Source organism: Pinus tabuliformis, chromosome J (genome assembly GCF_031772625.1).
Source record: "Pinus tabuliformis cultivar Carrire ecotype Pingquan chromosome J, CPIR1, whole genome shotgun sequence".
In the NCBI taxonomy this organism is placed as follows: domain Eukaryota; kingdom Viridiplantae; phylum Streptophyta; class Pinopsida; order Pinales; family Pinaceae; genus Pinus; species Pinus tabuliformis.
Genome location: NC_142295.1, coordinates 489,355,778 through 489,427,866, shown reverse-complemented (window position 1 = coordinate 489,427,866; position 72,089 = coordinate 489,355,778). Strand labels below are relative to the sequence as shown.

The window sequence follows — 72,089 nt, the reverse complement described above, 5'->3', positions numbered from 1 at the left end:
GATAAAGTGGTTAAGTTTGACTGAATATTTTGGACCAGTTTTGATTGAGTCAATAATATTACTTGTAATTTACCTAAACATGGTGATGCCCATGGTAAATGGGGTCGGATTAGGTCTACATACCTGTCTATAAATAGGTGGAATCCAAGAGGATTTGGGTTGGCTAATTTTTGGGTTATGATTGTAGGAGAAATGTTCTAAGCATGATTTTTGTTGTAATGTTGTAATGTTGTAATGGTTTTTTGGATAAGCTTGCAAGCCTAGCTAGAGTAAAGGAGTAATGTTGTAATATTTCACTCAATTGAACTAAGAAATATCATGGTATGTTCCTTGATGTGCCTCAACACATCGTTCTATTGAACAATAGAAACATGATACCAATTCCCATCGCATTCAGGAGCTTCATATATCTATTTTTCATCTCTAGCAACAAATGGTTCTTTACGAGTAACAAACAATTAAGGGGTGGAAGGGAATACATCCACTAGTACAAAATGGCTAATTAGTTACTAAAAAAATGACTAAAATTTGCATATAAATGATCATTTTTCAATCGGTGATCAATAGTAGCTAATTCACAATATCCTATAATGCGACCAAATTTTAGTTGTTCTTAGCTTAGGCATTAATTGGATGTCTCAATTTTATCATCTAGTAGTATATTTAGTCATTAATTTGGTCATTAAATGAGTCATTGATTTAGTCATTAATTTCCAAAATTAATGACCAAATATACAACAAAATATATTACTATATGATCACCTTAGAAAACCAATCAACGACCAAAGAAATATGACTAAAATGTTGGTTGTGTTATAAAATACTGTAAATTAGCTACTAATAGTCATATATAGGCAAATTTTAGTCATCGTTTGCAACCAATTAATGACCAAAGAAATATGACTAATTTTTTGTTGTGTTATAAGATACTGTAAATTAACTACTAATAGTCATATATATGCAAAATTTAGTCATCACTTGAAACTAGTTAGTGACCAAAGAAATATTACTAAATTTTGGTTGTATTATAAGATACTGCAAATTAGCGACTAATAGTTGTATATATGCAAAATTTAGTCATCATTTGTAATCACAAATTTATCATTTGCATTAGTCATTTATCTTTTCTTGGTAGTTTCATATTCATTACACAAACAACTAATTTAATAGTTTATATTGACTTCATTTACTTTCATTACTAATCATTATAAACGACTAATTTAGTCGTATATTCATTTTAATTATATTTATCATTAATCAGTATAAACTAATAATTTAGTAATTTTAGATTGATTTTATGTGTTCATTATTAATCAACATAAATCAATTAATATGATTGCGACTAAATTAAAAAATGTCATACACTGTCATACAAAGTTACATATGTTAATTACAATACTAAACAATATCAAGTGCAACTATAAATAATATCAACCAAAAAAATTATATTATATGAAATGTCAAGTATTACAATATGAGTTTCCAACTTAATATTGGCTGGAATATAATTTACACATGAAATATTGTTTCATCACTTCAAAACATTATCATTGTATTGCCAAAGCATTGCACGTGAATTCACGAACTTTGAATAGTTGACCATCAGTCTCTATTTGTGTGTCTTATGCGAGATATTGGCTCTAAGGGTATCACTAGCCCAATTCTCTTCTCTCTCTCTTTTTGCATCTGTCACTCCAGCATTATATTTGTTCTCTTCTTTCTTCAATTCCTGCTTCTTACCATCAATTCTGAGTTCCTTTTCTAAAAACAAAATAAGATGCAATATAGAGTATAAGACATGAAAGACGATGAACACTATAATATAAAGTAAAGTAAACTATAAAAGATTTATATGCCATATACCTCAACATTAACAATGTTAAAGCCATTTTTCCCCATAAAAGCAAGAAAATCGAACAAGTTTTCTTCAGTTGGGTGATAATGGTCACTATGTGACCAGATGACCTATATAAACATAACAAATAAAACGTCATCATAGAAAAGGACACCCTAGTAACTTAGTATTCAACCTTCAGGGAAATTTTAGGCACAATCATATCAACTAATTTACATGCTAAAAGATCAAGTTGTAGACACCTTGTGAAAACAAATAGTCTGAGGTGTGATGTCTAATCCTTGTCATTTTATTCGCAACAACATTTCATTATTTAACGCGTGAACTTGGTCAAGTATATAAACAATTGTGCTCAAATAACAACATGAAATTAAACTTTTCTAATAGTCATGAAAATATTTTAACACTAAACAACTAAAATGATTTCAATCAATTAAGTATAATACTAATTTCATATTCAAGCTTTGGTTGTTGTTTAAATGGACATGATACCAAATATTTTCAATTTCCTAGTTAAAAGAAAACAAAAGCAAAAGAAACATTCAAAATTTAATCAAACAATAAAGAGAGGATATCATGGAATGGACATTAATTATAATTTTTTTTTTTGCCTATTCACCAATGTCTTGTCTGGCATTCCTAAAATATTTGCTTGCCCAAAATAACCATGAGGTGAAATAATCACAACATTAAAAACCATAGGAAACCCCACTAGAAACTCGAACAAGTTTTTTTTAGTTGGGAAATAATGGCCACCATGTGGCTAGATGACCTGTATAAAGAAAGAAAATAAAATGTCACCATAGAAAAGAACACCTTAGGAATTTAGTATTCAACCTTCAAAAGAAAGCTTAGGTATAAGTATGCAAACTAAGTTACATGTTCTAAGGGCCAAGTGGTGAATTAGCATACTATATTTCTAACTCTCCATTTTTTATTGCACCAAACTGACTAATATCTAATCCAAAAAGCTAATAATTTTCATTATTGTGGATCAAGAAAGTTTTGACAAGAAACTTCTTAAAAATAACCTTCTCCATTCTCTACTCAAGAGGAAAATTCAATGCCCGATAAAGATGAAGATCCCTTTTCTGGCTACTCTCAGGAATCATGTATATCTGCATATACAAAACAACAGCGTAAGAGGAAATTGTGCAGAAAAAATATCTATAAAATTGAAATAGATGACAATGATGACATAATGAGAAAAGTGAATGAAAATTAAGAAACTTGATTTATTTGCATAAGGAAAATGTTAGGCAGAAATCAAAAACAAATCTCAAGGTTTACAGAAGAAAAATGCCACCCTTCTTACCATTTTGTTAATACTAGTGCTCCTAAGCATCATCAAGTTGTTGTTACTAAAAAGTTTTGCTATTTTAAAGTGTACCCCGAAGAGGATGATAAAGGGAGAAATGCACATGATTTCAAAGTAACAAATTTAAAACAAGAAAACAAATAATGTTGATCTTTCCAGGTTCCTGAAACATTGTTTCAATATTAACAACCTTCTTTACAAAGTAAAGATGCATTAACCAAAATCCCAAGGAATGCATTTGTTCTTTCACCGCATCACAATTTTTTGCTATAAAAGCTTATCAATTAATCCTAATGTTGCTCAAAAATTTCATAAAATCATTTATTAAACAAATTGTCTCATTTATATTTGACAACATGAAGTTTGAAAAGTGCAAATTGATTTTGAGTTAGAGTTGGTAAGATTCAAAGCATGAACATAATTCGGTTTTTATTACACACTCGTGTTCTCATCATGGATTATGAGTTTCACACCAACCACTTTAAGCACTCTATATTGCAATCACCATGACCTAGGACTTTTCCATGATCACAATGGGGAGGGTGAATGGTAAAACCCCATTAGCTGACGTATACATACCCTAAGGAGAGTACATGTCCCACCCATTTAGCTATTGGCTCATTGAGCGTGTAAATATCAATAAAATCGAAGAGAAAATGCAGACAAAGGTTGCAAGAAATGCATGTATTAATAAGAATCTTATACTTAAAGTGAGATCATAATTGTATAGAAGTTACCTAGATTTAAAGAAGTCAACTTTTAGTTCTAATTAAGAAAGAACCCCAATGAAACATCCTTCACTTCCAAACATATGTTTATGAAATCACATTAATAATATATATATATTTCCTCACCTATACTATCATAGTGAAAATCATAAGGATAAGAAAGATGAAACTCTTCATCTAAAGTAATGCCTAAATGTTGCCAGGTGGCTCTTGATTAATGTTGTTTTCCACACCAATGTCCCCTCACATTCTGATAGTATTCTTTGTCTCAATGAAGAGGTACATAACATATCCCATTACATCAACACCATATGAATCATTTTTATGTTGAATAAGATAACTACCATCTTAAGTAATTCAATTGAAAAAATTAAATCCTAAGCTAACTATCTAGAAACCATATAACAACTTGTAGTTTTAGTATTCTACCACAACTGGCCAAACAAACAAATAGAAAAGCATCCAAACATGGTCCACCATTATGACCCAATCCATTAAGATTCAAGAAATATAAAGAATAAATAGTTGGAAAATTTTCACAAAGCATCAAAGTTTGATCCTACATATTATATTAGGACGTGCTTCCATTTATTGAAGGTCTTATGTGAAAATGGAAAACTCAAAAAATAAGATGGCAGTTATAATAGCACCTAAGGTACAATTTTCATATCCTTTATAAGTTTGGAAAAATGAATGCATGGGAACAACGAGGCAAATGTCACACAACTTAAATGGAAAAGCATAGAAACATGGTCTACCACTGTCCCGATCCATCAAACTCCAAGAAATATAAAGAATAAATAATCGGTTCATTTTCACAAAGCCTCAGATTTTGATCCTACATCTTGTATTGAGGTGTGCTTCCATTTATTGGAGGTCTTAAATGAATATGGAAAACTCAGAAAATAAGAAGGCATGTTTAGTAGAACCCGAGATACAATTTCATATCCCTTTTAGTATAGTTTATAACTTTGAAAAAATGAATGAATGGAAAATAAAGGGGTAAGGAAGGTGTGAGGTAAATTAGTAACTAAAGCAATTTTTCATGGTGAACCCAAGGAGAAAATCAAGGGAGGAAAGTAAAATGATGTCAACTTTCAAATGATAACAGGGAAAAAGGGGCAAATCTCTAAATTTTGAATAAATTAATACAATTCATACAAAATCCTACAACTTGTGAACAACTTGGGCTATTTTGTATGGTGTTTCAAGGATAGGGGTGACAGGGATGGCTAGAAGTTAACCCCAAATTTCAATGGGACAGCCAAAAATAATTTTAAAAAATAAAATTTTAAAGTAATATAAATTTTAAGAACAAAGATTCTACAACATAGTGATGTAATATAAGTCAATAAAAGTAACCGCCATAGATAATAGATCTAATGTAACTCAATAAAAGTAACAAGTCTTGGATAATATATCTTAAATATCTTATCTACATAGATATTATAAATCTCCCAAAAGAAAGAGTTGATATAGTATACACAAACCTACCAAACATGGAGTGAAAATTGTGAAGGAAATTAGCCCTCATTACAAAAACATACTACATAGTATTTAGGAATGCAATGCTTAGATAACCTTTGTCCATGTTTGAATGTAGAACAACTTGGTGAATACTTTTATTAGAAAATTGGAACCAAATGGGCACTAGTTTCAATAGTGGCTATTCAAATGTCCTCAAAACCATCCCAACGGATCTTCCAAAACTCCATGTTTTTGGAAAGAACCATCTAGAGGATCTTGGATAAGTCCCAAAAACCATCATAAGTCGTATCCCAAACAACCCATTTTCTAGAAAGAAACATTTAGAGAGGATCACACATCCTAAGAGATGTCTTGTTCAAAATAGGGACTTTCCCCTTGCAATCCCCAAGGAGGAGAAAATCGAGACGATGCATCTGAGAAGTAGAAACAAGTCCCCCCATGCAACATCATCCTCAATGCATAATCCAAATGATACACTATAAAGTGATCTAAGAGAGTGACACACTAGCATATGAACTCATGACCAAGTGTAGAAATTGACCTATATATCCATAAGCAGAATGTATGTAAGGAAATTAAGAAATCATTACCTGCATGCATGGAAGATAACGTTTATCATATCTAATTAAATTTTAATACTATCATCCCTACAATTGGAGGGCTTAAATTAAGGAAACAATGGAAAATAAAACTTATAATTAGATATATCTATTATACTTACAACAAAATGCAAGTAGATTGTGGAATACAAATTTATAATCATGATTACATAAGAACTACTTACAAGTTTCAGGGGACCCATACTCATGGGCTTCGAAGCAGTAATGAAATTTTTTGAAATTCCCACTAATGGCTTTGAGAGCATCCAAAACATTCAAGTTGCTCCATTCTCAGATCCACACCACTCTTTTGGGTGCTTCTTACACACAACCAACATTAGGGATAGTTTGGACACTACTTACTTGAATATCCCTACATGTGACACCACTATTGGGCATTTAAATTCTTCCTACAATTGTTGTCACTAAACCCTGCAAGTAAATTTATTAATTTCCTGTTGATAATAACAAAAGTAGGCCAATGGGACTAAAGAAGAGTGCAATCAATATGACTACAAAGTAGGAGTGCAAGTGCATATCCTAGAAAAAATGTTAAAAGTAACATATAGAGGAAGAAATTAGTGGTAATTTAGTTGCAACACGTATATAAGAGACCGTGGTATAATACAATATACTCAATGGCTTGATAAAAAGGAATGAGTGAGCGATATGGTAAGGTCTTGCAATGGAGCTAGATATGTTAGGGGTTCCTGATTCTAATGACTAATGGCAAGGAAGGTGAATTGGGTACAGGGGTACTGCCAATCTCCCCTGGGGCCAACAGTGGATCTAATCGTATGATCCTAGGGGGGGTGTATGAGCAAGTGATACTCCTAGCATATGTGGTCAAAAGGAAGAAACTGTGAACAGGTATTTGGCCACTCCTATGGGATTGGGATGTAGCTAGACATGTTAGGAACACCTTGCTCTGGAACTATATGGAGTTGGTCCCTCTAGTACTCTAAGAACCTACGAAATTGATGCATGGTTCAACATCATTAAACTAGTCTCAATGGTATTTGTTGATCTCCCCAAAGAGAAGGCTGAGAAGAGACCCAATATCTCACCCTTTTAAGTATCTCCCTTTTCTGCAAAGGACCACCATCTTTGTCTAAGGACGCTGCAAGTAGTACAATAGTTTTAGAACTTGACTATGAAAAAAAATTACCTTTTAAATTATCCAAAATCAAGAATACTTTCAAAGATAAATGTTCAACATAGGAGATGAGTATTCTAGTGTGCATGTGTCTACTTATGGTCGGGTAGCTATAACAATTGGCAAAAAAGTACAAAAAGGCCATATTTGTATCCCTTTCTATTCAAAATCTCAGTATCTCTAGGGAAGGAAAACGATCTTTGGAGTTCCATAAATTTTGTTGGGTTGGATTTTCTTCTATTTATATACTTGGTCCTTGGTTAATCCCTCATATTATAAATATAGGGACCCATTTCCAATATGTTGTTGGATTGTGGTGATTCCTTGGATAGTTTGGCTTGTTTTCTCAATTTATGCAACTAATGATTACATAAGTTAGATGCCATTTCAAAACTACATACTACATTTTCTTCCTACTATTGAGTGGATTATGAATGGAGATTTCAATATGGTGGAATGGGATAAAGATAAAATTGGCACACGACCAAACACTAAGGTCCTTCAATATTTATTAGCTTAATATCATGGAATGCGAGGGATGCTTCTAGAGAAGGAAGGAAATATTTGATATGGGGTGCCACCCATTCTATTATGCTGGAAATTCTTCTATTATGCAGGAGTTCAAGACAATTGAGTTAGACCTCTCCCTAGATCAAAAGTTAAGATGGATGTATAGTCCCTAAGGAAGCAACACATATTCAAGGTCAAATTGTAGGTTTCTCCCTAGATCAAAAGTTATGATGGATGTACACTTCCTAATGGCGCACACACATTCAATGTCAAATTAGGGAAATCCTCATGTTCAAAGAGCTAAATTATTAATCTGCCCTTTATTGGATATACACTTGGGCCAAACCTTACACAGGATTTAGTTTAAAGAACAATGCAGTGCCTTGACAATTTTGCTCTAGCAACAAGTATTGTTGTGGGTTATGATATTCACTAAAAAGGCGACATAACCATCCCTATATCTCGTAGTATATAAGACAACAAAAACAAAATGTTTCATCTCAATATCTTCTATATGAAAATTACAAAATCCTATTCTCTTGAGGAATCTATTGTTTAGCCTCCATCAAAGCCTATGTAACCCCACTCAAAACTAGCCCAAATATATCTTAGACTGCATGCATCTAGTGTCAAAACAAGGGGATCAAACAAAGAGGACATGTGTCTAAGAAATGCATAGAAGGTCATCATAGGCTTCAATCCTCCTAGTGGTTCAAGCGAAGAGACCTACATATATTACTTGTATATGTTATCTATGATGAACGTGTTCATAACATGTTTATTCAACAAAATATGTCCAAGAATATCCAAAGTATACTTGAAAGCAGGGAAGCAATCCATCAGCAAAATGACCATAGCAAGACATGAGAACTTTGAAAATGAAAAAATATGATGTTTCCCAATAGGTGTAGTCAAGTTCATAGCTGCAAAGGAGGTCATAAGAAATATGAAAGTTCCTCTCAATTATCAAGTCTAGAACTCCATATATTAGGATCTATAGGTGGTGATAAGGATGTGCTCTTTTTCACCATATAACATGTGATATTGATCTAACATACATATATGCAGTCTATATCACCCACTAACATCAGTGGCACATCAGAACTCACAATATTCTAAAACCTTCCAATCTCAGTTCTCAACTATCCATACTCCCTTACTTGTACATATTGGTAGGAAAAAAAAATTGTCCCTAACCATGCAGAATACATCCAAATCACATTCAGCCTTGCCTGTGGTTTTTCCTTTACATTCATTTCCACATTGTTATGATTGCTCCAATTTGATGTGTTAAATCTTAATCTACTACACTTGGAAAGGACTCGAGGCATTAATTTATTTTTGAAACACAGAAGCTTCCATGATCTTCAAAGGAAACATAATGCTGAGTAGTATGATTAATTTTCACTATTCAAGCATATTTTCTTTAAACTAAAAAGCAAAAACATATAAAACATAGTAGCAATCCTTAAGCACCAAGCATATTATTAATTGTTTCTACCTAGATATGGGCAGGTTGAATATTTGAATCATCACTCATTCACAATTCCAACTTTCCCTGTGCATAGTTCTACCCATTCCCAAGGACCAAGAGACAATCATTAGGATTCTGTATGGTGCATGATGTTTGCCAGCAGTGATGCCAAGTCCTAAAAATCAGAGTTGCTTTGCATTTCAATTTATGGCATCCATTGGCTCATCAAAATTGTTGGGGATCTCCTCCTTACACCATCATTATGGGATGTGTGCAAGAATCGTATGTCAGACTAGGATTACATGGTGATTCTATAACTGTTCTATTCAAAGCAAGGTTCAAGCCTTCAAACCAAGGGGGATGGTTCCTGCAACCCTGTGCATACAGGAGTCCAAAATAGACTAGCAACAGTCCCAAAACAATGCATGATAAGCACACATCCTTAGGCCATGACCATGCCATGAAAGTCGTGAATGCACATGATTTACTACTGGAATACCTTATGGGGACACACAATAAATAGAGGATGTAACAAACTACATGTGCACAACAGGCATGGGAAGACCCCAAGATAGGCACAAACCAAAACATTATGTGTCGAAATTGAAAAATTATGGCCATAGGAATGAAGAAATTATGAGTATGAAAATCAAGGTAGTGACCTATAGTCTGTAAGACAAAATTTGGAGTTTAGAGATAAAGATCCCATAAATTTTTATTTTTTGGTATGGAATAAAATTAAAATTCTTTGGAATGTGCTAGCATAACAAATTTTAGGTGATAGAACAGTTTGGAGGTCGATGTATTTATATCTCCATTTGAAGTATATTTTTACTATATCGGAGCCTGGTATTTATTTCTTTCATGGAAAAAATGACAACGCTCTTGAAGTTTATGTTGAAGCCCGATCAAAAATTTAATGGGCATAATTTCACCAAATGGAAACAACGGATGATCCTTGTTTTCCCATTCATGTGTCCACTGAAAAAGGCGACATAGAAGGTGGTATGGGAACAAGACACTATTGATCAATTTCAAATACAGTCAAACCAAGTAGCCATTAAACAAGATGGATATGACTACAATAACAAATATAGTGATATTGATAAAAATATCAGTGACAGACAATAATTCCACAATAGTAGGATGGGGAATTTGCATGCATAATATGAAGGTGTCCACGAGAAATGCATGGACTGCCAGATAAAGGTAGATAAGATAAGATGATTTTACTAATGTCCAACAAAGACCACAAAAGTAGGTCAATGGGACTAGAATGGTAAATCCAATATAAGTGCAAAGCCAGAGTGTGAAAGAAACTCCTAGAATGCTATTGAAAGTAGGAAAATATAAATAAAAAAGTGTCTAGATAGAAGTTAAATGTCTGCCTAAGAAAAGATATAAAATAAGGTGCAAGTGCAAGATAGACACTAGAAACTAGTAAGTCTCGGTTTTGAACAGAAAAGTGGATGCCCAGGCCTGCTAGAGCTAAAACTCATTGTCAATGACGAATGAGGGGGTCAAAGCCCCTAATAGAGGATCCTAATTAGAGACATTCACCAATGCACTGGCTAATTATATGCTTTGGGGAGAGTCTAGGTGATTCGAATTGGATCCTTAAACGCTCTTAAAGTTTATTGAACTCTGTAAAAATCATACCAAAGTTTCAAAGTGCTATGGATTTCAAGCTTATCAGAAATAACCTCTGAACAATGGAAATTTGTGGTCAGCATGGAGGAACGAGGACCCTCGGTCAAAGCGCGCAGACCGTTGGTCCATGGTAACCGCGTGCTGACGCAAATTGGCAAATAGGAAGTCATATCTAAAAACGGAGACAGTTTCTGAATTGCATATCACATGGTGTCCCCCTCAATGAAGGAAAGCCACGAGCGCTTGGTCACGAGGAAAAGCATAAAACCGTACGGAAATCGCTGATTCTGTCAGAAGGTGGGCCTTGCACTAAAACTGGTAAGATATCGGAAGGACCTCAAGCGGTAAGCAGGTTCAACCGAGTCCAGCCTGATGCACTCACATCGCATGGGTAAAGAGCATGCTACTTACTCGCCCGATATGGACGGAGACCATAGGATCTGGAGGCCCCAGATCAACAGCGGAGAAGCAATCTGATGGATGACCAGATTCAATAGGGAAATAGGCTGAGGTGGATAAGATTTGAGATCTGGCAGGACCAATGAGTTGGCAGAGGAAACAGTTTCACGGGCAATCTTGGAGCAACGGAAATAACGATTGTTCAAAGAGAACTGACAATCAGTTCGTGAGGAAATAGGTGGCCACCTCTTTGTGAAGTGTTACAGTGGTGATGACGTAGAGCAAGGGAATTCTAGCAGACAGAGGCAGGAGATGCAGACAGTCGAGAATCAGAAACAAATAGTCAGGGATCAAATTGGCCTTAAGGCATGAACAAGCAGAGAGAGAAAAGAAGGAGGAGAAGCAGGAAAAGAGAGCAAAGAAAGAAGGAAAAGAAAAATTGCAGAGAACATATAAGCCGAGCTGAACTGCAGAGCAAAGGCAGCATCGAGCAAACAGAGACAGAGAGAGTTCGAGAGTCTGTGAACTCCAGAGAAGGCTTGAGAGGTTCAAGCAACTCTTCTATGTATACCTGTCAGGTATTGAGTACCAAATTGGACTCATACCATTGAGACCAATTGAGGTCGAGATTCGGTAAGGGGAGTGTGTGTACTCTAGAGACTTGGGGGATCTAAGTATAGTCCTACTGATCATTATCTGTTGAAGGAGGCTCAAATTGAGCTCACTATTGTAAAACTATGATTTATAAGACATAATAGAAAGGCCACCACTGAAGGCTGGACCATGAGACGTAGCCTAGGAGGATTGTGTGAACTCCCTATTAAGCTTGTTGTGTTTTATTTGTTTGCTTACTGTGTTCTCTTACTATTTCAGTATTTGTGTATTTCGCAATCTTATCAATCTGTTTCATAAAATAACATAGGCAAGCCCCACCACATAAGTCTGTAATACCTTCATTAATTAATTGAGATCATTCACGAGTGTTTTTAGATCACTATGAATGAGACCCCTTGGCTATATAATCCTAGGGGAGAAAAAAAGCAAGGAAGCATAATGCTCCTAACATCTAGGGTAGTGGGGAAGAGGCTCTAAATGAAGCTTGGCTTCTTGAACGACACTGAGAAATAAAGATGGTTTTTTCCTTAAAATCATGTCTTTTTCAATGCAAATGAAGGAAGGAGAGTCAATTTCACAACATTTCATGAAGTTGAAATATGTTAGGGATCAAATTTTGGATGTAAGAAGCAAGTACATGAAGAAGGAAAGCTTGTAAGTTATATGGTCTCCCTCCATCATTTGCAAACTTTGTGAAAACTCTGAACATAACTTTCAAATCCACTAATGCAATTTTTGAGAAGCTGTCAAGTCAATTGCTAGTATTAGCTACTAGGGTTTCTTGTAGCATTAATGATCAGTCATGGAAACAATGAAACTACTGTTCAAGGACTCCATATCGATGTATTTCTTCTTGCACCCAATGTACATTCATACAGTGCTCCTGATCACTCTTCTTGATTGATTAACATTAGTAGTAGTTTTTGGCCCTTGTCCAACTTTCAGGAGGGATGTATCTCATTATGTATTCCTTCTCTCCAAAGCTTCTTCTTACTGATCTAACCCTAACCCAAGGTGTTACAATCCCAATTCACAAGATATATAAGACTACAAGTGAGTTTTATGAGACTTATGGCAACATTACTTGGCTAATATAAAATATGAAACTTGGTTTGAATATTAAGTTCTGGCAGCATAATAATTCTAGGCAGTCATGCATCTATATGGTCAACATTAAGAAACATTGATTAAACTACAAGTAGACCATGTCTTAACTTCACTTCACATGGCAAATGCTCAAGCTCACCTTCAATGACATAGTTTGTAAGAGTGGCCTTGATCTGTGAATACTAAGCATGCCCAAAATTCATCCATGTATCTTGACAACTTATTCCTCCAAATTTTTCACTTAACTAAATTTTCCTATGTGATTCATGAACTTATAGTTCAAATAATAAGGGTGAATTAAAGTCTAATTCTACTCGTAGAAAATGACACCAATCTAAATAGATTGAACACATCAATTGAGAAACTTTTCATTCATTGGATAGGAAGAGAACATTCTGCCCTTTTATCTAAGTCTGAACTAATTTTCAGTGGCTAGAGATGCAATAATCAACTACCACATGTACCTACAGTTATGCTAGGATGTTGACCATTGATTCCCTTCCAATTTTTATCAGTCCAACACCAATACCTATCCAGCACAATGACTAACTCATCTTTGTGTGCACTCAGGGACTGATTTTAATGTGTTTTTGTGTGTCGTTACCTCAGTGAACTTGTCCTTGTCATTAAGCTTCGTAGAAAATAATAGCAACAACCCTAACCATTGAATGAGAGGATGGAAGTATGGGTACAACTAGCAAGTGCACCTTCTATATTGGGCAAAGAAACCCTATAATGTGTTTTCACCTATGTAAAACTTCAGAAATTAAGCACTGGTAGATTATATGCATTGGGGAGAGTCTAGGGATGAGACCACTTAGCTATATCATCTTAGGGGGAGCACAATAGCAAGGAATCCCAATGATCCTAACATCGAGGGTAGCGGCGAAGAGGCTCTAAATCAAGCTTGGCTTCCTGAATGACATTGAGAAATAGAGATGATTTTTTCCTTAAAAGCATGTGTTTTTCAATGCGAATGAAGGAAGGAGATTCAATTTCATAACATTTCATGAAGTTGAAAGACATTAAGGATCAAATATTGGTTGTAAGAAGACAATTACATGAAGAAGGAAAGGTTGTAATTTAGATGGTCTCCCTCCATCATTTGAAAACTTTTTAAAAACTCTCAACATAACTTTCAAATCCACTAATTCAATTTTTGAGAAGCTGTCAAGTCAGTTGCTAGTATCAACTACTAGGGTGTCTGGTGGCATTGATGATCAGTCATGGAAACAATTGAGCATTTGTTCAAGGACTCCATATCAATGTATTTAGTCTAATGTACATTCATACAGTGCTCCTAATCACTCTTCTTAATTGATTGACATTAATAGAAGTTTTTGGCTCTTGTCTAGCTTTGAGGAGGGATGTATCTCATTATGTATTCCTTATCTCCAAAGCCTCTTCTTATTGCTCTAACCCTAACCCAAGGTGTTATAGTCCCAATTCACAACATATATAAGACTATAAGTGAGTTTTCTAAGACTTATGACAAGCATACTTGGCTGATATAAAATATGGTATAAGATATGAAACCTGGTTTGAATATTAAGTTCTGGCAGCATAATAATTCTAGCCAGTCATGCATCTATATGGTCAGCATTAAGCAACATTGACTAAACTACAATTAGACCATGTCTTAACTTCACATCACATGGAAAAAGCTCTAGCTCACCTTCAATGACATAGTTTGCAAGGGTGGCCTTGATCTATGAATACTAAGCATGCCTAGAGTTAACCGCGTGCTAGTGCAAATTGGCAAACAAGAAGTGAGATCCAAAAAGCGGAGACAGTTTCTGATACGTGATTAGCGCTAAGTGATAATCACGTATTGCAGGGCATCCCCCTCGGTGAAGGAAAGCCTCGAGCACTTGGTCACGAGGAAAAGCATAAAACCGTACGGAAATCGCCGACTCTGTCAGAAGGCGGCCCTGCACTAAAACGGGCAGGATATCGGAAGGACCTCAAACGATAAGTGGGTTCGATCGAATCCCACCTGATGCCATACAATGGGTGACACGCATCCAACGAATGATAGAGAAAACCGCTCACATCGTGCGGGTAAAGAGCATGCTACTTACTCACCCGATATGGACCGAGACCATAGGATCTAGAGGCCCCATATCAACGGTGGAGATGCAATCTGATGGATGATCGGATTCAAAAGGGAAATAGGCTGAGGTGGATAAGATTTGAGATCTGGCATGACCAATGAGTTGGCAGAGGAAACATTTTCGCAGGCAATCTTGGAGCAACGGAAATAACGATCGTTCAAAGGGAACTGACACTCAATTCATGAGGAAACAGGTGGCCACCTCTCTGTGAAGCGTTGCGATGATGATGACGCAGAGCAGGAGAATTCCAATGGACAGAGGCAAGAGATCTAGAGAGCTAGGAAGTAGAAATGAATAGTTAGGGAGCAGATTGGCTCTAAGCCACGAACAGGAAGAGAGAGAAAAGAAGGAGGAGAAGAAGGAAAAGAGAGCAAAGAAAGAAAGAAAAGAAAAATTTTAGAGAACAGAGAAGCCAAGCTGAGCTGCAGAGCTCATACCATTGAGACCAATTGAGGTCAAGATTCAGTAAGGGGATTGTGTGTACTCTAGAGACTTGGGGGATCTAAGTACAGTTCTACTGATCATTATGTGTTGAGTGAGGCTCAAATTGAGCTCAATGCTATAAAACTTTGCTTTATAAGACACAATAGAAAGGCCACCACTGAAGGTTGGACCAGGAGACATAGCGCAGGAGGATTGGGTGAACTCCTTATTAAGCTTGTTGTGTTTTATGTGTTTGCTTACAGTGTTCTCTTACTGTTTCAGTGTCTGTGTATTTCACAATCTTATCGATCCATTACATAAAATAGCATAGGCACACCCCAGCACATAAGTCTGTAATACCTTCATTAATTAACTGAGATCATTCAAGAGTGATTTCAGATCCCTAGGAATGAGACCCCTTGGCTATATCATCCTAGGAGGAGAACAATAGCAAGGAAGCCCAATTCTCCTAACATCCAGGGTAGTGGGGAAGAGGCTCTAAATGAAGCTTGGCTTCCTGAACGACACTGAGAAATAAAGATGGTTTTTTCCTTAAAATCATGTCTTTTTCAATGCAAATGAAGGAAGGAGAGTCAATTTCATAAAATTTCATGAAGTTGAAATGAATTAGGGATCAAATTTTGGATGTAAGAAGATAAGTACATGAATAAGGAAAGGTTGTAATTTAGATGGTCTCCCTCCATCATTTGCAAACTTTGTGAAAACTCTGAACATAACTTTCAAACCACTAATGCAATTTTTGTGAAGCTGTGAAGTGAGTTGCTAGCATCACTAGTAGGGTGTCTTGTTGCATTGATGATTGGTCATGAAAACAATTGAACATCTGTTCAAGGACTCCATATCAATGTATTTCGTCCAATGTACATTCATACAATGCTCTTGATCACTCTTCTTAATTGATTTACATTAATAACAGTTTTTGGCTCTTGTCCAGCTTTGAGGAGGGATGTATCTCATTATGTATTCCTTCTCCCCAAAGCCTCTTCTTATTTCTCTAACCCTAACCCAAGGTGTTATAGTCCCAATTCACAACAGATATAAGAGTATAAGTGACTTTTCTAAGACTTATGACAACCATACTTAGATTATATAAAATATGGTATAAAATATGAAACCTGGTCTGAATATTAAGTTATGATAGCATAATAATTCTAGGCAGTCATGCATCTATATGGTCAGCATTAAGAAACATTGACTAAACTAAAATTAGACCATGTCTTAACTTCACATCACATGGAAAATGCTCCAGCTCACCTTCAATGACATAGTTTGCAAGGGTGGCCTTGATCTATGAATACTAAGCATACCTAGAATTCAAATAATATGAGTGAATTATAGTCTAAGGTTACTAGTAGGAAATGGAACCAATATAAACAGATTGAACACATGAAATAAGAAACTTTTCATTCATTGGATAGCAAGAGAGCATTCTGACCTCCTATCTGAGTCTGAACTAATTTTCGGTTGTTGAAGATGCAATAATCAACTTCCACATGTACCTAGAGTTATGCTAGGATGTTGACCCTTGATTCCCTTCCAATTTTTATCAATCCAACACCAATACCTATCCAGCACAATGACTAACTTAGTTCTGTGTGCATTCAAGGGCTAATTTTAATGTGTTTTTATGTGTCGCGACCTCAGTGAACTTGTCCTTCTCATTCCACTTCATAGAAAATATTAGAAACAGCCCCAACCATTGACTTAGAGGATGGAAGTATGGGTATAGCTAGCAAGTGCACCTTCTATACTGGGCAAAACAACCCTATAATGTTCTTTCACCTATGTAAAACTTCAACAAGTAAGCACTAGTAGATTATATGCTTTGGGGAGACTCTAGGGATGAGACCACTTGGCTATATTATCCTAGGGGGAGCACAATAGCAAGGAAGCCTAATGCTCCTAACATCTAGGGTAGTGGGGAAGAGGCTGTAAATGAAGCTTGGTTGCCTGAACGACATTGAGAAATAGAGATGATTTTTTCCTTAAAAGGATGTCTTCTTCAATGCAAATGCAGGAAGGAGAGTCAATTTCATAACATTTCATGAAGTTGAAAGACATTAGGGATCAAATATTGGTTGTATGAAGACAAGTACATGAAGAAGGAAAGGTTGTAATTTAAATGGTCTCCCTCCATAATTTTCAAAGTTTTTAAAGACTTTGAACATAACTTTTAAATCCACTAATGCAATTTGTCAGAAGCTGTCAAGTCAGTTGCTAGTATCAGCTACTAGGTTTTCTTGTGGCACTGATGATCAGTCATGGAAACAATTGAACATCTGTTCAAGGACTTCATATCAATGTATTTCATCCAATTTACATTCATACAGTGCTCTTGATCACTCTTCTTGATTGATTGACATTAATAGCAGTTTTTGGCTCTTGTCTAGCTTTCAGGAGGGATGTATCTCATTATGTATTCCTTCTCTCCAAAGCCTCTTCTTACTTCTCTAACCCTAACCCAAGGTGTTACAGTCCCAATTCACAATATATATAAGACTATAAGTGACTTTTCTAAGACTTATGACAACCATACTTGGTTGATATAAAATATGGTATAAAATATGAAACCTCATCTAAATATTAAGTTTTGGCAGCATAATAATTCTAGGCAATCATGCATCTATATGGTCAATATTAAGCAACATTGACTCAACTACAAGCAAACCATGTCTTAACTTCACATCACACAGCAAATTCTCTAGCTCACCTTCAATGACATAGTTTTCAAGGGTGGCCTTGATCTACGAATACTAGCATGCCTAGAATTCATCCATGTATCTTGACAAATTATTCCTCCAAATTTGTCACTTAACAAAATTTGTCTATGTGATTCATGAACTTACAGTTCAAATAATAAGATTGAATTACAGTCTAATGCTACTGGCAGTAGACAACACCAATCTAAATAGATTGAACACATCAAATAAGAAACTTTTCATTCATTGGATAACAAGAGAGAATTATGACCTTTTATCTAAGTTTGAACTAATTTTCAGTGGCTAAAGATGCAATAATCAACGTCCACACGTACCTAGAGTTATGCTAGGATGTTGAATCTTGATTCCCTTCCAATTTATCAGTCCAACACCAATACCCATCCAACACAATGACTAACTCAGCTCTATGTGCACTCAAGGACTGATTTTAATGTGTTTTCGTGTGTCGTGACCTGAGTGAACTTGTCCTTGTCATTCAGCTTCGTAGAAAATAATAGCAACAACCCCAACCATTGATTGAGAGGATGGAAGTATGGCTACATCTAGCTAGTGCACCTTCTATACTGGGCAAAAAATCCCTATAATTTATTTTCACCTATGTAAAACTTCAGCAAGTAAGAGAAGTGAGTTGCTCTCCACAATATCCTCTAACCTATTCATAGAAATGCTTTGTACACACATAATCAGCCTCAACACGGGTGTTAAGTGGATAACTTGGGTGTGTAAATGTATGCAGAAGTCACGAGAGGCACCTATGCCTAGCTAGCTAACCAGTAAGGGCTCTTCAGTTACACCTCGCAGCAAATGCGTCATGTTTGTGCCATGGGTTTTCTATGTGACAACCTAATATAATACGTAATTTATGTGTAATCTATTTTATACCATTAGCCTTTAAGCACCGAGATTATATGTTTTCATTACAATAGGTTCTGAATGAACCTCTATCTGTGAGGGTCAGTGCCTAACTTATCCTATCTAAGTTGACAAGACACTCCTAATCGTCATCCACTAGTCCACCTCTTTAATTAACTCCAATGCCATGACACAAGTATTGTGAGTTTGTACCCTTACACAGATGGGTATATTGCAATCAATAAAATACCCAACAATCAATACACAGTAGAACCCTTGCAAAGAGAGGTATTCCATAATCAATATAACAATCAACAATGTGTAATATAGATTGGGCATTGGGTACTCTCTCATGATGCAAAAATTAGAAACTGAAATGCCCTATAGTTAAACCAATGTATGAAACAGGGCACATAGCTTTCCTTTGTTAATAGGGATGTGTCCAAGTACTATTCTGACCTTGAGGCTCTTGAATTTTAGGTCAACATTAAGGGAGTTGTATGTAGTCATTCTTGAGTTCACTTCTTTAACCCTACCTAAAAACATGGCAATGTAATCATGTAGCCTTTTTTAGATGTATAGGGAAAACCAAGACTTTAAGATACTTAATATTGTATGACTTGGGGTGGACAATGGGACCAAGCTCACTACTCTCCTCCCAATCATTGACAAACTGCTAGTAATGTCGTTGTCACCCCCTAGCATGTGGAGCCCATCCCATTGACTAGACCTCGAGATGTACTTGGGATTCCATAGGTTCCTTCCACACCTCCACCCTTCTACATTAAGGATGTTCAGTTTACATGCATATTCTAGGATTCCAAAGGAGGTCTTACTCCACCAAGGAGTCATGAGGGCTCTAGAGGAGATCTTCCTCCACCCAGCTGTCTTGAGGGATTCCAGAGGAGGTCTTCCTCCACCAAGAAATCATGAAGGATTCCAGAGGAGATCTTACTCCACCCAGCTATCATGAGGGATTCCAAAGGAGGTCTTCCTCTATCCAGCAATCATGAGGGATTCGAGAGGAGATCTTCCTCCACCCAGTTGTGACACAATTGAGCCTCTCCCTTGATAGCTTCATCTAAATAAATACCATCAAGGTTTCATCATCATTCCCATTTTCGAAAACATACAATCATGATATTCCATAAAATTCCATCTCTCTCTGAGATCATCCCTAATGCCCCACATCTCGTTATTGAGCCATGGCTTCTACCACCTTGTTCTAGATATTCTTCTGAGAAATTCTATGTTGGAACACTACTACAAAAGGGAAGCATATGTGTTAGAGTGGATTTTGATCATAATGTCTAGGAAATTAAAGTTTTGTTTTAGTTATCTCTATGCACAATCTAGTTTTTTTAGTTATCACTTAACTCAAGGGCAGATGTGAGATATATTTATCAAAATATAAATTTGAATATTAATACAAATGTGTTTAAAATTTTATTTTAAGAAAAATTTTCAAATTTTGGGATGGGAATTCATGCAATACATTCTTTTTTGCAAAAAATGTTTAGAACCAAATGTCATATGTCTTTCTTTCTTTTTTTCAGAGGAAAAAAGCATAACTTATTTATATAAATAAATAAAATTTCATTTTGTAAATACACAAACAAAGTGTGTATTCATGCAATATCTACCCATATCCATGTATTGGACACAAAAAGAAACCAACTCTCCCATAAAAAAACATACATCTATACATCATTTGACCCGAGGGGTCCACACAAAAAAATACAAAACTGAGTAGAGTTTACAGATTATGAGAATTATAATTTAAAATCAAAATATATTTCTGAAATTACTATAGCATCATTATCAACAAATCAACATCAACCTATAGAATATGAAGATAAAAACACAGATGAAAAAGAGCCTATAATTATGCTTGTTTAGGTTGTCCATGAAAGGACTATGAAATAACCTATAGTGTTCATCATTTAAGACCTCCTCAATGTACCAAAGGCCCCATTCCAACTAAATTACTTTCTTTAAAAGATTTTCTACATCACTGTTTCACTCCCTCTTCCTCTAAATATGAGTGCACAAAAAATAAACATAAAAAAGCTTTATCCTTTATAAATTATCAAATTTTTTATTAAGTTGCAAGCAGTAACATTGTTGAATATCATTGACCCAATTTATAACTAGCAAGGAATCACTTAACACTTAAAGTTGATGGCAATCCTTATCACAAGCAAAATCCATTAATGAGTGATGAGATAATAGTTCTTCCAAATATTTTGAACCCCTTCCAAGTCTCATATTGACTTTAAAATAGTGTTTATATGATAAATAAATAATAGAGCCGCCACTACATGAGAAATTTCCCTCTTGCTCAACCCTATAAAAGAACCCTATAAAAGAACCCCATGGAAAAGATTTATTAGTTTCCTATAGAATCTTGATCCTATTCCAGGAAGGGATAGAAGGTTGTTGAAAATGAGAAAGAATGGGGAAAACTTCAATAGCCACTCAATCTAGGGGGTGCTAGTTATGAAAAATTTCCCCTTGATAGATAAACACCCCAATAGATAAGAAAAGGACAAAATGATGGTTAGATCCATCCCACAAGCATTTAAAATAGATACTTATAGATCTTTCTAAAACTCCCTTAGGAATGCAAGTGACTAAAATCCAAAACACAAGAATAGCATCTAGGATTGATTTCACCAAAACTAGTCTCTTTGCCCTTGACTACCACCTTAGCCTCCAACTAGTTAGTCTTTTTTCCCAAAGTCCAAATGACTCAAGATATATATATAACATCATCTTAATCTTCAAAATTATGTTCATAGTCATTGCTGATATATATAGCATCATCTTGATCTTCATAATTATGTTCATCATCATTACCGCCCTGCTCATCATCAGTAGTTTCTTCTTCCTCATCACAATCATGATTATCATCATCCCATGAAATTCCACATTCATATCAAAATTCATGACCGCACCTGAAAATAAACAAAACTTAATATTAGAACATAAAAACCTATATAAAAAAATAAAATACATAAGCACTTTCTTATTACATTATGATTAAATTCTTATAAACAAAAACTCCATTGCTCAGAAACCGTGTACTTGCAAACTATGTGCATGCAACCTTGGGTGCGTTCAATCATATGTTTGCAGTTTGGACACCGCTTCCACTTGTTGTTCTCTGCAAGAAAATTCAACTCTGCATTTACAGCGCCCAAGTGAGGAGCATATTCTTGGAAGGATGTCTCTGTGTGCCAAGGAACCCTACACTCAATACAAAACAAGCGGGAGCATTTTTGACATTTTGTTGTTGTTGTTGTTGTTAGAGAAGAATGTGATGGGGAAGAAAAGGGAGAAAGAACTTGTGGGCACTTATTTAATTCCGATAAAGCCATCAAAAACGAGCAATCAGGATATGTGCAATATACTTTCTTTGAATCTGCAACCTTTTTCTCTTCAAACCTTTTCATAAAAATTTCAAACCATTTAGATGACAAAAATTTCTCACAGCCATATTTACTAAGTTTGGAATTACACCAGGGATGTGGGCATTTAGGCACAACGCCATAATCGACCATCTTGGACTCAACGTATCGACCCATACAACCAAGACAATATCTATGATGGAAAAACATATTTTTGTGCATCCCATTCACATTCACATCCTCAAAGCACATCTTGCATTTCTCCTTCATGTCAGTGCCTCCAATTATTGTCACCTCCACTTGATAATCAGTAGGTCTCAAATTTATCTCAGCGCCTGAATTATCACTAACATCACCACCGGTTATGCTACTGGTTTCGGGCTGGTCACTACCCACTGCTCGGAATGTTATATCCATGTCGAAATTCTGCAATGCTGGTTGACGACCTTTGTGAAGGAAATTGAATTTACAAGTCGAAATCGAAATCAAATATATATTTATAGCAGAGCATAGGTATATCAGGCCTGCCGGCTGACTTAGAAGCTGCTTACGTTCATCATATGTCCACCAACTTAGCACGTTCTCCATGTTAATATGGTATTTTGGGGCCTTTCACACGCAGAGTGGCAATGATGGTGTTATTTTCTCTTATCCTCATTTTTATCCGGAAATTTTATTGTTTTTCTTCCGAATTATTATTGTTTTTTCTTCTCTCAACCGTTGTTTTTGATTTGTTTTTAAACTTAGCGTACTAGTTTTCAACACACATTTCATTGATTTTCTTTTATTTATTCTTAAACTTAATGTACTAGTTTTGAACACAAGTTTCATTGATTTTCTTCAAGTTCAATAATATTACTTGGTTATTTATGATTATAAATTCCATCTATTTGAGGAATTAATAAATTTTCCCTAAATTTAGAATATTTTTAGCCAAATAAACATATACATCACTCAAGTCACACTTATGCTTATTGAAAATTTCTACAAAGACTTGAGCATTCCACAGTTGATCATTGCATAATTTTAAGGCACATCATTAAAAAAGTTTGGGAGAAAAAGGAAGAAGTCTTTTGTTGCTTTGTTGATTTCAGAAAAGCTTTTGACTCGGTTCCTAGGGATAAACTTTGGCAAAGAATGGAGGAACTTGGGGTTCCTAAACATTTGAGAGCAGTTATGCATAGGCTGTATGAAGAGGTGAAAATCAAAATTAGAACTTCAGGAGGCATTTCTGAAAGTTTCAGAAGCGATATCAGGGTCAAGCAAGGTTTCCCATTGTCTCCTACCCTTTTTGGTTTATATATCGACAAGATTGAGGAGTGGTTAAATTCGCAAGGGGGTGATGGTATCTAGTTGTGCAAGTTTGTTATAAAGCTTCTTTTGTATGCATATGACTTTATTTTGATTGCTAAATCGGCTCTTGGTTTGCAAGAGCACTTACTATCCCTTTAGCATTTTTGTAGAAGTGTGGGGATGCAAGTCAAGATCAGCGAAACGAAAGTAGTGGTCTTATCTAAGAAAAGAAAACATAAACAGCATAAGTTCTACTTTGAAGGCAACATTCTCGAATAAGTTGTGGATTACAAATACCTCAGAATTGACTTCAACAAAAATCTAAGCTGGAATGGTTGTAGAAAGAAAAGAACTTTGTGGGGTTGGAAAGCATTTTATGCTTTTCAAAATAAGTGTAGAGAGGCAGAGTTATGGGACTGGAAGACCAGTCAAACTCTTTTTGGGCTTCTAGTGATTCCGGTGATTCTCTATGGTTGTGAACTGTGGGCTAGCAGTACCTCCGACATGCAGTGGAGACAAATTGAGAAAATTCAGAAGCGTTCGATTAGAAACAAATTTAAGATTAAAACTGCAGTTCCTTATGATATCTTTTTAAGTGAGACAAGGACTGCTCCTATTGAAGCAATTGCTATGGTGTGAGTCATAAGGTATTTAAAAAAAATTGAGCAAATGGAAGAGGGTAGATGGCCTAAGGTTGTCTTGAATGATAGATTATGAAAGAGAAAAAAAACTTGGATGCAACAAAATAACAAAATGGTTTAGTAAATGGAGTATTTGCTTGAACGCATGTCCCATAAACAGTAAAGATATAAAATCTTTTGTTATGGAAAAGTTCCACAAATGTGCTTGGGATAAGGAGCCAGGAAGAAAGAAAAATTACTATATTGAAGTGTTTAATCCCTCTCATAATCATCAACCAAAAGCATAGATAGAGGCTAGTATCTCTTGGAGAGCCAAAATTCTTATTGCTCAGTTAAGGAATAATTCACATCAACTTCGTTGTGAAACAGGGCACTGGAAAAAGCCAAAGGATGTGTGGGAGGAAAGGGTATGCATTTTTTGTTCTTCTGGAAAAGTGGAAACAGAAAAACATTTCATTTTAGAATGTGAGGCCTTCAAAGACAACATGAAAAGTTATGCAGATACACTCGCAGCTAGCTCTTGGGATAATCTATTTAACGATGGGTTTGTCGAGAAGCTGGGAGCATATATTGTGAAGCTTCACAGAAAAAGGGCCAAATACATCAAGTAGATGAAGAAGCAATCTGTCCCATAGGCTATCTTTAGCCTCGTGGACATTAAAATAATTTCTTTCTTCTTTCAATATTCTATATAAACAAGCTCTTATATTTTATGGTGCATCTTACCAATACAAATGACTTGAAAAGGTTGGTGAGTGTGTGAGGGCCTAAACAATATCTCTCACGTCTTTTTTCCTCAATATGCTAACCATGACATGGATCCCCACTATTCCATTTCTACATGGTGAGGGGATCTCTTGTACATTACTTGGTTAAGTTAATTTTTGTTTTCAATATCATGATCCAAAATGTGCTTAAGGTCTCATGGATGCTAAAGAGAATTGAGTGTCCTCCAAACATTTAAAAAACCCCAATTAGCTAAAAGAAATGCTGCTTTGTTTCCATATCTCTTGACATTGGAAAGAATGATATCTTCAAATGAGGGAAGATGTTAGGAAACCAACTCGCAAAAAAATAGAAAAGATAGATCAATGCCTTAGAAATAAGCCTCTTCGAAGGGGCAACCTCCTTTACATTACACAAATCAACAATTCTTGGATGATACAAATTACAAGACCTCCTTTCTATATATAGGAGTCTAAGGGTTCATAATATAATCAGATCCGATATAACAATAATAATGTAAGGGCACAACAATAACAATAGTGGGTTTCTACGGGGCATAATAATAACAATATGGAGACTACATGGGCACATCAATATAATAAGGGGGTTGTACTAATAACAATAAGGGGTTACACTAGTAGTATAAGGACCTAACATGCCCCTCTCCTTCAAAAAGTGTTGTCCTCAATGCTTGAGTAATTCTGGATGATTCTGTATAAAATTATCATCCTCCCATGTGGAATCTTCAGTAGGTAATTTCTTTCACTTGATGAGATACTCTGAAATTGATAGATTTTGTCGCTGTCGATTTCTTGTTTCTGTGGTTGCTTCAGGTCCTAATATGATTTTTATTTCCTCGTCAAATTCTGACAATATTATTTGAATTGGGATCTTCTGCAACTTTTGAATGACTGGCCACACTTCTTCATCATTCTTCCATTCATCCCTTACTTCATTTATCCAATCTGGTTGGATAATAGAAATAACACAAAACAATGCTTCCACATCCTCATCCTTTCTTGAGAGTGCATCTACAACAACATTTTTCTTCCATTTTTTGTAGATGATTTCAAAGTCATAACCCAAAATCTTTGTGACCCATTTTTGTTGCTCTTCAGAGGATAATATTTGCTCTAAAAAGCTTTTAAGACTATCATGATCCGTTTTTACCTTGAAGTGTCTTCCCATTAGGTAGGGTCGCCATTTCTTAAGTGGATGTAGTATTGCCAACATTTCCTTCTCATAAATAGATTTGTGTAAATACTTTCCTTTGATTGGACGACTTTTGAAAGCAATGGGTCTTTCATCTTGAATTAAAACAGCACCAATTCCATTTCCTAAAGCATAAAATTCCACAATAAAGGTTCATGTGAAGTCTGGTGTAGCTAAGACCGGTGCTTGGAACCTTGCTTCCTTGAGATGTTCGAAGGCCTTTGTTGCTTATGGAGTCCATGAAAATGCATCTTTTTCCAATAATGTTGTTAGAGGTGTTGTTATTCCCCCATAATCCTTAACAAACTTGCGATAATACCCTGTCAACCTGAGAAATCCTTGTTGATGCTTTATGGATGTGGGGATTTTCCATTCCTTAATGGCTTTAATTTTGTTAGGGTCTACCTTAACACCTTCATGAGATATAATATGACCCAGATATTCCACCTCTTGTACTCCAAAGTAACATTTGGAGCTTTTTGCATATAATTGTTTCTCCTCCAATAGTTTCAACACCCTGTCAACATGTTGAACATGATCCTTCCAAGACTTGCTATAGATTATTATATCATCAAAAAACACTAACACAAATTTTCCAAGGAAGGGTTTGAAAACGGAATTCATCGAACCTTGAAATGTATAAGGTGAATTGGTAAGGCCAAAAGGCATGACCAAAAATGAATAATGACCCTCATGAGTTCTAAATGTTTTTTTCAGAATGTATTCAGTTTTCATTCTGATTTGATGATATCCTGAACGAAGGTCCAACTTGGTGAAGTAAATTGATCCATGCAATTCATCCAATAATTCATCAATGTTAAGAATGGGAAATTTATCTTTAATAGTGAGCTTTTTGAGCTCCCTATAATGTGGAAACATGCACCATGATCCATCCTTCTTGTGCACCAATACTACTAGAGCAGAGAAAGAGCTTTGACTAGGTTGAATTATACCAGCCTCTAGCATTTCTGCAACCATACGTTCAATTTCACTCTTTTGTGCATAGGGATATCTGTACAACTTGATGTTTGGAGGAACACTTCCCGGAATCAAATGAATAGCATGATCACGGTAACTGTGGGAGGCCTTTGGGAGTTTCAAATACCTTGGAATGATTGTCCAAGACTTTTTGGATATCTAGAGAAATAGATGATTTCGATGTGGGAACCTCTAACGAACATAATTTTTCAATTACGCCTCACTATTCCTCCTTGAGAAGCTTTGTCATATTGTTAGAGCTTATTATCTTTCCCAGTTTCCCTGCAATACCCCTTAATTCAACTTCCTTTCCTTCCACACAAAATTTCATGAAAAGTTCTTGAAAATTAAAAGCTATTGTACCCAAAGATTGTAGCCATTGGACTCCTAGTACAACATCAGCACCACCCATTAGAATGGAAAGCATTGGGCTATTTAATACATATTCCCCCATGGATAACTTGATGTTATGGCACTTTCCAGAGAAATTTATGGTTCCTCCACTTGCAATCATCACTTGACACTTTGGTGCTGGGTATAGGAAGCTGTTAAATTCCTTGGCTATCTTACAATTAATAAAATTATGGGTACTGCCTGAATCAATCAACACTATTACCTTTTTCTTCTCGATATGTCCTTCTATCTTGATAGTTTGAGGACTGGTGATCCTGGACAATGCATTACAAGATATGGTTGGATTCATTTCTTATTTCTTGATGTGATCTTTCACTTCTTGAACCTTTTTCTTTTTGATATGTCCTTCTATCTGGAGAGTTTGAGAAGTGGTAATTCTTGCAAATGCTTTACAAGATATGGTCGGATTCATTTCTTCTTTCTCTAGGGTTGGTTCTTGGTGTATATCCTCTTCTTTTGATGTTTCTTGATCCTTTTATTCCTCCTCTTCACAATCTATGTAAAATAATTTCTTCTTGGCACACTTATGACCTTTAGTCTATTTGCTATCACAAATGTAACAAAGCCCTCTTTCTCTTTTTTCTTCAAATTTTTGTGGTGTAAAACTTGTAGGTTGTGGGAGGCTAGGAGCAAAAACACTTCCATATTTATAGTTGTGAGTGGTGGGCTTCCTTGTTTCCATAATTTTTCTTTTAATTTTTCTAGCCAACTTGAATTCCTTCTCCAATGAATCAGGTTCCCAAAGATGAACCTCATGTTGAAGGTTATTCTTTAAAGTCCCTATGAAGACATCAATCGTTTGTTTCTCCGGAATATCATTTACCCTTATATTCAATTTTTGAAAGTCATCAATGTGCTCTGCCATTGAACCCTTTTTTTTGAGATTTATCAATTAGCTAAAGAAGGTGTTTCTCTTTGTGTCCACTGGATTCATGATGTGGAATCTTAGATGATTTGTGGAGGGAAATTCAAGTGGACAAAGAATTGGGCACCCCTGTGGATAATGATAAAGATAGCAGAGTCCTAATATCTACATGCAGGTTTGATATGCTTAGAAGAATGGGGGCAGATGACTTCTCCATAGAAATATAACCGCTATTCAGGGATGAAAGGTGCAATTTTTCTGCAAGGGAGCTTTCAAAACCGACAGTGCTCCGACAAAAGATATAGAGAATGTGGCCACACAAATTGGGGGAGAGTGTAATGGTCTGTTGCTGGCCATAAATGTTGTAGCGACAGCCATGAGGGGTAAACCTAGTGTAAATGACTAGCATCTTCCTTTCAGTCAGATCAAAAATATGGATCCTAGTTTTCTAGGATACAATGACATTGATGAAGGTCTCTATCAACTTATAAAATGGAGTTATGATCGTTTGCCTGGTTCCAATTTCAAGAATTTCTTTTTATATTGTGTTACCTTTCCCAAAGATTGGTGGTTCAATGTAGACTCCTTAGTGGAAATGTGGATAGGGGAGGGGCTAGTCAATAGTAGAGAGACTAGCTATTTAATGGACTTGGGACTCAGGTATGTAGATTTATTAGTATAACGTTGCTTGTTTCAGAGTGTTTATAATGACTATGGGCATAGGAAGATATAGGTTCATGACATTGTCCATGACTTGGAAATGAATATTGCGGAGAAGGAAGAAAAATTCCTCTTCAAGACACGTAATTTAATTTACCATTCTTTCATTTTATATGTAATTTAATTTTACTTTCTATATATAAGATTATTTAATAACCATGATGCAAGAGATTATTGGTTTCTCAAAAAATTATAAACTAACTTAGATTCATTTTAATTTCAGATTACAATGATTAAATTTTAAGATGAATATCAACTAGTTGTAAACATAAGCATAATATTGTTGGATAGTTGGAATTGTCTAGATGGCCAGTGGTCTAGTGAAAATATTTGCAAGTGTGTTGGAATTAATGTCAACAATCGTGCTGGGAAGATGTGTCGCGCAATTGGCATTGCCTAAATATTGGCAGGAGTGTTGGCATTGATGTCAACTAAACTAGATTAGATGCTTATTGCAACAGGTGTTGGCAGTGATGGCCCAGGAGGAATCTCATGTAGCTGCAAGCTTCATGTAGAGAATCATCATAGTAGCAGTCTTACTAAAGAAGCCATAAAATGATCACCTTGGTGTTTGTGAGTTCAGCTGCCCAGAGAGTCAAGGAGAAGAGATTTTGTAGCAAATTTGTTGGTAGAATATGGATTCAAAGCCTACATTGGACCCTCTCTATTGGAAAGTTCTCTAAAATAAGCTTTCCAATGATATGCGTACGTTCAAACATGGATTCCTAGATCAAAAGATATGGTTTGTTGAAGTTCAGGGTTGTTATTCCTTGAGGAGGATGAAATATCAGAATATCAGAGGTCAGCATATCGACACTTAGGATATTGGAGTATTGACATATCGGAGATCAGAATATTAGAGGTCTAGCATATTGACGCACCGGAATATCGGTGCATTGGCATATCGGAGAAAAAGATGTCGGAGGTCAGCATATCAGCACATCGATATATCAGAGAACAAGATGTCGGAGGTCAACATATTGAAGCATTGACATATCGGGGATTATAATTTCAGAGGTCGACATATCAATGATATCAAAATATTGGAGGTTCGGTACATCGAAGCAGGTTGTATCGAAGGTTGGAGGATATCGGAACCCCAAAGATTGACATATCAGAACATCGACATATTGGGGATCGGAATATCGGTACTTGCTAAAGTGAGGAACCTTTAAAAGTTACGATATTCAATAAGTGTTGATAAGCCTTTATAAGCACCAAGGAATGCCAAAAGAAGATTAACAAATGATTTCGGTGCAAAACCAAAGGTTGATGGAGCCTCTTCTCTCTCCTCTAGCAGGACACATGGTAGCATATGATTAGCCCTGATAAGCCAGGTGGCATCTGACATGAGCATGATGTGGTAGTATGATAGGAAAAATGGAAGCATATGGTTGGCTCTGATAAACTATAGTGGAATATGATGTCGGCATGATGTGGTAGTCCAGCAGGACACATGACAACATATGATTGGCTCTGATAAGCTACAGCAGCAGTTGGTGTCAGCATCACGTGGCAGGTATATTGAACCTTATTGGGTAGGCTAATGGGATAGAGCTGGGTGACACGTGTCACCACTATGGAGTTGCCATGTGGAGTGATGACATATTTGAGGTCGGCATATCGAAGGATGAAGACACAAAACTCTAGAACAATTGGAGTTTGGAAAAATTTTGATAAAGAGGGCTTCCGGTATTAGGTTGACACCTAGTCATCAGAGTTTAAAGAACCAAGGGCGCAGAGTAGTTAACAAAGGGAGAATGGCCCCCAACAGAAGTTTGAAGGTTTAACACCTTAATGCTAAGTGGAAACTCACAACTCTTGGTCCTATGATGATAAATGTGGTGAGCCTTAAGCAAAAGGAGCTAAGGTTCAATCAGAACTTCACAGAAGTTACGATTCAAAGGGGGCTCCAATATGGCATTAAGCCGATGGACACTGGCCAGGTCATATGAGGCAGTAAATGCTCTGGGAGCTAAAGCTATCGAAATTGAGGAGTATCATAACATTGCACCATTTTTGAGTAACAATGTGGAATTTATCTGATAAGACAGTTCAAAGAGTTAAAGGTGTATGGGTCGGCAGCTGTGAGGTTGAATGTAGGAGCAGAGGAGTTGTTCTCAGGAGTAATGACGAATGTCAAAGATTGTTGGGTCAAGGTAGCAAGGACCACAATCTTAAGGAAGGAGTGTTGGGCCTACCTTGAGGTGAGACAATCCATCTCTATGCTCCTATGCACGTCTTAGTGAGTTAAGTGAATGAATGGATTAGCTACCAAAGAACAAATGTAGATTGGCGGATTTGGTTCATGGAGTCAAATGGATCAACAAAAAACTCTGAGACAAGGCAACGAGGATAATGGTCCATAGTGAAGCCATGACAAAGTACAACTAAGTTGTGTGAAACCATGAATAAGCATGGAAGAGCCTCAGTGATAGGAGATTTGTTCACAGAGAGGATGATGCCTCATTGGAGTGTATAGGTGGACTGAGAATTAATTCTCAGTATGGAGAAACTGTCAAGTGGCCATAATCATGTTTAATGCATTAGCAGAGACCAAGTCAAATGCAATAGTAGAATGGAAAATCTATGCTGAAATACACTCGTGTAGTGTGAATACAAGACAGGAGCGGCAACATCAATTAGTGGGAAGCAGAGGAACAAAACCCATGAACTCAGATGAGCAACATGGGGGAAACAACATTGTTGCTAGAGAGATAAGTGGAAAAGCACCGTGTGTGTGCTGCTATGTAAGGCTAAGAAAGCTAGTTCTGCAAAGAAAGGTTGAGAGTGCCTATGCAGAGGTAAGAGACCTCAAGAGCCACACTGCTGTGTGAGAAAGGCCGAAGATTGCGAGACGATGAGGGGGAGATATATATTATTTCATCATTTTTCATCATTCAAGTTACTATCAGTGTCTCTCATCTCAACAAACTAAGATAACTAAGAAAAGTTAAAGTTAAATTGACCAAATTAATATTAAACATATTTAGCATATTTAAAATGATCAAAATAATTATACGTTCAACAAATTTTGTATCACTGCACACTACTGAAACCAACCTAGATCCATCTTAACCATGGATCTATCAAGCACCAAGAGGGATCAAATCTCTCGAGGTGCAAGCCTTTCCTCAAATTTTGCACTTAAAAAAAGGTTTGCACCTCGAGAGATTTGATCCCTCTCAGCACTTGATAGATCCGAGATTAAGATGGATCTAAACTGGTTACTTTACAAAATTAATATTCACAATAATCATTCAACCTCAAAACAATTTCTTCTAAAATATAGACAAAACACAAACAAAAACCATTCCCTTTTAAAAACTAATTTTCAAAAACAGTATTACTCATATTCAATTCAATATGCATTAAACAAGTTAATTTAAACCTAAATATAATTAAATTGAACCGTACTTAGCAAAAAAAAAATTAATATTAAAAGTTTTTTTTTTGCAATAAATAAATAATTAAATAAAAAACCTTTACTTTACCTAAGGATGAAAAAAACATACCTATTTATTAAATGTTAATAAAAGAATAATATTGAAAAAAAATGAAAGCGAGAGATTTGAACGATTTATAAAAGAAAATAATAAAATATTTGGCGTATTCTTTAAATGATTTTTCATTTTTGATTTAAAGTTTTGTGGTGGGATGTGTCTTCAGGCATCGTATCCAATCGTTAGATGCACAAGACGTGACCACACGGCAATTCTTATTTCAGAGATTATTGAATACTTAATGCGGTCTGACATTAGAGATTATTGAATACTTAATGCGGCCTGACATGCGCGCAATTTAATTTTTGCTTTTCTTTTCGACGCTGCTGTCTCGATGGGCGTGCTTTCACTGAAAGGGCGAAAGTTAAATTGCATGCATGTCAGGCCGCATTAAATATTCAATAGTCTCTGAAATAGGAATTGCGGTGACCACACAACCATTTCTTCCCATTTCCTTCCTGCTTTTTTTACTCCGACATCCTCTTTTTGCCTACACCACACAGCTGCGAGACTCGAAGCATAAGATGCCAACGCAAAAAGTGCGAGACTCCAAGCATAAGATGCCAACGCAAAAGCAACACGCAAAGCATAAGATGCCGAGAAGAGTCTTGGCTGCTCTGGTCCACCAGTGGGGACTTGTACTGCGACAGCCTCCACAAGTTTAGTAATCTAATCTGATTACGTAAAGAGTCTCTACAAATTTAATGATCCAATCAGATTTAATAGAGATTTCTAATCTCATTTAGTCTCCTCAAATCCAATAGAGATTTAGACAAAACTCTCTATGATTGACTATAGATTTACTAATGCACTTCAAGACCTTATTATTTCCGTTAAACCAAAGATTATTTTCTTTTCTAAAGTTGAACCAAAGATTTTTTCCTCAAGGTTGAACCAAAAAGACAAAGTTAAAAAAATATTTCTTTATAGATAGTAAGACGATATACCCTTGAATATTAAATATACATTCCTGCTTCACCTTTTTACATTGCTGGAGAAAAATCTAAAATCGTATGGAAGGGAAGGTTCGTATCAACCTCGTAAAGCTTTCTTGGTAAAACGTTGGCTGTCATTTTTTAAATGTATGTATGGCACAAAGGCATGATGCAAAACAACCCATCGTCATTATACAAAACAACTTTATTAAACATTAATTCATGGTTTCACATTCCATCTTCTCATAACAACATTAAATTCCTCATTTACATACCATATGATTAATCTTTTTCCTTTAAGGTCTTTGGTCAAAGTTGATTATTTTGTTGGTTGGAGAACGGACAGGCTGGCGATGGGGGCATTTAAATTAGTATTCAATGAATCAGGTCAGGTTTGAAAGATGCTTTTTTTAAGGGTGAGAAAGCAGTTGTCTATAATGCGACTTTTTGAAAACTTTTCTGATGGGTTTTTCCGGTCGAAATCCGGCAGGAATTTATTGGAATCGCAAGTTTGATAGCTAGTTTCTGCACAATGAAAGCCTCCGAAGGGTTTTTCAGGGTGCTGAATCCAAATATAGAGTTAAAAAACCATTTTAACTGCAACAAATCAAGATTTAACCTCAATTTCTTCCGCCGGATTCCGTCACCAGAATCTCCAAAAAATCGCATTATAGAGTAGGTGGTACGTCACTATCTATACCTGAAAAATAAAAATTAAATAGTATTTTTATTAGTCGGTGGAAATATGAAATGCAAGTTGTCACAGATGAAATGGGACCACGCTGCCTTGGTAGTTGGAAAAGTGGTGTTGAATCATGTCAGCTTTGAAAGAGGCTTTGAATTTTACAAAATTACAAGAGATCAGCAGGTGCTACTTCGCTATCAATGGTTCCAGCTATAAAACATGAGTCGGTGGAAATATGAAATGCAAGTTGTGAGAGGTGAGTTGCCGAGAGAATCTACTTTTTGGGAGTGCGTGCAAAGATGGAGACATTGGCGTGTATGATTGACTATAGATTTAGGAGGTTTAGTCTCCTCAAATTCAATAGAGATTTAGACAAAACTCTGTATGATTGACTCCCAGTCAAAAATAAAAAATTACAAGATGCTGTTTAATTAAAAAAATCAGAAGATGCTTGACAGCACCTCAAGGTGAAAAAAAAGCATCTTGAAAAAAATACCGCAGTTTCTCCTAATTTTCTCTCAGTTCCTGCATACAAGTTCGTACCGCAGTTTATCGTATTTTCCTCTGTTCCTACATACAAGTTAGTTGCAAACTTTTGTCTGCATATTCATTCTGTGCTCTGCTGTGCTTTTGTTTGAAGTTGCAAAAGCCGTGTTTCTAAATTTATCTGCACACCATCAACAACTTTTTTCATTGCAATTTTTGCCATAATTTCTTTTCATCTCAGGCTCCTAGCTTAATCTAAATTTCTCTTCACAACATCAACATTTTTCATTACATTGTTTTCTGAGAATTTCTGCTATTCTCACACTCTTCGCTAATCTCATCCCTTGCAAGCTGCTTCGGTAATCTCATGAACATCCTTCGACCCATCACCTCTATTTGTATTTTCGAATCAGCAATGGCTCAATCTTCCTCCGCCTCCGCAACAGCCTCCACCGCTCCTGATTCCGACTACGATGTGTTTATTAGCCATCGTGGTCCGGATGTCAAGAAAACTTTCGCCAGCCATCTCTACCGGCGCCTGAAATCACATGGGTTGCGAGTGTTTCTAGATCAGCCTGAGTTGCAACGGGGAGAGTACTTAATTCCTCAGATTGAAGCGGCTATTCGATCTGCCTCAGTGCACGTGGCTATTTTTTCCAAAGGATATGCCGAATCAACCTGGTGTCTTCAAGAACTCGTCTTAATGTTGGAGTCAAATTTTCCAGTAATTCCAGTGTTTTACAACGTGAAGCCTGCGGAGCTCCGGTGGACGCGGGGCAAAAAAGGAGGGTATGCTAAAGCCCTCGAGGGACTAGAAAAGAAGACGACAGCTGATCCTGAAACTGGTGAAAAGAAGTTGCGGTATGAGGCCAGCCTAATTAAAAAATGGAGAAATGCGCTTTCTGAAGCTGCAGGAATAAGCGGTTTTGAGCTGGAAGCGTGTAACGGGTGAGAACTTAAACACTTCTCTGGTTATTGTATTATGTTAGGTGATATATGCATAGACTTTCTTTTCTCATTACTTCGCTCTATTTTCTTTTTTCTTGTGAATAACCAGCGATGAGGGAAAGCTGGTAGATGATGTGGTTGAAGGGGTTTTAAACAAGGTGAAGAAACCAGCTAAAGTAACCGTTTCTTCTGCACCACTGCTTCAGCCAGTACCGCAGTCGGGCTTTGTGGGAAAGCGGATCAAACATGACCAGGATCGATTGCAGAGATGGCTGGAAAATGAAGATCATCAATTTCGCATAATTGGTGTCTACGGCATGGGAGGCATCGGCAAAACATCTCTCCTCAAAACACTCTTCAACGCCTACAAGAAAGGTAATCTGTTCGAAGCCGTAATTTGGACAGTTGTTTCTCAGAATTGTAGCATTTCAGGGTTACAGGCTGATATTGCAAAGCAAATCAATTTAGATCTTGGGAGCAGCTCTAGTGTTGAGTTAGCAAAGATGGAGCTTTCTGCATGTCTGAGGGAAAAGAAATTTCTTCTCATATTAGATGATATGTGGAGGGAACTTCAACTGGATGATAAAGGTAGCAGAGTCCTAATCTCTACGCGCAGCTCTGATGTGGTTAATAGAATGGGGGCAGATGACTTTTCCATACAAATACAACCGCTATCCAGGGATGAAGGGTGGCAATTGTTCTGCAGAGGAGCTTTCAAAACAGGCAGTGCTCCGACAGAAGATATAGGGAATGTGGCCACAAAAATTGCGGGAGAGTGTAACGGTCTGCCGTTGGCCATAAATGTTATAGCGGCAGCCATGAAGGGTAAGACTAGTGTAAATCACTGGCATCTTGCTTTGTGTTAGATCAAAAATATGGATCCTACTTTTCTAGGATACAGTGGCATTGATCAAGATCTTTATAGGCGGCTTAAATGGAGTTACGATTGTTTGCCTGACACCGTCTTGAGGAATTGCTTTTTATATTGTGCTACCTTACCTAAAGATTGGAAGTGGCCGGCGACGTCCTTAGTGGAAATGTGGATAGGGGAGGGGCTGGTCAAAAGCAGAGAGACCAGCTATTTAATGGACTTGGGACTCAGGTATGTAGATTTATTAGTAGAACGTTGCTTGTTTCAAAGTGTTTATGATGATGCTGGGTCTTGGGATATACAGGTTCACGACCTTGTCCATGACTGGGCAATGTATATCACTGAGAATGAAGAGCAATGTTTCTTGAGGACACGTCAAAACCTCCAAGAGTTTCCGGCCGCTGGAAAAGGGATCCATAATTGCAAAAGAATAGCAATTGGCCATAACAATATTTCTGATTTGCCAACACAATTCAGCTGCCCCAACCTCCTCTATTTGAACTTGCACTATAATGAAAGTTTAAGAGAGGTTCCAGATGGCTTTTTAGTCAATCTCACCTCTCTCAGGGTTTTGGATCTCTCTGGCACCAAAATAGAATCGTTGCCCATGTCACTGTGGCATCTTACACGGCTCCAGTATCTCGATTTGTCTGAGACCTTAATCAAGGATGTACCTGAAGACATATGCAGTCTTTCTCAGCTTCAGTTTTTGTATCTTAATAGCTGTAAAAATCTAGAGTCATTGCCTCCTAAGATAAGAGAACTTGAAAATCTCAAGACTTTAGATTTAGAATATTGTTGTAGCTTAACAGGGATTCCCCGAGAGATCTCTCAACTTACATCATTGAATACATTATTATTGGGGACATCAGAGACAGTGTTTGACAGTGTAATGGAGGTGGAGGAAGTGAAGAGTAGTGTTTGCACTTTGAAGGATCTCACCAATTGCTCAAATTTAGTGCAGCTTCAGGTACATGTAGAGGCAGTGTTTGACAGTGTAATGGAGGTGGAGGAAGTGAAGAGTAGTGTTTGCACTTTGAAGGATCTCACCAATTGCTCAAATTTAGTGCAGCTTCAGGTACATGTAAAGGCAGGAATTGAAGTCGAGGGAATACGGGCAGGAATTAAAATGGGTATAATGGGAAGTTGGTTACATATGAGGGACCTGGCATTGATATTCGATGCGGAAGACCATGATGTGCTGGAGAATCTCCCCCGAGACATGCAGAGCATGAAGAAGCTACAGCGTTTTTACCTTCAAAATTACCATGGCAGAAGTCTACCCAATTGTATTTGCGAGTTTCCACAATTGGAGAGGTTATATTTGTCTAGCTGTTTTCAACTCAGGGATCTTCCTCCCTTGGAGAGGTTGCCAAATTTAAGGTCATTGCCATTAGAGCGCTGCATTAACTTGAAGGAGCTGGGAATAGGGGCATGGGGAAGTGTGAGGGGATTTCCGAGGTTAGAAAGTTGACGCTGAAAGACTTACCTATGTTAGAGAGTCTGGGAAGTTCATCATCAGATGATGTTGTGTGGAATGAACAAAGTCTGCCTAAACTTCAAGTGTTGACCATAAAAGATTGCGTCATTGAAGGGATTGCCCCGAGGGATAAACAAGCTACCAGATTTGGAAACCATAAAAGTTCAACAAAATTGGTGGGAAAAGAATGATGGTGAAATTTTCTTAAAAGAAAAATTACATCATTCAATTGTATTCATGGAATAGAATAGAATAGGGTAAATATTAAAAAAAAATTAATCATATTTGTCTTTTCCATTTATGTGATGTATTTCATAAGAAAAAGTATTATTCTTTTAACAAATAAATTATCAATAATACTGATTTTATCATTTTTAATTTATATTATTTTTTTGCGCAGATTATTAAGTTGAATATTTTAAAAATCAAAAATTAATTTTGAAATTTTAGAAATTTAAATTATTATTTTTTAATTAATTCATTTAAAAGAAATTAAATTTGTTAACTTTAAAATTGAATTATAAGGAAAAAAATATATTTAAAAAACAAAATAAAAAATAAAAAATTCGTAATACACAAACCATTAATAAATAATACTCAAACTTAATTGATGATTTGTGTGTCATTAATTTTCCAGGGAGGAGTTGTGAGAGTAGTCCTCCTCTCATGACGTCATTAACAGGATAGAGCGCCATGCCAACTGACTTGGTCTAAATTAATTAACCTCAATTGGTTTCAAAATTCATTATTTTACAAATATAAATTAGTTAACCTCAGTTGGTTAGAATTCATTATTTTACAAATATTTGTATACCAGCAGCGGAATACCGTTTCTACTTCGACGTTTGAGGCATTGCAGATAAACGTTGACAGAGAATATTGTACAGATTGGTCTTTAAAATTCAGGGCAAAAGTGATTTATTGGTTTTTCACCTAAATTTATTGAGCAAATATACATGAATTTTATGAATTAAAAGTTTAAAGTCGTTATTTGATATTTTTATTTTTAATTAAAATAATAAGATTTTTATTTTATTTGATATTTTTATTTTTAATTAAAATAATAAAATTTTTATTCTATTTAAAAAACAACTAAGTTGACACATGATAATTTGATTATTTTATAAAATTAAATATATCTAATCTCATTTAATTTTTTAAATGTTAAAGGGTTAGTGAAATATATATCAACTAAAATTTCAAATATAAAGTTGGTTTCATATCAATTTTTACATGTAAATTTTATAATTTCAATTTCTTATTATAAGTGATTTCAAGTGTTTAATGAAAATGTAATGATAGTTCCAAGAACAATTTAACATGCATTGTATATATACTTATGTAAAAACTTTAAGATGAAAATAGATCTAAATTTGTTAAATAAGATCTCAAGATATATATATATATATATATATATATATATATATATATATATATATATATATATTTGCTATCACATATAATCATACATGTGTCATATTATATTACCCTTCACTAGCATTAAAAAATCATATTGTGATACATTACAATGTCATAAGATAAATAAATTAATTATAAATAGTAAAAGTTAATTAATTCTAAAAAGAAATATAAATTATAAAATATGTACTTTGTAAGAACCATAAAAAAGACATGAGATGCTCCACAAGCCCAACAATGAGCATAGTTTAAGAAATTATTTAATAACCATGATGTAAGAGATTATTGGTTACTCAAAAAATTATAAACTAACTTAGATTCATTTTAGCTTTGGATTACAATGATTAAATTTTAAGATGGATATCGGCTAGTTGTAAACATAAGCATAATATTGTTGGACAATTGCCATTGTCTAGATGGCCAGTGGCCAAGTGAAAATATCTGCAAGTGTGTTGCCATTAATGTCAACAGTCATGCCGAGAAGATGTGTTGGGTAGTTGGCATTGCCTAACTGTTGGAAGGAGTGTTGAGATTGATGTCAACTAGACTAGCTTAAATGCCTCTCGCAACAGATGCTGGCAGTGATGGCCCAGGAGGAATCTCATGGTAGTTGTAGGCTTCATGTAGAGAATCATCACATTAGAAAGCTTACTAAAGAAGCCATAAAATGATCACCTTGGTGGTTGTGAGTTCAGTTGTCCAGAGAAACGAGGTGCGGAGATTTTACATCAATTTTGTAGGCAACAGATGGGCTGAAAGCCTATATCAGTCCCTCTCCATTGGAAGTTTCTTTGAATAAGCTTTCCAACAATATGCGAAAGTTCACAAATGGATTCCTGGATCAAAAGATATGATATGTTGAAGTTCGGGGTTGTGATGCCTTGAGGAGAATGAAATATCGGAATATCGACACTTAGGATATCGGAGTATTGTCATATTGGAGATCAGATGGTCAGAGGTCTAGCATATCGACACATCAGAATATCAGCACATCGGCATATCAGAGAACAAGATGTCGGAGGTCAGCATATCAGTGCAGCGACATATCAGAGAACAAGATGTTAGAGGTCAGTGTATCGACATATCATGGATCGGAATGCCAAAGGTCAGCATATCGGTCATATTGGAATATTGGACGTTTGGTACATCGAAGCAAGCTATATAGGAGGTTGGAGGATATCGGAACCCCGGAGACCTCAAAATTCCCCTAATGATGACACTGATGACATGGATTGCATGATGACATGAAAATGCCAAGCCATTCTTTGTTTCTGCTTGTTTTGTGTCTTCTTGAGAATGATCTGTTTTCTACCTCCATGTGGCTTAGAGATGAGGAGTCTTTAATGTTATCAGGTCTTGGGATGTGGTTGCAAATTATGTCCCTTTGTTTTCTCCTTATTGATCAACTTGTATCTTCAAATACAGAGGTGTCTTCTAGAATGATTTCCTTCTCCATCTCCCTCTTCATCATCCTGTCATATCATGATAGAGTACTTGCATATGCAATTCACTCATGACAACACAACGTCAGTCCAATAAAACCCCTAGTCTAAGATGTTGCATGATGATCCACTGGCTAAGCTGGAACTGGGTGGAAGGCTGAGGGGGACGCTCAGTGACTGTGCAATTACGCAGCTCAGGCAAGGGTCAAGTTTGAACCTTAAGACTGTGCAATTTGTAGTTCAGGCTATATTAGGCTTAGGATTGCGTAGTTAGGGAGTTTAGAGAGCTAGGCTGAGGGCTTAAGCATTGAGTTTTCCCACTGCTCAGTGCTACAGGGAGGCCTAGTGATTGTGAAATTAAGTATTTTAGGACCTTAAGGTTGAGGCTTGAGGACCGAGACTATGGAATGTGCAATTCATCGCTAACTAGAGGGAAGGATTGCGTAGTTTTGGAGCTTAGGGGCTGGGTTTGAGCACTGAGATTGCGCAGTGCGCAGTTTTGTGAGGCAAAAACTATGCATTGCATAGTGCCAAGAGGCAAGGCTATTGCTTCATGGATGAGATTGCGCAATGCAAAGTCCAGGTTAGCTGAAAGAGGCTGAGTGGACCAGTCAGGGATTTTTCCCAATTTGACTAAGTGTCATATCAGTGAAAGAATATGGGCAAAGGCATGACTCTGAACATGATCACACCCTTAGATTATTTGACGACACAACAAGGAACACTCAAACCGCATGAACAACATCCTCTACTCAATGCGACAACTTTGCAATGACTTACGCCAAGTGTGACACCAAAGATACACTTTGCAACAGTGCTTGAAACTTTGGAAATGAGTGTGACACATCTTTACATGGTAAGACCAATTCATTTACGCAAAGATTTCCCCTTTAAACCACCAAAACTAGCTTTTGTGCAATGTGTGACACTCCACATGATAAAAGATGGAACTTTGATTTCCTTGCAAGTGGGACAAAGACACTTCAAGAAAACACATGCAATAACTCTTAATGATTGCGATGACAATAAGTAAAATCAAAGTATGCTTTGAAAATTTGGGTGTAGGCCAAAATTTTGGAGGGTTTTGTAGCAGCGACAATAGAATTATTGTGAAATGCATGACCTAATAGATGTTATTGCAACTATTGTGAAAGGGATTTAGACCTTCTTGATGATTCTTAGATAAGTTTCAAATCTCTATGTTCATATATGCATTCATGACCTGTAGATTTCATGGTCAACATGTGTTTGACAAAATGTCTGTCATGGTTAGGCCTTGTTTGGTAAATTTATTGCCTAAGTTTTGTATGGACGGATTTGTCTTTGTGTCATTCATTGTTTTGGAAAGTTTCATCAAGTTCTAGGTAGTGACATGGAGTCTATTCCTGAAAAGGTGGCACATATTTCACGATACTAGGCATGAAACTATGGAATTAAGACTGCAATCACTCCCTTGTAGGATTATGAATGTGACTATATGCTTTGAGTCACATGGATGTTGGCTTGTGCATGTGAGTGGATTTTAAATCTGTGAAAAACAAAGTTAGCTCAGGGTCTGGGCACCTAGAAGGGTGGTTTAGCCTTTGGGGTCCTGTAACACCTGAGGGAAGTCAGTAAGGTTTTGGTTCATCAATTCCACTTCCTTAAGGTGATATAAGAGGTTGAAGCATATCATAGTAACTTTTTGTCACATGTTTACTCCAGTGGGTTGGTTAACTTGGGTAAAAGTGGGAGGAGGATGTTACAGGGTGGTATTAGAGCTCCCAGGTTCAACGTTTGGACTGGATGGTTGAAATGTGGTTTGCAAGTCAATTGTCTATGTGATTGTTATGCATGCACTGTTATAGTCATTGTTGCAGTTTGTGGCATCATGATGCTAACGTGTTCCCTGAGATAGAGCAGGAGATGCAAATCAATAGAACAAGGTTGCAACACTAGACTTCGGGGTAAGAGTAGATCCTTATATATGTATTGTATGTTTGGCATGCAGGTATGTTGGTTAATCATTGTTATAAGAATTATGGTTATATAATGTCTGTCATTATATTATTGTTTTGATGATCTGTAAACTGCCATGGATATTCCATTGGACAGTTCGTCATAACAGATCTGATAATAATATATTAAAATTTTGAATTTTTACACTATTAGAATTTTATTAAACTTCTAGATCTATAAATTTAAATGTAATTAGTGCATGCATGCAAACTAAAATTATGAATAAAACTAGAGAACGAAAAAATAAGCTCACACACACACATAAGACACAAGATATACTCTGGGAAACCCTTTCGGAAGAAAACCCAACTAAAAGATGAGGTCGCTTTGCTCCCGTTCTTTGTCTGGAAATATGGTTGTAAGTACAAAGAAGTAATGTTTGTGGCCCGCAGGATGCTACAATGCACAAATCCTCTCTATGTGCTCTACCTCCCATCTCTCATGACTATATTTACTCAACTATGGAACAAAATGCTCTCAAAAGAATGGAATACCTATTTCTCCTAGTGGCCTGTTTATAACACACCCCGATAGCCTACTAGTGGTTAAGGTTTGAAAACATCAAATCTTAACTAGAGCTACATTATAGTCTCTTCTAGAGTATTTTACATCAAAAACACGTAGCTAGGCCCATTTCCATGAACAATGGGGCTGACACGACATCCTCCTGAACTATAGGTGTGAAAACAGGAAGGTCAACTTCTGAGTGGCATAACTTTGCATGCAGACTGTGATTAATGTGCTTCTTGCACCATTGGAAATATCTCTGTGTGTAGAATAACATGAAAAGTTGCATGCTACAATAGCAAATATTTACCCCCAAAAAATGTCATTTGATGCCTCAAAAAGCTCCCGAAAGGTTTCAGACCCTGTTTTGCCAAACTATGTCTCGCCAGTAAAAACGGTCCTGTGAGCTGATTCCTCCACTTTTTCCACTCCAAATGCATCAAGATGGATGAAAAAAATACAATGATCCAATCCATATCATGTGGTTACATGTATGATAGATGCTAGTTGATCAGTGTGGTCATATGCACATGCGTCAGATAGTCACGAGGATAGTAATTTGTTCTTATATGCATTGTGTTCATATGCATGATGATTATGGTCATTGCAACTAAGATATTAATGTTATATGTATCGTGCTAATCTATATTTGCCTGTGTAGATGGTTATGGTTATGATATCCATGTATGAGTCGATATATTTGTGATATTATGTCGTACTAATTTGGATTGACTTGTGTAGATGTGATACCCTCCCCTAAGATACATTGAGGTATGAGTTGATTATGTTGTCTTTTTGGTTTATCTAATATGGTATGTTTATAGATTGTTTGAATGTTTAATTAATTGCATGATATGAGTATGTCTCTATGTTACACCAGACAATCCCTCTTGTGGACAAGAGTAATCTCCCTAGATCCTAAATGGAAACTAGAAACAATCATGACAAATGAACTAGCTCTTTCCCTAAGTTGAACTTCTTCGAATTATAAGCAGTCTAGCTAATGGATAGGCCTCTTACCGGTTTTGCGAAATACCTGATGAAGATCCCTGGTTGTGACTTGATGCAGCTCTTCAATGCTTGATAAGACCTACAAACATAAACTATAAAATGATCAAAATCACATGTGATATAATAATTCAAACAACTTAGCCTAATGATCAAGGAAATTAGGGATTGAACTTGCCTTAATGAACATAATAAACAATTGAAAACTATTCATCATTCATAAAAGACAAAATCAATGGGAGAAAGTGCTCATTTGTATTAATCAAAAGATAAGAGGAGCCTTACAACCTTCGCCTTGATGCCATGAGGTCCCTCCCAAATGCCTTCAATCTCCTCCTTAGATAACAAGCTCTCCAATCTCAAACTAACATCATAAGTTTGTATTCTCTGAATTCTAACCTCCTTCATCCCTCAACCCTCTAGTCCTTTTATAGATCAGAGAGGAGGAAGTTTCAAATCCCTAAGAAGAAGATGAACCTCCTTTAATGAGAGATTAGGTTACCATGAGAAAAGGGATGGAGATGAATCTTATGAGGGTTATAGCTCGAATAGTCATCACCTGGAAGCATTCAGTTGGGAAATATTAGACCAACTATGTTTCTAGAATGTACTTTTTATTTTTACTTTCTAGAATTCACCTGCGCAGATTTATAGTTACATATAGAGTACAACTATACGCTGTTCTTAGTGTCAATTTCAGCGCATGCACGGGAAACGCTGGAGAGATAGGCGCAGGTGGAACTTAATAAGGTGTGAGAGCTATTTGACACAAATTTCTCATGTTCTTCAACATATTTTGAGTTTTTGTATTCAAGCTTCTATGATCCATAATGAATTAAACAAAGTCTTACAGTAGAAATCACATGAGAGAATTTTTTTTTTTGGCCGACGCGTTTCGAACCAAGAAGTGTGGTTCATTATCAGAACCAGATGAAGAGGCAGACCATGGAAAAGGCTTAAATAGAGAGCAATGTAGAGACATAATTTCAAGTAACGGCTATATTTGAACAATAATGTTTAAATTATAATATTAATTTATTAAAAACAAATATTATTAAGTAACGGTTATATTAAACGGCTAGTTTTTGAAAAAAAAATTTAAATAATGATATTATTTCATTAATTTATTAAAAATATTAATAGGTAACAGCTATATTAAACGACTAGTTTTTGAAAAATAATATTTAAATAATAATATTAGTTTATTAATTTATTAAAATATTAATATGTAACGGCTATATTAAACGGCTAGTTTTTGAAAAAACATTTAAATAATGATATGATTTCATTAATTTATTAAAAATATTAATAGGTAACGGCTATATTAAACAGCTAGTTTTTGAAAAATAATATTTAAATTAATTTATTAAAACCAAATATTACTAGTTCTTGAAAAATAATATTTAAATAAATTTATTAAAACCAAATATTACTAGTTTTTGGAAAATAATATTTAAACTGTGATATTAGTTTATTAATTTATTAAAAACAAATATTAATAAGTAACCACTATATTAAACAACTAGTTTTTAAAATAAATAAAAAATAATCAAAGTCAAACTTTAAAGGAGGGGAGTCAAAAATGATAAAAATGAGTGATGACCCTAATCGAGACAAGATCATTTGATAAATAAAATAACTAATGGAAATAAAATAAAATAAATTAAAAATAATTAATAGAAAAATAAATAAAATAAAACAAAATATACACAAGTCATATATATATATATATATATATATATATATATATATATATATATATATATATATATATATATATATATATATATATATATATATATAAAAATAAATAAATAAATAAATAACAGAAACACACACACACTCACACACATATATATCCAAAGAAAAACAATCAATAAATATTTTGAGTTGTTTGACTTCTAAGGGAGTTGGTTTCAACATGTTCACGGATGGTAAAAATATCCATAAACTGATCAAGTGGCATGGCGACAAATTGACGTGTAACATATTGCCCCCTAAAGTGTGAAGTCTGAAAAATAAGTTTAAAAGATTGAAGCGCTCTATCATTCCAAGGATCGGATCAGAGGCAATGGTCAGAAACCTGCAGGGGACATTCAAGGGAACACAATGCAAAATATATATCAAAAATCATCTTTGAGGTAGGCATTCCCATACTCATAATAAACTGAACCCAATGAACAAGCATGGAAAAACTAATATCATATAGATAGTATACACAATAAGGACACAACCATCTGTCTACCTAATCATGAATATAAAATCTCCTCGCAACCTGGATTGATGAAACTAGATCCAAGGTCTTGATCTCCATCTCTCAATCCACAGTACGATTCAAACCATGCGAGTGAATGTCTCGAAGTCAAACATGGCATAAACCACTTGATTACTGGTCAATGATGTGAACCGTTAACAAGCGCGAGAGAAACAACCAATAATGACAATGGTTATCAAGGTACTCCCAGTACAATCTATGAAGTGTGAATATGTGATCTTAAGTTGAACAGTCATAGAATTGACGATCAAAGGCCAATGATGAGAACCTGTCGTCGAAAGCAAAAAACCTGCCATTAAGGCATGTAGGCTTCAAGGTACTGAAGGTTTCTAAATTAGCTTCCTAGATAATGAGCTGAAGTCGATAGGAAGTGATTCATCATAAGAAAGCCTACGACACGAAACATGATACCAGTTTTTGAAAATAATTGCAAGGACTAACTAGAGGATGTCCAACGCGAATGAAGGTAAAGATTTTGCAAATGGATTTGAACCAAGGTTGAACTTCTCTTGAATGCATAATGGCACTATAGCGATTTGGCAGCATTTGACTTAACGATACCCAAAACCATGAATACTTTCAATGAGGTTGATTAACTGTAAGGAAAATGGATTTCCCAACCCAGACATGAATGTGACAAAGCGTTGTGTTAAAGAGCGACATGCTACCTTTTAACTGATGATGTAGAATGGACACTTTCCCCAATTTTCCCCCACCATTACTGGCAAGTACCTCTTTATTTTTTACAAGATTGAGGAGGATAGCATATGCTTGGACTGTAAGCTCATCCTTCAAATGAGTCCATCAAAGCATTTTTAATGAGCCCTAAGAAAGAATGGTGCAGTCTTGTCATGCTTAACGAGTCCTATACTATTTAATTTTTTACAAGTCCAGTAAAGAGGTAACTCGATGTCGTTTTCTGTTAAGAGTTTGCAAAAGACACAAAAAGAAAACTCATTCTGCTCTTTAACCGTAAAATTTTAACGAGCCCGAAGAAAGTAAAGCTCGACGTTTTTCATTTTTAGAGAGTCAGAAGAAAAACATATGTAGACTCCATCAAGTTCTTTTTCGTCAGTTTAGTCTCTCAGGTCCAAAAAGGATAAAATAATACAAGAGATAACTCTATTGACCATGTTTGATCAGCGTATATATTTTTCGTGAACAGTCTTGGCTCAGTCCGTAAAAGGGGTAAACTTATACTTAGTGGACGGTTGTTCATTTACTTTTATGAGTTCGAACAAGAAAGTACTCGACAATGTTTTCGTTTTGAAAAGGGCTTAAAAGAAGACTCCATGATTTTCGCTTTTCGTAATTTTTTTAAGAGCATAAAAAGCGATAAAAGTCTACTAAAATGTCAAAAATGATTTATCTTGACTCTATAAATGATCCTACACATTTAAACTCAATAACCCATCATAACTGCTCAAAAAGTTGTTTTCCTTCTTAAAAAGATTTAAAATATAAAAAATAATATATATATTTTTAAGCTAAAAAACTTATAAAAGTGGGAAAAAGTAATTTATTTTTACCATTTGCATTTTCACCAGTTCATAGGAGAGAGAGGGGTTTTTATTGTGAAACTTCCAGGATTGATTATGATCTAACCAGTGGACGAAATTGCGCACCGTTTCTTCCAGGTAGAATATCTATCCATAACTTAGTTTTTTATTCGTTTATTTTTTCATTTTAAGCTTTAATTTGGTTTTCTAGGACAAATATTTGTCCCAAAATGTGCCCTCGGCCCTGTGCGGGTTTCATTCAATCAGGCCTGCGCAGGCTGATAAAATTTTCCATATGAAAATTCTTGGCCTGCAGGCAGAATTCTGCAGGAAATTTCCGCGTAGCTGCACACTTTCCATAAAAGGGCAGTCGTGCAAGCATCATAAACTATTTTTAAAACAAATTTTGAAGCCCAAAAAACATGAAATGAATTTCAAAAAATCTTTTAACTGCTTTACAATGGTCATTTCAGGTCATTTGTTTGCTAAAAAATGGAATGGAGGGAAAGAGAGAACGAAGCCAATGATGTGGCTGCTTTGGCGGATTCGACCACTTTGCAGGTGGTGGGCTCCAGTATTGCAGCAATAATGCTGCAACTCCTGGGACTCCCTTCTTTACTTTTATCAACCCGGTAGTTCGTAACAAACTTGGAAGCGGCAGTGCTATATGCACAAGTACTAGCTCTTGCCGCGGCTGTCACTTGATCAGCTGGCACAAGTCCGCTAGGAGCTTAGGCCAAATTCTATAAGCTCTTAGAAGAAGCTTTTAACTGATGGATGAAAGCTAACTCAAGGGAGGCTAACCTACTTGTAGAAAGAAACTGAAAAGTTGAAAGGAAATGCAAACCCTAGCAAACCCTAGTTTTACCAACTAGCCCTACTGATGCAAGAAAAAGGATGAAAGCTACTGAAAAAGATGCCATTGACTTCTAGGAAGGTAAAATGCATGTGACTAAGCTACTTCTACAGTAAAATCTGAAAAAACATCTTTATATATTTTTGAATCATATTTGTGGAATTATCTTGCATGTGTTCTGCTGTTGTTGACTGTGCAGAGGCGAGGTGAGGAATGGAACTGGCGTGGTGCTTTCAGGAGGTTGGGAAGGTGAGAAGAGGGTCTAAGGGGTCCCTAGAACCCTTCCAGAGAGTTTCACAGTGTTCGGATATCAAGAAACCGCTTTCGTGAGCTTCTACAGGAAGTCTGCAGGGGTTCTACAGGATGTTCTGTAATTTGTACAGGATGTTCCGAAAGGGGATTTTGGAGGGTTGATGGAGGAAGAAAGGTGAAGAAGTGGGTGTGGAGGTGAGATAAGTGTGTGAGGAGGTCCAGGAATTGGTGGATGGAGCTGAGGAGTGGTAAGGATGGTTGGATTTGTTGAAGGAAGGGTAGAGCAATGTTGCACACAAATATAGAAATTAGGGCGAAGCGAGAGAATGTAGCAAATGTAAGGCAAGAATCCGGGTTAGAGGATGGCGCAGGTGGGATTGATGGAGTATGGGTAGATAGAGAGGTATTACAGGTGCTCTGCAAGTTATTTCTCAAACTGAACAAACAAAGACTCGGAAAATCAAGGACGTAGCTACTTTAACCTAATCTGACCTAAATAACAGCGAAGAAAATGAACAGAAGTTTATTTGCAATGAAATCATGTCAAATAGCTATGAAACTAAGCAATCACGAACCTCAGCATGTAACCACAATTGGTATCAACTTCTGCAAATGAGAATCTAACACTAATAATTGCATGATGAAGCAAAGCCAGTGTTTTTGGTGGCGGCAAGGACACCTTGGTCCCAGCTCATGGTCCCACGGAGGGAGAGGTGAGATCAGGGGTGCTTGATAGCTTTTTTCTAAAGATATTCTCTGTTATTAACTTATCAAATCAATCTAAACATGAAAAACATTTTTAATCATCAACAATGACCTAGGTAACTAAGCAAGATTTTAACCTACTTAACATAAATTATTTTGCAAAGACATTAAAAACAAATAACAGTACATGAAGGAAGCCTTGGCACTTGGGTTGGGCCCAACCCCAAGAGCTATAGGCTCCTAAGAAAAATCTCAGAACTGATGCCAAATGAAACTGCTTTCCATTACTCAGAAATAACCATGTCACAAAGAAAGTTGTACAACAGAAGCTACAAAATGAGCTGAAAAATTAACAGCACTATAGTGCAAAATACAACTACTCAAAAAGTAACCTACGAAGGCTGGAAACCTTCCTATTAATGCACTACGAGGGTCTCCAAAAACCCTCCTTAACTCAAGGGGCTCGGCTGCTCAAACTGCCAGTGATCAGTCACTTTACACAAAACTGCTCGGCTTCCCTTGGGAATCCTTTTCGGTGGCCTGCTGAACTTCGAGCTGAGGGTGGAGAATTCGAGGAAGGGGCCATTTAATTCAGGAGACACCCTTCCTATGAATCCTCACCCTTGTTCCTTCATGCCTGGCTGTCATCTGGCTCATAATTGCTTGGCCTTGGTCCAAAATTTGTCCAAAAATCTGCAATAACCACGTGTTAGCCTTCTTGGTCGAGTGACTATTCTCATTCGTTCAACTAACATAAATATACTAAAAAAAAATGCATAAAATATGAAAAATGGTGGATTGATGAAGGACAGTTAGGCAAAATGAGCCCAATAAGTTACCCAATTCCGGGGCTTATCAGCAGGCTCTCAAGACTTGTGGCCTCTTGAAATAATGGCTAATCCTTGGGATGAAATCCCAGGTAGATCTGATGACATGGTTGGTGAGGATCTGGAATGTCTAGGAACACTATTTTGTGATTGTTGATCATTTCCTCACCATTGATGTTGATGACATCCATTTCCTGACTGGGTTGTCTAATCAGGGAGCCGTTCTTTCACTATTTGGATTGAGAGTAGGGGGAGATACTACTGATGGATACCTACAACGCTTTTGTATGGGTGCACTACCCAAAGATAAATGGATTGACATTCAATCCATCGAACTTTTACCCTTGAAGACCATTGCTTTCATTGTTTGTAAACTATGTGGCAATGTTGCCCTTCATTTAGCCACATGAGTACAGATGCAGACGGTCGTGGAATGCTGGGAGTCCATGGTATACAACTGGTGCGAGGCAATAGTGGTAAATATGAAGGGCCAATTGAATAGGTGCAATAATGGTAAACTAAAAAATTTCGGTTATGGTGCTATTCTAGTTGATTTTTCCCTAGAGAGGGTTCCTATTCTTCGGCCACAATAGATTCCGCCAGACGAGGGGGGTTCGAGGAATCCATGCTTGATGAGGTGGGTTGCACTAATGGCGTGCCATGACAATGATGGTCCTGTAGTGAGGTATATGACAGAGTTTTTTGATTGGTTGAGCCAGCAGATTGTTCCCATCGAGGACTTTTCATATGTCGGGTGTTTGGTCAATTTAGTGTGTCCTAAATTGCTATATAAATTGTCAATCCAGGAGTTGTAAACTGTTGAAGTGAAGTGCACTATATATGCAAGATAACTGATTTCTTATTTCTTTGTCGTTTTTGATTTTTGGTTTGTTTTTAGGTTTATCTTTTGTTGATTCCCTAATGTGAGATGGCAATTCTAAAAGTCAAGTATGGATATAAGTGTTCAAGGCAATGGTGACCTCTACAATGATTTCCAAACTTCAAAGTTCTAAAAAAGGTTTTAAAACTTGCAATGATGAAATCAATTCCTAAGAGAAAATAAAAATGTACCTAAATTCTAATTAAACCAAATAGTGAGCTAGTGACTATGAAACCCAGTATCCTTGCTGCTGTATAAAAAGAAAACTGAACTCAAAGCAATTCAAGAACTGTAAGCAAAGTAAACTAAATCATATTACATCAACTCATATTCTGACCCCTCACCATTCGACTCGCTTTGGCTATAGGAGGTAATCATAAACAAATTGAGTAATCTAATATCTAAATTGCATAAAATGAAACTAAGATCAAACTACGCATTCATACTTCAATCCCTCACCATTCGACTCGCTCTGGCTATAGGAGGTAACTGAAAATGACATGAGTAATCTAATCATTAACTTGCAGAAAAATAAACTAATATCAAACTACGCATTCATACTCCAATCCCTCACCATTCGACTCACTCTGGCTATAGGAGGTAACTGAAAATGACATGAGTAGTCTAATATCTATCTTGCAGAAAAGTAAATGAACAAAACAAAACTGAAAGAAATAAACAGTGCCGGAATTAGAACTAAGAAAATAAATCAGCAGAAGGACAAGATAATTTCAAGTCATTAGTCATTAAAAAGCTATGTGCAATTGCCCGGGCTGTCTATTAGAACCTGAAAGAAAAACATTGATCAGTTAATAGTCATTAGAAATCATAAAAGAAACTATGGATAACAATCAACATGAATACCATAAGCAGTGTAATATATACACGCAAACGATTATGGCATCAGGAACGTAAAGGAAGAAAGCATGAAACTATATAGTAATTATAGAACCTTGGTGTACAGGGGCCCTCTGCAACCTCGGCCAATCAGAAATCAACCACAAATTGAACTTAAGAACACTGTCTTCTCATGTATTAAAATGCAGTCATAACATAAGGATTAAGTCACGGCACACTGGGCTCGTAAAACAATCAAAATTACATACAAAAAGCTAGCTAATATGCGTATGAGAATGCGTTATTTATAACTGAGGATGATACAACTACTTCCTAAAATCTGCGCTGATAAACAGACACGTGAATAACCACGTCCGGAAATCTAGCGTGATGGTAGTCGTGACAATTAAATCCAAGGAGGGTGGCTGTTAGATTTGGTTCATGGAGTAGTCCACAGGTGTTAGCACGCCTCGTGAGATTGAGGAATTTGCCACGCAAGTCTTCACGTGGTGAAAAACAGAGTTCTGCCACCGTAAAACTCTTAGGTTGACCACCGCTTTGACTGTCTTTGACCGTGGCCTTTTGTGAGGGATTTGGCTAAACCAAGGGGACACGTTCCATTTCCACATCATTTGCAGCTTGCCCATGTGGCCGGATTCTCCAGTAGACACCTGTAACATAGACTTCAACAAAAAGGCTACAGAAAGTGACAAGATTCCGCAGCTGACTGAGCAAAAATCTAGATCAAACAGCAGTCACAAGGCATAGTTAGGAAACCATTTTATATGCTCTTTTTAAATTAATATGCAATGATTTGACAGCTTGGTGGTTCAAGTAACAGGAAAAAAAAGGCTAAAAAGGTGTATAGGGAAGATGCAAGTTTAGGAATCAACATATCCCCACTGTGAAGGTGTTGCATGTCCTCATGCAACCAAAATTTGGTTATCCCCCTTTAGTCCATGTGTTTTGAAGCTTCTGCTAGTACATCCAGTCCTCTTCTCTTTTTTTTTTGGTGCTACCACCATCCTGGGCTTCCTTATCAAACATCTGAATTTGAGATTGATTAATTCTCTACTCAACTTTCTGCACTTTTTCTTTAGTTTCTTGTTCTTTTTCTGCCATAGTCCCAAATGTAGCATAGTATTATCATGAATGATTTTTTCCACTTTGCTTTGCTCCTTTAATGCTTCATTTTTTTGTTTAATGTGCCTGTTTAGAACCTCCAATTCAAACACTTCTTGTTTCAAGGATTGGACTTGTGCATCTTGTGTTATGTGAAGCAGAGTGGTTGATGTGCTCGGGCCTGCAGCTGTCTTTTCTAAGGATTCGAGGTAATCATACACCTCTTGCTGACTTGGATCTATTTCAGGTGTTTTCCTTGGGCTGACTTCAAAGTCTTGTTGAAGAGGAGGTCTGCTTTCTAATTTTGGTCGAGAAGGACTTACATCAACATCTGGAGGACTGGTTTCAATATTTGGCTGAGGATGAGGTGGACTACGGCCAGCTGGAGGTTTCTCGGGTGTTTGCGCACCTAAGTCGATGAAGTGGGGTCCTTTTACTTGTGTTTTCCTCCACTTTCCTCTAAGCCTGCTGCTTCTTCTTAAATACTGTGGGCTAGTACTCTCTTCTTCCATGCTCTATTTTCCTTTTTCTTTCTTCTTGGCTGTAGCAACTTGTTTTCGAAGATGCACTAGTCTCTCAGACAACACTTGATAGTCTTCCTCTATAGATGGTTCTGGTGATTGGTAGACATCTTCTATGTTCCTTTTTCCTTTCAACCTCCTCTGTTTTCTGTCCTTAGTCCTTTCCTCCTCCTCTTTTTGACCAACTTCTTTAGTTTTGCTAATAGGAGAATCTTGGATTATGGCACTTTTTTCTTTTCTCCTACTTCTTCTTGGTGTCTTTGGTGTACTGCTTTCAGGTGCCTCAGATGGCTCTTGAAAGTAATTTCTTATTAAAAACCGTTCCTAGGTATCTTTGTTTTTCTTCAGTTGGTCTTCAATGAGAATCCTCACAAGTCCATGATTATATAAATGAGGTTCTATGTCTCCTATGTTCTTTTGGACTGTGGTGCTCATCTTTTTCAAGCTCAGCAGTAAGAAATAGGGCAGATTAAGGGTTTGATTCTCTAAGAAGTTCATCAATAACCTAGTATGATACATGTACATTGCTCCAAAGCGGCCTTCACAAGTGATGAACTTTTGAATGATTAACAGTAAGCTGGCCCACTCTTCTTTTAATGCATGAATAGGAATTCCTTCTGTAAATACAGTAACGTCTATACCTGGGTTACATAATATGATTCTCCATGCCTGCTCGTCCAAACTTTTGTTTTTAAACCAATGCTCACCTTCCTGGGGCAGGTCTGTGGCATCTGCTATTGATGCTTCAGTGACCGTGAACTTCAGGTCTCCAATTTCCACCATCTGGCCGTTGAAAGACCTTGCAAAGGCTTTTGTTACCTCCTTATTGTGGCCCTTAAATTTTTGAATGAAGCGTAGCCATTTTGCCTTCTTCAGCAAATCTTTTACTTGAGGGTAACCTTCTAAGAACTTAGGTCCTTTCATGAGACCGTTTAGGGAATAAATGCAAGGTTTATGGAATAATATCGTGGAATGGTAATGGAGCTATCGTGATAATCATTGTATATAGTGGAGCTTTAAGGTTTAATAACTATGCAAAATTGTGCATTTGATTGCTATTTGAAAGAAATTTTTACTCATACCTTGGAATCCTTGTCATTTGTTGTCCATTAGCCTTTAATCAACTTCTCCTTATTGATGTCTGTAGATGCTCCATGTCTTCATAGCATATGCTCAGTCATACCTGCATTTTCATGATTATTGCACTAACATCTTGACTGTAAATTTGAAAAACAGAGTGGTGGTTGCGGGAACTGCTTTTGGCTGCGGAAAATGATTCCAGCTGCGGAAACTGACACAACACCCACTTGGCTGAATAAAGATAGTTAGATAATAACTAACTGAATGGAAATGGCCATAAAAGAGACATTTATTGATGAAATGGATGAAATGGAGTGAGATGAAATGGAGTGGGGTGAAATGAAGATGAAATGGAGATGGAGTGGGATGGAAATGAAGCAAAGTGAAAATGGGAAAGAAGGAGAGAATTTTTTTTTTGGAAAATATAGAGTGTCAGGTGTCCCTGATTTTCACTCTACATTTTCTGTATAAGACTGCCAATCAATGATTGGTTTTCAGGCTTATACAATTTTTTTTTTTTTTTTTTTAACAGAAAGGAACAAAGGCTAGGTTGGTGGGGAAGAAGGATTCTTCTTCACCAGCCTTATTGCAGAATTCTCTTGAAACATTTTGACAAATTCCTCTTTTGAGAGTGGCTTATGATAAATCTTTAATCTGTGGCCATTCACAATAAGAGGAGTTTGAAATTTATCAATGGTCTTGATTCTTACCGCTCCATTTCTAAAGACTTTGTAAATCTCATATGGACCAAGCCAATGGGTCTGAAATTTACCTTTGAAGTCTTTAAACTTGGAATAAAATAGTAATGCCCAATCTCCCTCTTGAACCTTTTTCTCTTTGACGTATCTGTCATGCCACTTAGCTCTTTGATGTTGAACTAGATCAGTTCTTAGGATTGCTTCTTGTCTAATCTCATCTAGCTCATTCAGCTGCTCCATTCTGTGATTTTGGGCTTCTGATAGATCCATCCCCAACTGAACTGCCATCTTGAAGGTTTTGACTTGAAACTCAATGGGGAGCAGGACTTCTTTCCCATAAACAATTTCATAGGGAGAATGTCCTATTGTATTCCTCCATGTAGTTCTGTAGGCCCATAAGGCTTCAAAAATCCTTTCTGCCCAATCTCTTCTGTGTAGATGAACAGTTTTGGTGATGAAGCTTTCAATAACTTTGTTTGTAGACTCCACTTGGCCATTTGCTTGCGGATGGTAAGGAGTAGATTTTCTGTGCTTGATTTTGTATTCTTCCATCAACTTCTCCATCATGTTGGATGTAAATTGACTTCCCTAATGTGTCACAATTTCTCTTGGGACACCAAAGCGAGTAAAAATATCCTCATAAAGAGAACTAACAACTGAATTTTCAGTAGCAAAAAGTAATGCTTTGGCTTCTACCCATTTAGTGACATAATCAATGCATACCAATATATACTTCTTCTGTTTAGATGGTGGTAAATGGGTTCAATGAAATCTAAAGCCCATTTTTCAAAGGGTTCGATGAGTACCTGTGGTTGTAATGGAATTTCATTTGAAACAGTCGTTTTCCCTATTCTTTGGCAGCTGTCACACCTTCTGACATATTCTTTTGTATCTTTGAAGAGAGAAGGCCAATAATATCCTAAAGAAAGGATTTTATAGGTCGTCCTTTTGTCAGCAAAGTTTCCACTACATGGTTCATCATGACATGCCTTGAGGATGTCAGGTATTTCATTTTCCCTAACACATCTTCTGATCACACAATCTGACCCTGTTTTAAACAATTCGTTAGAAATCCATGAATATTTTGAACTCTCCTGAATAATTCTTCTTTTTTCACTAGGAAATAGATGTGGAGGTAGCTTCCCTGTAACCAAATAGTTAGCAATATCTGCATACCAAGGAGTCTTAGTAGTTACTGCAAATAAATATTCATCTGGAAACTTATCCTCTACAGGAGAATCTTCGTTAGTATTTTGGATCCTAGACAAGAAATCAGCGACTGTATTTTGTTTCCCTGGTTTATCCAACACAGTAATATTGAATTCTTGTAAAAGTAAGATCCATCTTGTAACTCTGCCATTAGTAACAACTTTTTTCATTAGATATCTAATCGTAGAATGATCAGTATGGACAAAAGTCTCATAGCCTGTTATATAATGTCTAAACTTATTGATTGCATGAACAACAGCTAAGAACTCTTTTTCAGTCACAGTAGAGTTCAACTCAGTGGGAGTCAAATTTTTACTGGTATAGTAAATGGCATAAGGAACTAAATCCTTTTGACCCAACACAGCTCGTAGACTGTATCTGAAGCATCTGTAGAAATATGGAAAGGAAGTTTCCAATTTGGCCCTCTCAAAATGGGTGCTTCAGATATTCTTGTTTTCAAAGTTTCAAATGCTGATTGACAATCAGGATCCCATTTGAATTCACAGTCTTTTGTTAGCAATTTGAAGAGTGGAGATGCAATTTTGGTGAAGTTTTCTATAAATCTTCTATACTACCCAGTAAATCCCAGAAAAATTCTAACATCTTTTTGACAATTTGGAATAGGAAACTTGGAGATGACTTCAACTTTTGATCTATCAACTTTAATCCCATCCCCTGAAATGTGATGTCCCAAAAAAATACCTTCAGTAAACATCATAAAGCATTTTTCATGACTCAATGAAAGGTTTGTTTCTTTACATCTTATAAGGACTTTTTCCAAATTCTCTAATGCCTCTTCAAATGAATCACCATAAACTGTAAAATCATCCATATAGACCTCTACACAATCATGAATTAGATCAGAAAAGATTCCTAGTACTGCCCTTTGAAATGTTGCGGGTGCATTACATAATCCAAAAGGAAGCACTCGGTAAGCAAAAGTTCCCCATGGACAGGTAAATGTGGTCTTATCTTGATCTTTAGGTGCTACCTGAATTTGATTATAGCCACTAAAACCATCCAAAAATGAAAAGTACTTTTTGCCTGCTAGAGTATCTAATACCTGATCGATAAAGGGTAAAGGAAAGTGATCCTTCAAAGTTGCTTTATTCAATTCCCTGTAATCAATGCATACCCTCCATTTACCATTCTTTTTAGGTACTATAACCAAAGGAGAAACCCATCGGCTATCTGAAATTGGATAAATGAAGTTTACATTGAGTAGCTTTTGGAGCTCTTCTTTCACTATCTCCCTAAGGTTTGGATTCATCCTTCTCTGAGGTTGTCTGATTGGTCTACTGTTTTCCTCGATGTAGATGTGATGAATGCAAGTTGACCTTTCATATCAATATACTCCCATGCAAATGCAGTAGAATGTTTTTGCAAGATTTTGGTTAGCTCTTCCTGTTGTGATTTTTCCAAGTTTTTTTTGATATTCAATCTTTTACCTGGAAAGATCTCAATGGCGGAACTACCAAAATCTTCCATAGAGTAAAGAGACATTTGTCTAGATGATAGATACTCAATGTCAGAATCTAACTGAAATTGTGTGTGGTCATATTTTGAAGATATTTCAAAGTTTTCTAATGTGTTCAGAATTTGACTATCTTCACTGATTTCAGAAATGGTAAAGACAGGTTGTATAGTGTCCTCATCATCGACCCATTCATTATCTCCTACTTCTGTAATTGCTTTTCTGGAGGATACAGATTGAATTTTTTTGTCGAATTACTATCAGAAATATACATATCCCCAGATCTACAACTGATAAAAGCATCAGCTGTGGCTAGCCAAGGTCTTCCTAAGATGAGTGGGTGCCCTCCTAGATTACTCTTGGGAGTTAAAATCATGAAATCTACTGGATATTCCCAAGAATCTAAGGAGACCGCAATGTCTTGTAATACACCATCTGGTTTGATAATTGATCAATCTGCAAGTTGCAGTAAAGTAGGTGTAAAAAGAAGATTAGGAAGTTTTAGCTGTTCCATAGTCTGTCTACTCATAATTTTGATAGCAGCCCCTAAATCAATAAAAGTATTTTGAATTTCTACCCCATTGATATGTGTTTTGACAATTGGACTACCCAGATCTACATACTTCTGCATGGTAATTTTTCCCATCATGATATCTGCAATCTTTCCTACCAGGTGGATTCTTCTTGTATCTCTTGGTTTCCTTCCTAGTCTTTTGAGACTCAACTCCTTTATTGTTTTTGCTAGAACAAGAATCTCTCTAATGGCTTGTAGCAAGGGAATATTGATACAGACATTATTTAATTCATCTAGGAAATCATAGTCAAGCAACAAGATTTGTTTTTCCACTCCTTTATCAATTTGTAATCTTTCAGGAAAAGGAGGTGTGGATAAAGATGCAGGTTTCTCAACTATAGGAGTTGTGGGGGTTGACTCTTTTTCTTTTTCTTTTTGAGTGCTTGGGTTTTGAAGAGATGCTTCAAAACCTTTATTGGCTTCAAGAGAATCTTACTCAAAAATGCTTTGCTTTTGAGCATCTATTGTCTAAAACTCTACCAGATCTGAGTTGTACATCATTGAGAGGAACAATCATATAGGTAGGAAATTGTTGTCCTTCTACCATGTAAGCATTTTGAGGGTTTTTATTATTGGGATTTGGCAATGGCTGGGAGCCTGGAAGTTGATTTGTCTTTCGTTGGAATGGAAGCAAGAGTTGAGAATTTGGATTTTGTTGAGAAGGTTGTTGTTGTTGTGGAAACGGCAATGAAAGTTGTGGATTTTGATTTGGAAGTTGTGGAGCTTGTTGGTTTTGAAAAGATGGAGGATATTGATAAAATTGAATAAATCTCCCATAAGGATTTTGCATAACTTGTACCCATGATTAAAATGGATTTTGAGGTTGGGACCAAGGTTGTTTCCAAGGATTCCAATTTGGTGGGGGTTGAAAGTTCGTGGGGTTGTTAAACCCTTGATTTTGTTGCCCCTGCCAAGGTCTCCTTGAAACAAAATAGAGAGACTCAATTGCATTTGGGTCTTCTTGAAAGACAGCTTTGAGCCCAGGAATTGAAGGACAAACCTTGGTCTCATGGCTTTCTGAACAAATCACACATGTTTCTACTACCTTTGCATCCAAGGGGCATTCCCTTAGAGCATGTTTCTTCCTACATTTTGGACAAAATATGGCTAAAGCTTCAGCTTCTGCTTTCCGCTTTTTTTGTATCTTAAGGGTGTCTAGTTGCTCACTAAGACTCCCTAAAATATCAGCTTTAAACTCATCAAGCATGTTGCCAATCTCAACCCTACTTACTGATCCAGTAGTAGATTTGTTTGCTCTAATGAGAGAAGGATCTCTAGGCCCTTTTCCAGTTTTAGATTTTCCCCTTGAGAGATGGACACATAGCTCTGCTATATCATGAAGTGGAAGTTGAGATATATCTCCTTTTCCCATCATGTTCAAAATATCTATCCATTCATCTCTAATGGCTTTTAATAGAAGGGCTTTCAAGGTTTCCTCATCTAGGTTATTCATTTTTGCTCTTTTCAGGTTGTATTGAAATCTTTCAAGTAAATCCTCCAAGTTTTCATCTTCTTTTTGCACCATTTTGAATACCTCGTCCTTATGATTGGTGGGCATACAATAGTCCAGGTATCTATCTAAAAATGTTTGCTTCATATCATTCCAAGTCCTAATAGATTGAGTGACTAATCCCATGAACCATTTTAGAGCAGCTCCCTTCAATGTTGAAGGAAACAATTTGAGTTTTTGAGAGTCTTCCATATAATCATAAGTTCGGCACATGAATTCGAACTCAAATAGAAATGTTTCAGGATCCTCACTTCGCAACCCATAAAATTTTGGGAGGACAGATGGTGAGATGTTTTTCATTGTTGTTGGAGATTCCTCATCAACTATAGGAAATCCAAATAAGTTATCTCCATCCCTATTTCCCCCGTTGTTACCTCTACCTCCTCCATTGTTTCCTCCTCCTCTACCTCTACCTCTACCTCCTCCAAATCCGTTTACTACTTCCTCTGTCATGATAGTTTCCTCAGAGATTTCAGAGTCCTCTGGTTCTTCTACTAATGGCGAATAAAGAGGAATTTCTCCCTATTCTTCTTCATGTGATTCTACTTCCTCAATTACAATGTGTTTTCCTGTAGAAGTAAAGAAAGGGTCTTTTCCTAACTCAGATTCGGTGGATAGTGTGGGAGAGTCTCCTAATTCAGCTACTGCCTCTTGAATTCCAGGAATCCTAAGGCTAGGAGTGTGAGTTGGAGATAATGGAGGTGTATGTTATCTATACCTTGAACTAGATGGGGTTGTAAAAATCAAACTCTTGGCCCTAGCTATAAACATTCCCCTAGAATCTCTTGCTCTATGCATGTCATTTTTTATTTTTCTTCAAGTCGGGCTAATAATTCTCTTTCTGATCTTCCAGATCACTTTAGGTGCAAGAAGAGACCATACTCAAGAAATTATTGAACCAATAACTCTCTTTTCTGATCCTCCAGGTCACACTAGGTGCAAGAGGAGAGCATACTTTGAGAAGTCATCAATTTTTACCTTCCTTGAAATTTTCTTGTTTTTTTTTAAGAAATTGGCTACGTAAATTCACTTCCCCGGCAACGGCGCCAAAATGTTTGGTCAATTTAGTGTGTCCTAAATTGCTATATAAATTGTCAATCTAGGAGTCGTAAATTGCTGAAGTGAAGTGCACTATATATGCAAGATAATCGATTTCTTACTTCTTTGTCGTTTTTGATTTTTGGTTTGTTTTTTGGTTTATCTTTTGTTGATTCCCTAATGTGAGATGGCAATTCTAAAAGTCAAGTATGGATATAAGTGTTCAAGGCAATGGTGACCTCTACAATGATTTCCAAACTTCAAAGCTCTCAAAAAGGTTTTAAAACTTGCAATGATGAAATCAATTCCTAAGAGAAAATAAAAATGTACCTAAATTCGAATTAAACCAACAGTGAGCTAGTGACTATGAAACCCAGTATCCTTGCTGCTGTATAAAAAGAAAACTGAACTCAACACAATTTAAAAACTGTAAGCAAAGTAAACTAAATCATATTACATCAACTCATATTTTGACCCCTCACCATTCGACTCGCTCTGGCTATAGGAGGTAATCATAAACAAATTGAGTAATCTGATATCTAAATTGCATAAAATGAAACTAAGATCAAACTACGCATTCATACTTCAATCCCTCACCATTCGACTCGCTCTAGCTATAGGAGGTAACTGAAAATGACTTGAGTAATCTAATCATTAACTTGCAGAAAAATAAACTAATATCAAACTGCGCATTCATACTCCAATCCCTCACCATTCGACTCGCTTTGGCTATAGGAGGTAACTGAAAATGATATGAGTAGTCTAATATCTATCTTGTAGAAAAGTAAATGAACAAAACAAAACTGAAAGAAATAAATAGTGCTGGAATTAGAACTAAGAAAATAAATCAGCAGAAGGACAAGATAATTTCAAGTCATTAATCATTAAAAAGCTATGTGCAACTGCCCGGGCTGTCTATTAGAACCTGAAAGAAAAATACTTATCAGTTAATAGTCATTAGAAAGCATAAAAGAAACTATGGACAACAATCAACATGAATACCATAAGCAGTGTAATATATACAAGCAAATGATTATGGCATCAGGAACGTAAAGGAAGAAAGCATGAAACTATACAGTAATTATAGAACCTTAGTGTACAGGGGCCCTCTGCAACCTCGGCCAATCAGCAATCAACCACAAATTGAACTTAAGAACACTGTCTTGTCATGTATTAAAATGCAGTCATAACATAAGGGTTAAGTCATGGCACAGTAGGCTCGTAAAACAATCAAAATTACATATAAAAAGCTAGCTAATATGCGTATGAGAACGCGTTATTTATAACTGAGGATGATACAACTACTTCCTAAAATCTGCGCTGATAAACATACACGTGAATAACCACATCCGAAAATCTAACGTGATGGTAGCCGTGACAATCAAATCCAAGGAGGGTGGCTGTTAGATTTGGTTTATGGAGCAGTCCATAGGTGTTAGCACGCCTCCTGAGATTGAGGAATTTGCCACGCAAGTCTTCACCTGGTGAAAAACAGAGTTCTGCCACCGTAAAACTCTTAGGTTGACCACCGCTTTGACTGTCTTTGACCGTGGCCTTTTGTGAGGGATTCGACTGAACCAAGGGGACACGTTCCATGTCCACATCATTTGCAGCTTGCCCATGTGGCTAGATTCTCCAGTAGACACCTGTAACATAGAATTCAACAAAAAGGCTACGGAAAGTTGAGCTTGCTGCGAAGAGTGACAAGATTCCGTAGCTGATTGAGCAAAAATCTAGATCAAACAGCAGTCACAATACATAGTTAGGAAACCATTTTATATGCTCTTTTTAAACTAATATGCAATGATTTGACAGCTTGGTGGTTCAGGTAACTGGAAAAAAAAGGCTAAAAAGGTGTATAGGGAAGATGCAAGTTTGGGACTCAACACCGGGATGGATTACAGAGGTGTTGACAATGCTGGACCCACCAACATGCAAGGGGATATCCTTGGTAAGAAGTCCCAATTAGACGTTAGACCGTTTGGTGTAGGAGTCCCAGCAGTGGGTCGTATGGTAATGCCTTGACCGCGATTTCGCATAGAGGCAAGTAAGATGTCCCTGTTGGTATCAAGGGTGTGACAGTTACAGTAAGTCAAGGAAGGTGCATGAGAGGTTCTAACACACTGAGGGTGAGGTGAGTGCACACCTTGGAAACCTGTAATAGTACGCGGCTTGGAAGGGAACACACAAGCGAAAATGCATCACAAGCTAGAAAGAAAGTTAGCGAGCAATCCAAAGTGATGGTTAAACCAACAAAACATTTCAGAAAGATTCATACATACTTATAAAAAATAGTCCATACATGCATGTGTGAGAAAACAAATACATATATCATTTAGAGTAAACTAGATAGCATAGAATATAATACAATATATGCATGAAACTTTTTGGATCCGTTATGTTAAGAAGTGTAAGTTCCAGGCATACAATACATCAATTTCTAACCACTAGTTCTGACAATGGAACGTTACAGCCAGAACCACCAGCTCCTCCAAAGAGATATACTAGCTTTGCGAAGTGGAGAAGCAAAGGCTCGTTACAATACTATCCAAGCTCTCTCCAAGATAGTCTTATCAGAAGCTTGGCTGACCAAAAGCCTTTACAATGAGTTATGAGGTTCTATTTATAGAAAATGGTGGGTTGAACCTTAACATTCCCCTTTGTGACAGTTCATCTACCCCCATGAATCTTCATCTACCCTACGACTGTTACATCCAATTATCAACACTTGAACTTGCACTTGACAAGACATTACATTACAATGCACATGTGCCATGTGAGACAAAATGGCTTGAGCAAGCCATGCAAGACATCACTAACACTCGGTCCATTGTGGTGAGACCAACTCTTTGACATGCTTGTGATGGTGAAGGTGGTGAGTTGATGACAAGCTTGGTCGTCCACGATGGTGTGCATCCGCACCATGGTGACATCTTGTTGAAGCGAACTCTTGCCTCCGTTGCATCCGGGTGCATTGGTATGACTCCTCTGCTAGCATGCAAATGGCCTTCTTAGGTGCGGCTGAACCAAAAACACACTGATGCATAGTGTCCGTGTAGATATTCCAGTGCGTGCTAGTGGTCATGCGCATCAACTATCAACTGCATGTTCAGCTCCAGTCGGACTTGCTTCTTGTCTTTGCCTTAGTGAGCGTGCTGAATGGGTGGGATCACATGTGTGCGCACAATGACATGCATGCTGCTGAATTCCCTTGCATGCGATCAACAACACTGCTCACCATGTCTGCTCCGTGCAAGCTGCTGGGATGGATCTATAACTTGTATGCATGCATTTTCATCCGTGAGTGCATGTTGCGCCCCCTAATGTACTTGTTCTTGCTACAACTCATTCTCTCGTCTATGCAGCTCTTGTTATTCCTTGACTTACTGCTTCAGTACATGCAACTCCTTCTCTGTTTCGTTCTCTACCTTCGCGCGATCTTCATGTCACATCATCACCTCATAGCCTGAGTCTCCAAAGTTTCTTTCATCACAAGGGGATCTGCTTGAGCTTGCAACTTTGTTCCGCCTCTGTGTTGTCAACAATCTTCCTCTTTTGTTCATTGCATCCGGAATGCTGCCTTCTGCTGTTGTTCATGGTGCTGCTTGATGTGATGTTTTTGTCGTCATATCTTGATGTCCTTGTCTACGAACAACTTGATGTATTCATGGGTACGCAAGCTCATAGACACTTGATCAAATGCATCCCCAAGTGTGCTCTGAGCGGTGTCTTTGACTCTGCTCTCCTGGAAACCATTGTACATGTACTGTTGAGAGGCAGATGAACACCTACGATACCTGGAGACATGGCAACACTCATGGCAAACAATCAGTCAGTCAAAAACTAAAGCGAACTTGAGAACTGACTTACAACATCCCTGTGTGACTGATCATGAAGGTCACGTAATTTCTGCAGGGATTTCAGGAGACTAACTGCAAAAACTGCGCAAGGGATAGTCCGAGCTATCAGGAATCTGACTGACTGCTGGAACTGCGCAACGCATAGTCCAGCCTAGCCTGCTGAGGACTGAAACTGCGCAATGCGTAATTTTAGTCAGTAGTGACATGCAACCTGCAAACTGCATTGCACAGTTTCTGGGGCCAACAGGACACTGCCTCCAAGAATTACGCAATGCAAGCCTCGAGGTCAGTTCCTAGTTATACTTACACAATTTCTAGAGGGAAGGTAGAGTCTTCGCTTCTGGAAATATGCAATGCTATCTGGGCAAGGCACGGTCCGGGCCAAGGCAAACCAGTCCGGCCGACGGGTGACTGAAAACATGAGAAGTCTGAATGCATGGTGAGATGAGTGCAAATGAGACTGAATGATCATTCATGAAAACAACAAGTGCAGGATTCAGAAAATGGGAAAGCATGCATGTGTGAAGCGAGTCACCACAACGGCGACCCTCCGTGAAAAACAGTGTCATGCATGTGACAGCAGTGAAATGCAAACGAAAACTAAAACCTTGCTAGTACAAGCTAGTATGCATGCAAACGACAGCAAGTTCTCATTGAAATCAAGCAGACATCTTTCATACGAAGGGAAACACTAAAAGAGCCAGAAATACAACACAATTCATGAGCAGCGAGCTTACCCCAAGACACATGAGTTGAATGTGCCGACGACTCCTAAATGCAATGTGGGAGGCAAAAAATGCCAAGTTGATGTGAGGAATGAGCTCTGCAGCATCTAGTTGATGAGTTTTGATAATATCGCGGTTGTGACACGCATGCCCAAATCTGGGAAAAGCGACACTTGGTGGGAGGTTTCTAAGATGATCCTTGCATGTAACCTCCAACAGCTAAAAATAGATCCATTAATCAAGGGATGCCTTTGCATGCTGCCTTGGGATGAGCAGCCCATGCATGCAAATCAGTTTTGCTCAGTCCCGGAGGGAACCGGTCAACTCAACTGCACTTGCAACAGTCTGCTTAGTTAGGAGGAAAAAATGCGCATTTCTGGGAGGGAGCTGGGCTGGCTTCCGAGAGGGAATGCACAATTTTTGGGTAGAGTAGCTGACTGCTGCCTAGAATTTCGCAATTTCTGGGCTGAGCATTCCTACTGGGAGGAATTGTGCAATATTTCCATTAAAGAGTGATAGGCATATTTGCACAATTCTGGAGCCCAGCAAGCTGCCAGACAGAATTGCACAATTTATGGAGGGAAGGCTGGTTCCCCTCTAGAATTATGCAATTTCTTGAGGGAGCTACTCAGCCTGTGGCTAGATCAAGTACAGTGAAACAACCTATGAGGGGGATGCAACAAGTTTTGATGGATAGGCTGTCATTCTGCAAGAAAATCACTAAATCTTGTGTATTTGACAAGGCAAGACATGCTGCTATGAAAGTTTGGTAGGGAGGCTCCAAAATGAAGCTAAGGAAAAATTTTGGAGGGTGGTTGTAGCCACTACAACATTTGGTGACACATTGTTAGAATTCCAGTTCTCTGAATGGACCTTGTTCGTGAAAAGCAAGTCTAACACCTCCTGAAGTATTGTTCAGTTCTCAGTTCATCTTGGTTTCCACACTAGCTTGATTGTAAGATGTAGCATCTACCAAGCTCTTGGTCGATTGACACACATTCCAAGCCAAGTCAACACATTTATTTCGATTGGGGTTGAGGGGTATATTGGTGCACAAGCAGTATAGTCGCCAGAGTATTAGTTTCATCGCTGGTGTTGCTCCATTGCTAGTAGGCTTGTACAGTACCCCTACGGAGTCACGCAGGAACATAAGCATCGCTCCGCTGCCAGCGAGCCAACTTAGTACCCCAATGGAGTTACTTGCATCACCTCGCTGCGTAGGAAGCCTTTCTCTTATTTTTCCTTATTCATTTTTCATTTTTACATTTTTCACTTTTCATTTTTTATTTTTTTCATAACTATGCATAAAACTTATTCATTTCAGAGGCAGAAGAGGGATCCCGACTTATTAAGAGTAGAAGAGGTTGTTCCTTCAAAGAATTAGTTTATGTATACCTCTGACACACTTGTTAAGGTTTTCCCACTCACCTTACTCTACTTGACTAAGCTGCCAAGGGTTAACCCAAAAACAATCGGCTAGAGTAGGTGACACTAGTTAGCGCGCAAGCGTTGTGTTTTCACAAAGGTTCACTTCAAACAATACATATTTTCCATCTACGTATCATGGACTAAAAGTAACAAGTTCTTCATACAGAGGTAGGATGACAGATAACCAAGTAGTGATAGCTACACAAGGCCTCTTGTACTTTACCCAACTTGTTTCAAGATTCATGCATGGTCCATGTGAAACTAACCTACAGACAATAACAAGAAAAAAAACTAAGAGCAAAGAAAGGAGTAGAATAAAATGCAAAATAAAAGCGAGTAAGAAAACAAACAAGCAAGAGAACAAACACACAAGGAAAGAAGCAAACATGCATGCAAGAAAACAACTCAAAAAGTAAACACTACTCCTACTCCTAAGCTAACAGTGCATGGGTCATCTCACATGAAGTGATACTTCCAAGGCAGCCATGGGCGCATTGGTTGACCCATGTTGGTGAAGGCACGGTTTGCGAACATCATAGTTGCACAAACCAGCAAGCATTAAAGATATAACAATGAAGATAGACAAACTCCGAGCTTACAAGTGACCACAGAATAAAGATGAGTGAAAGTGCATGACATGCACTCTGTGGAGCTACCATGGTGTTGTGCTACACTGTGTGCAGATGTCAAGTGTATGCATTCTCTTGACTGTGACATGCAATCAAATGTGAGAAAGGTAGACCACTTATGTTGTGCATGTGTGCTTGCTGTGTAAGATTCCTCTAATGCATGAGCGATGGGATCATGTAGTTCGAATGGAGGAAGCGAAACCTGAGTGTTTGGTTGATCTTCAATGCAAAACAAAGGATGAGGAGGAGACTTGAGTGTTCCAACAATTTCCTGACTAGAAGTGAAACCAACCTCAGGACATCGAGGGCCTCACATAACCATTATCTCGGGTTGAAGTGACTCAATAGTCTACGGGGTTTCGACTTCGTTGATAGATAGATCATCGTAGACCAATGTCTTAGACAGATTAACAATGATTGAATCAACATCGCGATCAGATGAAGAAGTAGAGAGATCACGACAACCAAGATCAGAAAATTCAGGATGTTTGTCGACATCCTCATGATTTGATGAATTGGGTAGAGGGGTAGATGGGAAGCAAATATGTTTACCCTCTGTGTTTTCAGAAATGACAGATGACAGATTGGATGGATTTCCATAGGAAGATGTGTCATCTTCACACTGTAATGATACACTGACATCTGACGTGTCTTGAACGATCGAAAGTAGAAACATTCGAAAATGAGTTTTCACAAGGGAAATTAGTAGTGGCAGAATCATAAGGGATGTCAGGATAAAGCGGATGAGGCGCGGTTGGAAGGGAGTCATCCTTCACCATGGTTTCTTCTTTAGATTCCCGCGCACAGTCATCATGAATGATGGCATAGGTTGGCTTCATAACACCAACTCCATCGACAACTTGATCCTCGTTCATAGCAGGTGAGGAGTCCAGAATGGAAGAACACAAGATAGTACAATCTGGAGGATCAACAGAACGTGTAGACGGAGGTTGAGGGAATGAATCCATGTGACAACCAACAGGCTTGAAAGCCAAATCTACGCAGATCTCAAGAGCCGGTGGGGTGGGAGGATGTGACAGTTCAAGAGATGTGTGTGCATGATCTCCCACATCACTTCACGGTGGTGGAGCTATTTGATGAGGTGAAGGCGGATAGTCACTTGTGGCAGCCACTGTGTCTGCCTATGATTGCGTAGCTCCATCACTAAAGTGTGTTGAGCAGGGTTCGGATATGCGAAGAAGATACTCAAATCTCCCATAAAGAAATTCCCAATCAATTTCATCTTCGGTAAATCTGTATGCAAGATTACAAGAGCGTGTGTAAAACTGATCAACGGATTCATCGGGTGCTTTTCGTAATTTCAGAATTTCTTGATCGAGTGCTTTATGGTTAAAGTGATTGAAATCATGGTCTATCTCTGCGACCAGATGTGCAAGAGAATGAATAGATTTTTCGGGTAGTGTGGCACACTAGTGCATTGGGTGCCCTCAAAGCATGTAGATGAACAACGTGCAAGTCATGTATTCTTCAAAGATTCCATGTCTTTCGCATGAGCCTACAACACTGACCACGTGCCTAAGCAAGGCTACGTGGCCTCCACCATCGTATGTTTTATGTGACAAGTTATCTGAGAGCTCTTCCGAGATTATGAAGTCATTTCCATAAGACATACACTCCGGAAGAGCAACTATGTAGTTAGTCATGATAGATATGTAGAGATTCAAAATAGATGTGAGGACTCAACTTGTCATTTGGCCCTCCTTCTAGTGCCAAAATGTTGATGGTGCTAGACCCGCCAAAATGTAAGGTGATCTCCCCAGTAAGAAGTCCCAATTAGACCTCAGACCGTTTGGTGTAGGAGTCCCAGCAGTGGGTCGTATGTTAATTCCTTGACCCCGATTTTGCACAGAGGCAAGTAAGATGTCCCTGTTGGTAGCAAGAGTGTGACAACTGCAGTAAGTCAAGGAAGGTGCATGAGAGGTTGTAACACACTGAGGGTGAGGTGAGTGCGCCCCTTGGAAGCCTGTAATAGTATGCGGCTTGGAAGGGAACACACGAGCGAAGATGCATCACAAGCTGGAAAGCAAGTTAGCGAGCAATCCAAAGTGATGGTTAAACCAACAACATATTTCAGAAAGATTCATACATACTTATACAGAATAGTCCATACATGAATGCGTGAGAAAACAAATACATATATCATTTAGAGTAAACTAGATAGCATAGATACAATACAACATATGAATGAAACGTGTTGGATATGTTATATTAAGAAGTGTAAGTTCCAGTCATACAATACATCCATGTCTAACCACTAGTTCCGACAGTGGAACGTTATAGCCACAACTGCATGCTCCTCCAAAGAGATATACTAGCTCTGCGCAGTGGAGAAGCCAAGGCTCATTACAATATTGTCCAAGCTCTCTCCAAGCTAGTCTTATCAGAATCTTGGCTGACCAAAAGCCTTTACAATGAGTTATGAGGTTTTATTTATAGAAAAGGGTGGGGTGACCCTTGACATTCCCCTTTGTGACAGTTCATCTACCCTCATGACTCTTCATCTACTCTATGATTGTTACATCCAACTATCGACACTTGAGCTTACACTTGAAAAGACATTACATTACAATGCACATGTGCCCATGTGAGACAAAATGGCTTGAGCAAGCCATGCAAGACATCACTGACACTCAGTCAATTGTGGTGAGACCAACTCTTTGACATGCTTGTGATGGTGAAGGTGGTGAGATGATGCCAAGATTAGTCGTCCACGATGGTGTGCATGCGCTCCATGGTGACATATAGTTGAAGCGAACTCTTGCCTCCATCGCATCCGGGTGCATTAGTATCACTCCTCCATCCAACTTGTCTGCTAGCATGTGCATGGTCTTCTTGGGTGTGGCTAAATCGGAAACACACTGATGCATAATTTCTGTACTGATCTTCCAGTGTGTGCTGGTGGTCATGCGCATCAACTGTCAACCGCATGTTCAGCTCCAGTCGGACTTGCTTCTTCTCTTTTCCTTGGTGAGTGTGATGAATGGGTGGGATCACATGAGTGCGCACAATGACATGCATGCTGCTAAATTCCCTTACATGCGATCAACAACACTACTCACCATGTCTGCTCCGTGCCATCTGCTGGGATGGATCTATAACTTGTACTGGTGCAGTTTCATTCGTGAGTGCATGTTGCGCCCCCTAATGTACCTGTTCCTGCTGCAACTCATTCTCTCGTCTATGTAGCTCTTGTTCTTCCTTGAGTTGCTACTTCAGCACATGAAACTCCTTCTCTTTTCTTTTCTCTACCTTCATGCGATCTTCATGTTGTGCCGTCACCTCATAGCCTGAGTCTCCAAAGGTTCTTTCATCAAAAGTGGATCTGCTTGAGCTTGCAACTTTGTTCCGCCTCTGTGTTGTCAACAACCTTCCTCTTGAGTTTGTTGCATCCGGTATGTTTCCTTCAGCTACTGTTCATGGTGCTGCTTGCTGTGATGTTACTGCTATCATATCTTGATGTCCTTGTCTACGAAAAACTTGATGTCTTCGTGGGTAGGCA

At 37.3% G+C, this 72,089-nt stretch overlaps 1 pseudogene across 1 annotated transcript; it reads left to right on the top strand.

Annotated features, from left to right (window-relative positions):
• The first annotated feature begins 35,035 nt into the window (after positions 1-35,035).
• Positions 35,036-38,487, top strand: LOC149227924 (uncharacterized; annotated as a pseudogene). The gene is made up of 2 exons (XR_016248332.1): positions 35,036-35,845; positions 35,955-38,487. The product of XR_016248332.1 is annotated as an uncharacterized LOC149227924 (transcript).
• The last annotated feature ends 33,602 nt before the right edge of the window (positions 38,488-72,089 follow it).